The 72,089-nt window shown below is 39.1% G+C and overlaps 1 long non-coding RNA gene across 1 annotated transcript; it reads right to left on the bottom strand.

The window, feature by feature from the left end:
* Positions 1-52,718: 52,718 nt before the first annotated feature.
* On the bottom strand, positions 52,719-54,107 carry LOC131541376 (uncharacterized). The gene is made up of 3 exons (XR_009271482.1): positions 53,728-54,107; positions 53,542-53,597; positions 52,719-53,343 (listed from the first exon to the last, which is right to left on the bottom strand). It is a non-coding gene; the product is annotated as an uncharacterized LOC131541376 (long non-coding RNA).
* Positions 54,108-72,089: the final 17,982 nt, after the last annotated feature.

Below are 72,089 nucleotides of genomic sequence, written 5' to 3'. Positions count from 1 at the left end.
CAAAATAAAAACTGAAAACCCGTGTTCTCTGATTATATAAGTAATTGAGTTACTCTTCAAAGCAAACCTGCTGCAATACAGCAATTCAAAGATGCAAAATGAGTGTATTCTTTCAATCCAAGAGCCGAATTGTGTCACTTCAAAGAACACAAAACCACATGCACATTTTCTAGAGGACAGAAAGAACTAGGGTGTATGAGTCTCCAGAGACGTTTAAGTCACAGTGACTCTCTCTCAATTCACAGCAGCCAGTCTGAGAAAAGAAAAATGCTCTCCGACGTTTTTCGCCGCCTTAGAGATGTCTCCGAAGTTAACGTAGCATATAATTCCACCACTCCCCTTTTTGTCTCTCTCCCTGCGGCTGAGCGGAGAAAATAAGCATATTATCAAATTCTGCTCTCAAACGGCATAATTTCTTGGTTGTGTGAAATGGCTGTCTCTTCAGGGAATCCTTGGCCTAATGCTGACTGGCAGCCTCTCCAGCTTGGTGGCACAGACGAGACCCGAGCCAATGGGCTGGCATTACGGCGACTGTCATCTGCCTGCTGCCCTCTGCGATGTACACTGAACCCAAACGCTGCTAACGTTTCCACCGATTAAGGGCAGAGGGCTGACTTTTCTTACCAAAATGGGCTTTGAGGATAAACACTGGGCCTTTCAAACAGGCTTCCCTTTCAGACATCCTTTGAAGGACACAAGATTCTAGTGAGGCATAGGGGAAATTATAGGGGTTTGTTGTTGGGCTACTTGGCAATCCAGGAACCTCATCGGCTTGTCCAAGTAACAGAGACAAAACTCAAGGAAAAAAAAAAAAAAAGTCCCAGAATCCTCTCAATTCCCTTGAAAAAGCTGGGCGCTAGACACTACGCTTAAAACACACAATCCTTTGTACGACGCCATAATACGTCCCTCCTATTTCCTGTCCTGAAACCTTTGATGCGTGTCCCTTCACATTTCGCTTCTTCAATAGTCTCCTGGAAGTACTTATTCGTCATTTCCTCTAAAAACTGAGGGAGTCTCAATACAGTCCTCTTGACACCAGAGCAGGTTAGAGCTAAAATGATCGTGGAGGCAAAGCAAACACATTAACTCACATTTCAGAGGAGGAGGGACCCAGAACAAGCTGTCATTGTCCTCCATTACTATATTCAAAATGAGCCCCCGGACTCCCTTGTAAGTAAAGGGCATTAGCTTTATGAGGAGACAATTCATTTTCGCTAAAAACATAGACCTAGCTACTGTTTTTAAATAGAACAATTTTCTGCTGTGTTACGATGGTCCTTCTATTTTTAAGGGCAGTTCGAGCAGGATTGCGCATCTCTCATGTTGTTGGCCAGCTGCTTAAGCTAGACGACTGTTCAAAACACTCTGATTACTTCATGACTGATAAAAACAAGGTTGTTCCAACAGGTTCAGAATCAATTTTCTGAAACCCCACTTTGCTGAAATAAAACGTTCTTCCTAAAACAAACAAGTTGTGTTGTCTATTTTGGTCACCGTTTTATAGGCATGATATTGTTTGAGCTGTGAAAGGCATTGTGGTTGGTCGGAGGCAGCCTCCTCTCCATCATCATCATTAGGGCCGTAGAGCAGGGCCTTTGGATAATGAGAAAGCAGAAGAGGGTGGTGGCAGAGGGTTTGGCGGCCACTCTACGGTAGTTTTGGCATCCACGCTCTGACAGCATTTTTTAGATGGTGGGTTGAGTATAATTTGACGTCCTTGTGTATAAGTACACCATATTGTTTGGGAATTAAGTGCAGCGTCTAGGCCTGTAATTACACGTTCACAATAACTGGTATTCACCGAGGCTGGAAATAGCTTGAAGGGTTCCGGTCTGTGCTCTGATGCCGGCGAACTTCATAGGAACGGGCTGTGTCTCCTCTCAAATGTCAAACAGTTCTTATTTTAGAAACAAAGGGTTGTCTTTTACTGCTTACAGATCTGGCTGGGCAGAAGTTCATTGTTTAACGGCTTCCTGATTAACAGAGTCACAGTGTTCTATACTGTAGACACCACAGGAAGAGAGATGAGATGAATAAGTGGGCCTGCAACTGGCTTCATTTCACTTCGTCAGTGTGAATTTGAATGGAATCGGCAACACCCCCACAGGAAGTTCAGTTGGAATTTGAACTGGAATGACAAGAAGGAAAATGTATTGAATTGTAATTTACAGAAATTCCACATGGGAAGTGCATTCTGGGAAATGAAGTTTTCTTCCCCACATCTATCCATCCACATTTGAATGTTAAACACATCAGTATACACTACCCTCATTTGGAAGACATTAATACTTTTAAGGATGCATTTAATTGATCTAAAAAGTGTTAGTAAAGACATTTATAATGTTAGAAAATATTTATATTTCATGTAAATGATGTTCTTTTTAACACTGATAATAATAACTATCAAATCATTTTTAAAAAGTTTGCAACAAACATTGATTTTCTATTAAAAAAAAACAGTTGTGAATTTTTGTTGAATTTTGAATTCATTTTAAATATGCTCTCTTGCATTCAAATCAAAATTGTATTTATGTTTGCTACTTAAAGGGGTGGTTTACTGCTTTTTTTTCTTTGCTTGATTGTGTTTATGGGGTGCAATATAACATGTCTTCGTGTTTCGTTTGTTAAAAAACGCCTTATTTTTCATATATTTCACCTTTATTGTAAGCCGCTTTCTCCTCTGTCATTTGAACGACCGGTTGACTTCCTGACTCTCTGAAACCACTCCCTTAGAAACAGGCAATGGGCTCAGTTTGGTTAGTTGGGCCGGTGTGTTGTGATTGGCTAAACTGTGTACTGCACATTGTCCGGAAACTTCACGCCCATTACCTTCACGGGCGACAGTCGCATGTGCTCCGGTCAAATGTAAATAATGGTGTCAATATCAGTTTGAGCCAGAATCAGACCCAGAAAGCGGTAATGAAGAGAGTCGAGCAGAACTTCCGCAAGCACGGCTCTTACAAAACGTTTCTGAATGGAAGTTTGCTGTTGTGATTACATATAATTTTTTAAAGTTTGTACACGTTTGTCTTATACACACAAAATAGCATCGAACTAACTGGCTACTATAACCAAACAGCGTTGGCTTGTGTTTCTTGATCAAATCGAAAAATAACGTCATAAAGTATACATGGAAAATACATTTACAAAATTAGTACATAATTACAAATTCGGGTCCAAAATATTTGTACTCGTTTGTCATAGACACACAAAATAGCATTTAACTAACTGGCTACTAAAGCCAGCGTTGGCATTTGTTTACGTCCTTGATAAAACTAAAACATTACGTCTGAAATTATACATGCAAATACATTTAAAATTATTAAATCTTACTTACAGGTTGTGGCCCAACAACTGCTGCCTCTGGTTTTAAAGTTGGAACTGCTCCATGTTGTAGTAATAGTTTCTGTGTGAATCCGGCATTGAACTCTGAACTCTCTTGATTCTGGAAGCTGTCTTCTGTAAAATGCGCAGCACAGAGAGCTAAATTAGGATTGTAATTGTCAGGAACATAATCAAACATAAATTTGAACCATTGTTGACGAACTACAGCATCCGTAGGAAGCCTGAACACAGAAGACCAGACAGCTGGGTGAAAATAACACCGTTTCGACGGCATGGCTACAACTCTCCACTATAACTCTTCCTCTTCGACAAAGCCGCAGAACATGGCCTTGCCCCCTCTTTGGCATGTTCCGGAGGGAGGGGTTGATGCAAATTTATGGGTTTTTTACGTATGCAACCCGGGAAGTATCTCGTTGTAGTCCCATATGAGTCGTTTTTGTAGGCATTAAACTTCCTGATTTTTAAAAGACGATATCTCCGCTTACGTTGAACTTTCAGCGCAGCAACTTTGCAGATACTGTTCATGCACCAACAGCAACATTACACACTATTTAAAATGAAAAAAGTGAAATCGCAGTAAACCACCCCTTTAAGTTCAAATTTAAGTCAAATTAAAGCGCCGAACTTGAATTTTAAATGCATTCTCAAATCAGAACGGTGCACAATCCTGTCAAAATGTGCCAACTACAAGTCCATTGGTTGCAGAACCATACTGAACACCAGACAGCAAAGTGATAGAGGGAACATGGATGCTCAGTGGCCGTGCAGGTGCGTCATCCGTCTGCGTTGTCATTGACTTTGGTGTTTCTAATAGGCTCCCCAGGTGGTACTTTACATGAGACCTAATCAGTCAGTGAGGGCTCTACTTCTCTCAGCCCTGCCCAGCTGGAGGGGAGGGTTAGACAGCCCCGTCCAGACAAACGGCCTGCTGGGACCCTCCACACAACCCCCTCTCTTTACCAGCCGCCTACGGCTCTCAGTGACTGGCCATATTCAAGGACACAGCAGTGCGCCCAAGCCGCATTTAAATCTCACAGATCCGTGTTCGGTCTCCATCTATTTTCTTGTTTTTGTCCCATTCTGAGCACACGAAGAATGTGAAAGAAAGAGAAATAGAAATCAACAAAAACTCGACTTACTCCGGAACCGCCGACAATGTTCAACCGTGTAGTCAGCCGATGATGCCTGCTGTGAGCATGACCAATTGCTCTCTAATGAAAGTTAAAGTACTGAGGGCCTGAGAACCCGCTGTGCTAGTCTGGCCGTGTTATTCTATTTAATATTCCTTGTGTATCTCAACAACGCTTGCGTCCTCCTCCATCCCCTCCACCTTGATACAAATTACAGGTGTCCTCCCACATAAGTCTACCTGGTGATGTCAAAACTTCACATTCAAAAAATCAGACCTGTAAATGCAAGAAATAATAGCTCTCCCTATGGAACAATTCAAGTAACAATGCCACTAATCAATGCCAGTAAAGCATATAGAGAAATTCAAGTAACTGCCTTACTTTTACTTGATACAAAGACAGATCAACAAAGTACAACGCAATATGTATTAGATTACCTTATAAGATAGACAGATAGATAGACAGACAGACAGAAAGACAGATAAAAGCACCTTATAAGATAGATAGATAGATAGATAGATAGATAGATAGATAAAAACAAACGAAAAATGTAAGAATAATTAAAACTCATTAAGAAGTAATCTGTTGCAGTGTGCATAAAACCTTCTTTATATCTCCCTATAAATTCTAAAGGAATCGTATAAATGCATTTTAAAGAAATTTAAATTGTGTAATTTTCAAATACTGAATCAAAACCAAACAAAAACCAATGAATCATGAATCAAATTGATTCATCATCAACCCAAAGATTCACTCCCCTATTTGTGTCACCATTATGACGAAAAACTTTAAAGTGAAACTCCACTCCTATCAAGCTGTCACAGCTGTCTTTTACCCTTTAGATCTCTTACAAAAAGTAAGAAAACACAACACAACATGTTACTTAGTTCACTAACCTACATGGGATTTACACAATTCAACTAAGGTCCTATAAGAAAACATATTACTGCTGACCGGAGAGGAAGGTTGGGGTATCTGAGAGCACTTGCGGTTTCCCCAGGTAACAAGAGAAGCCATGGAGTATTGATCGATTGCAGAAAGCCTTCCAGCTAGACTCTCTCCATTCAGGAGATACTTCTGTTCATATAAGTCCAGTTGTACTGTAAGTGTTTGCCCTGGAACAATACACTTCGTAAAAAAAAAAAGCCACATGTGAATACCGTAATTTGAAAGCAAGCAAACTAGGACAAATCATTTATAGCCACAAAGATCACTGCAGTCATTACTGAAGTGATTTGTGATGTTTGGTGGATAAAGGACAACGCCGTGTTCTTCAGGAAGGAATCTCTCAGTTCAACAAAGAGGGTCTGAAGTGAAATATTTACGCCATGGATGGCTAAGAACAAACCAGACCAGAGCAGGGGCTTGTTCATTTGGGTTAGCTTGTCAGATCACCATATTATGATAGGGTGAGGTAACAATGCCTTTGTAGACGTCATCTTTACTGGGCCACTTGCCAGAGCCACAAAGTGAAGGAAACTGCCGTAAATGGTTAAGCCCATTATTTAGTCTGTTGTCCACTAAGGAGGAGGATGTGGTCTTGTGACAACATACAAGAATGAACTTCTTGTTAAATATTTATTTCTATGCCTTTTGTGACTAAAGGAAAGTGATTCTTTCAGAGAAATTGGTTTTCTACTTTAACTAAACTAAACCATTAACTAAACAAAATTACGCTGTGCTAGCTAAAATAGCCAGGATCATTACCCCGCTTCATAGACAAGGCTTAGGCCTAGTCCCAGACTAAAATGTAAGTCTGAGCTGTTTCAAATGAAATAAACTTACACTGCCTGATCTTAAAACATATCAGAACCTTTGTTTTGTCTCAAGATGCACACCAGTAATGTTTTTTTCTAAGGCACATTTTTAACAACACAAAACCTTAAATAAATTCTATCAGTGCATTTCAAAACAAACAAATACTATTCAAATTGCCGTTAATCGAATCTACTTGTGTATCAAAATCAATTACTGAATCAACCAGTGAATCATGAATCTAATTCATACGTCTTACTTATGCAAAGTGACACATCTGCAAAGAAACAGCAGACTAATGCAGTTTATGAAACATTGATGTTTTTAATTCGACATTTTAAATCGCAAAGGGTAGTGGCAAGATTAATCGCTGAGTAGGAGAAACTTTGCCAGGACCCCCACCTTGGCCTTCACAAACATGTCTGGATCGCAGGCAGCGCCTGGAGGTGAGCGTGCTGAGAAGTCAGACGTCGTTGAAAGTTTTACACTAAACCTACTTTTCCAAGCCTATGGAACAGCCATCCTCAAACCTGTTTACAAGAAAACACCACATCACAGAACCTGCTGTGGGGTAATTTTGGAAGCGACCAAAGGCGTGCCATCAGCGCAGCGTTCCCAGACGCTCTGAAACACAGCCGTAATGAGAGGCGAAAAAGTTTTGCAATTCTCCTCCCTGCAGTGTGGCAAAAGCGCAGAGAACTCGGCTTGAGCGTAACGTAGCGAAAAGCCGCATCCTCTCTTCCACTGTGAGAACAGAGGGCACGTAAAACAAACAACACACTAAAAATACTAAGTTTGCCTATACAAACATGCTGCTTAATGAGCCAACGGTTTAGAAAGAGAGACTCACTCGTAGAGCCCTGCGTAGTCTACCACACTGATGTCTAGAGGAGAGACGAGATCAGAGGGAGAAAAAACACAGAAGCACAATGAAAGCGTGGAGAAAGAGAGGCAGAAGACGACTCAAACAGTGAGCAAGAAGAAGAGCGCGCGAGAGAGAGTATATTCCACACATCTCTGAGGGGGGCTAGTGGGATCTACCTGAGCGAGCACTGAGCAGAGAAACGAACACTGATGTTGAGGCGTTTCTACAGGGTTATGCTTGATAAACTGAGAGTTTGCACGTTGGAGCACATCTTACTGCACTCGTACCATCGGGCCGTCGCTTCACTCCTCGGGCTGTGCTCTTTTTGTGCCGTAGACCAGAAAATGGCTCTGGTAATGCTGTCTGGGGTGATTTGATGGTAAGGACATGTTTAGTACAGCCCAAGCAAGAAGTCATTACCAGTGGAATTTTGTCTCGCATTTTCTGAAAATGCTAAAGTTCATAGTAATTTATCTGTCCTTTGCACAATTCTCAATTGTCTGGAGACCCAACTAGGTCACAGCAATTTATAGGCTCAAAAGAGAATAGTTTATATATATTTTAGCAGTATTTTTGCCATGTTTTCAATGATGTCGTACTGTAGAAAGCACACGTCAATTTGCATTGTAATCCCTTAAAAAAGGATCCTTTAAAAAGTAGGAAAACAATTATAGAGATAAATATTTGCCTAAAGAAAAACTACCACAGATAAATGTTAGAATAAAAGATAAGACAATTAACACGACTTTAAATGAGAAAGACTTCTTGAATGGACAAAAAGAGAAAAAAAGGCTTAAAAAGGGCAAAAATAAATAAATAAACAAATAAATAAATAAAATATTATATATATATATATATTATTTCTTATTAACCTGTAGATTGTGAATACTAAACATGTAAATATTTTACTGATGTTAGCTCTACAGTATACACAATGCAAATTAACATACACTTTAAAAATCAATTAATACATATTATATACATAATCATAATTAATAATGTACTGCACAATACTTACTGTAAGTAATTATACTGAATGTTGTTTTGCAGTAACTACTGCATGGAATATAATCTTTGTATAAAGCATTAAACTTTGCAATACAATTTTCCATTTTTTAATCATTATAATAAAATGACAATTAAACTATTATTATTAGATAACTGACATAGCATTTCCACTCACACTAGTATCAAAAATACATGCCACTAACATATTCTTGCAGTGCATTTTGAAGGATTCGAATGCGGCTCATATACTGTAAGCTCTGCTGTAACTACTGCCATAGCATGAACAAAAGACTCATTGAGAAAAATCCCCCATCTCTCATTCTGACATAAACAGACAGCAGTGTATATGCAGCCATATACTGGACACACTCTGCCAGCTCCGCTGGCGAGACAGACCTCACCATATTCCTTAAGAGACTACTACAGTTGTCTCTGGTACAGAACGTCTAATATTGTGCACCTGGCAAGCAAAAAATAGTTTTATTTTGTAAGTTGCAAAGTGACAATTTTCTCTCTCTCTCTCTCTCTTTTTCCTTTTAAGGTTAGTACTGCCAGATAATTTTGTTGTTTCAGCCTTTTTATCCATGTTTGACTTCTGCTGTGAATTTGTCTCCACCGCTATGCATGAAAAGGCTGAGTGTGCAGTGTTTTAAGTCCAAAAACAAACCCAGGAATGTTTAATTTCTTACATTATAAAACTCTTTGGACATGGTCAGTTGAGCTAGAGATATAATAAGTTTACAGTGGTAGCGGATGGCAGCTTTAATGAGAGCAGACAGCAGAGGAGTTGTTCTTAATCAAAGCTGATGAGACTATGGGGCACATGCACGCTTTCATAATAGAGAGAAAAACTGGAATCATTTTTACAATAACCTATATGTCCTCTTGTCACAAATCATTAAAAGGAAACGAGCGGAAAATGCAGCAACAATTACACAGAGAAAAAAACAGGAAAACTTTCTTCTTTCTTTTATGGATTACGTTTCTGGTTACATCAAAGCAATTGTGAAAAGATAAACAATTAACCATCGGAGTGGGAATATGTTCATAAATAATGTATTTATTTTTTCCCTCCCTTTCTCTTAGAAAATAAGTTCTGAAATGAGTAACCTTATATAGATCTAAAAGTTTTCATGCTGTGAATTGACACACAAGACATTAGCCTTTCCCCTAAAGGCCACCAGAAGAAAAGAAAAAGGAATAGCAATGACATTTGTGCCTACCAAAACAGACAGACAATTACTGCAGAGAGGAGACTCTACACCAAACACTGGAAATGTATAATCATCAAATTATTGGCAACCACTCTCAGATATGAAATTAAAAGGGAACTTCAAAAACAAGAGCCCAGCCACAAATTTTCTTTCTTGTGCTTTTTTTTTTCTTTCTTATTTCTAATCTTTAATAAAGCACATAAATAAATATAAATAAAAACATCTTTATATATAAGAAATACAGACAATATAGAACATTGTAAACGTTCTAAAAATTAATAATAATTATAATAATAAGTAAATACTTCCACTAATAATAAGAATTATTTATTTTGTTCATCTATTTTTAGTCTTGTTTTTAAGGCTCTGTTGTCAAGGTCAGTACTATTCAGAATGCATAATATTTTCTACACGGCTGTAATAACCTCATACCTTTAGCCTAACCAGTGGTGTAGTAGAGGTGGCTAAAGCAATATTACTTTATAGTAGAGAGACCTGGGTGGTCCGTGAGCATGTATGCGGAGCACCGGTCGGTCCTCTTTGCTCCGGTTCAGCGAGAATGGAGAGCTCTTCTCCATCTCTCTTACTCTCACTCTCTCTGATGAGTCAGCCCATTCTCCAGCTCCTCGGCTGTCCTGTTTGTTTGGGATTTGTGGTCTTAGCCAAAAAATAAAAATAAAAAAAAAATAAAAAAATTCAGCTACAGAAGTAATAGAAAAAAAGGCAGAGGGTTAGAAATAAAGAGAAAATGTTGTTCAATATTTGGACGTCTTCTGACTGTCTGCTTAAATATTGCCCCGTGGCTGTCGGGATGGAGTGAGAAACAAGGACTTCAGTAAGACTGACAATGAGATCTCTGTGGCGATGAGGCAGACTGTTTATCTGTCTGTCTGCTGGTTTATCGGACTGTCAAATTATCCTTCTCTGCAAACATCTTCCCGCTCCGTGAACATAAATAACATATGCCGCGCGAGTCATGTGACTCTCTAACTGGAGGTTAACAGGGTTACTTAATGAGATGAGATGTTTTTGACCGTTTCTTTAAATATAGGAGACAGCATGCGATTCCTTTGCATTATTCATAAAGGCGGAAAAAATGTGTTTTCTGCACATACAGACAAGATAATGTCAAAAATATGTACATGTGAACCGGGTGTAGCGAATGTGTGACATTTTTCTGATTTTACAGAACTGGTGTAGGAAATTTATGTGACACGGTGACAGAGATATATTACAGTTGAACAGACTTATAACAGTCACACATCAAAGCTCTGAGTGGGGTTTGAACCGCTGCATTTCAAGCAGAGAAAAACCGCCATCCTGCCAAGACCAACAGGCTGGGCTGCCTTTAAATGCAATGACTCTCTTGAACATAAGGATACAAACTGATTCAAGTTTCAATGGTTCACTGAGGCTACTGTTTATAAACTAAATTACACAGGTTTGGACCCAGAGTCACAGGCCACTTCAGTTAAAAAGTTCAATCCCAACGAATAACTTCCAAAGACATTTACATCAAATGATTCACAAGCTCTTGAAGCATCACCAGCGAGTGTCAAATACGATTTCGGATCCTCGACGACATAAACCAGTGTTACAGCATCCTCCTCCACCTTGCAAAATAAATCACAGCCTTAAATGTGCCACGTAGGAACACATCATAAATATTTCACATAGGCATCTGAAGGAATCTACGACATAACACGTACTGAAAGGCCTTTACGGTGATTAAAAGATTTGGCGAAATGGTTTAGCCAGAATAAATTATTTTTATACTCGCCGCAATGAAGTCGTAGTCAGCTCTGTGTGCCTTGGGTGGGGGCCAGAGCATAAAATTCCCTTCATTTAGCCACAGAAATGGTTGCTAAGGAGTTGGTGTATTGACCAAACAACTCATTCACTCCCTGCCATTCGGTTACGGACTGTGGGCTCGAATTGTCACAACCGTGTTATTCATTGCCCCTGACACGCTCTGTAAGAATATATAAGTTCAAAACTTGACAAGTGTAAACAGACACCCTTCGTGCGACCCGTTCCAGTCACTTGAAACGCAAAAAAGACTTTCCACTGGGCTCATTTGTCTACAGTTTCCCTCACTTTGGTTCACAGAGCGTGACGCACAGATGATCTGCTGTGTAACTGCGCACATACGAGCTCAATAACAGGTTCTCTACATTAATGACTTAATCTGCATAAGGCTCTTTGATGTTCTGACTGCTCTTATTAGAATATGAAAGCAGTTTCAGATGAGAAACAGTTCTGTTTTGTGTCTGGATTCAGTACTTTGCTGTGTGTGAATCCTTTGTGACTCGTATGGGGTGTTTACATACCAAATGGCTTCATGGGTGCATAATCACGATGGTGTTGTACGGCATTACAATAACGGCTGGGTTGCATTCAAATGCACTTTAGTATAAATCTGTTAATGAGGGGCTAAAAAACAGGGTTTAATTCTACAGTTGTACCTTAATAAAACGAAGAGGGAAGCCCATTTTGACATCTTCCACTGTAAATTTCCATTCAGGGCCTGTTCAGATGACACATTAGGCTCTAATGTTTAGCTGGGCAGTGTCATGCGAGCTCTGCCTCCTCTTTCAGACTATTTTTTTCCCACCTCATCCGAGGACACAAACAAAGAATTGCCTCAGACAGGAAATTTCCTTCATTTCGATTAAGCGAAAAAAAAGGAGTTAGGTTTAAGAAGGAAAGAAGGGGAGGAAAAAGAGCTACAGTGAAATTCACAGCCACCCAGGATTTTGGAAGAGTTGCAGGGACCGCATGAGGGACCAACATCCGACCACTTCACACAGGCGCTACGGGACGTGTGGACACACCTCTGTGTGGTGTAAATACACTCGTGCCTGATTCCTCATCTGGCTCCACTGCCAAAGACAAGAGTTCATTCCTGTGCATGTGAGATTGCTCTTATATCTCAAGATCTTAAATTCCTAATTACTAATAAAAATAAATTCCTAATTACTGCTTATAAATAGTTAGTAAGGTAGTTGTTAAGTTTAGGTATTGGGTAGGGTTAGGGATGTAGAATATGGTTATACAGAATATGTGCTTTATGAGTATAGAGCAATAATGTCTTTATTCACTGATAGTCATACGATAATGTCTTATGATAATTTATGGAGCAATAATGTCTATATTTACTGATAGTCATACGATAATGTCTTACGATAATTTTTGGTGCAATAATGTCTTTATTCACTGATAGACTTACGAAACTTTTAATTTAGTCTGTGCTTATGTAGTTCAAGCAGTAGTGCAAGAAACACTACGGTCATGCGTTTGATTCACAGGGAATGAATGAACTGATAAAAAGTATAGCTTAGATAAAAGCGTCTGCCAAATGCATTCATGTAAATGTTTGTGTCCAGAATTAAAATAATAAAAATTTGCATCATGTTCCAATACTACAAATACTAATGCAGTTTGCCGACAATGATGTTTTAAATGAGTATGCAACAATAGTCACATGGACTACTTTTTGGATCATTTGATGGTGTTTTTGGTAACTTTTCATTTAACTTGTCATTTTTGGTCTCTTTTTCTAGTCACTGTACACTGTACTAGTATGACAAGAGCTGTGTAATGATTCTTTAAAAAAAAACAGCATATGGGTCTAGAACGGAATGACATGAGGGAGAGTAAATAAAGACAGAATTTAAATTTTCGAGTGAACTATTCCTTTAAGATATCTTAATAAAGTCACCTTTCTAACTCCTTTATTCTTTGACTGACTCGAAGTGATAGAATCACTCCTAAAAGCACATATATATGTCCGGTGTGTATATGTGTTTTAGGGGAAGCTGGAAATATGAGGAGCTGAAAGCTTGTGCACATAGGTATGTGTGTATTTGTGTCAGTCTATCGTTCCTGTGTTTGGTTGCAGAGATGCAGACCTGCATCTATGTAAACGTGTACCGGTGTGTATGTGTGTGTACGTGTGTTGAAAAGCTACGCGTCTAGAGCGGAGCTCCAGCGCGCCTTTCACATGCCAAAGAAAACTGTGGTCGGAAGAGGCCGTTAATAGAGCATGATGCACGTCACCTGAAACTAAAATCATCGGCAACCGAGAAACCACAGCAGGCAGGCATCTCCCTGGCTCCGCTATTAAAGTCTTCCAGAGCCTCCTGGGACCAGCCCCTTTGCCCAGACCCAGACCCTCATTTCCCTGCTGGCCCACCGTGAGCCTCCATTAGCCTCCACTGCTTCCGCTCGCGTGTCTGGCCTCCTCACGGTGCAGATGGACAACCGAGGTTAGAGCTGGACGAGCTGTTAACAGCTCTATAAACATTCCTCAAGCCTCCGTCTGATGGTCTTCATCAGAAACTAGCTTCAGAGAAGATATTTTGAAGAACGTTCTATTGTAGTGGTTCCCAAACCTGTCCTGGAGGCCCCCCTGCCCTGCACCTTTTGTATGTCTTCCTTATCTAACACAACTGATTCCACTCATCAGCTCATTAGTAGAGATTGCAAGAACTAAATTGAGTGTGTCTGATTAGGCAGACATACAAAATGTGCAGGGCAGAGGGTCCGCCAGGACAGGTTTGGGAACTGTATGGACAACTCTATTGTATAAAATTCTTTAAATTGTGTTTTGCAAAATCGAGCGAAGCGTTAGTTCTGGCAGGTCACGTTAGTCAAGCTCGCATCAGCTGACTTTCAGCTGATCCCCATCTACCTATAGGAAGACTACACCTATCTAAGCATCCCTATATAAGGTCCCTCAGTATTATCAACAGTTTTCGCATTGCTCAATAACTAATTAAATGGTGAATTAGACAGGCAAAACACCGTCATCACTAAAAATCAGGAATTTAGCGTGTGGAATTAGTTTCCCCAATGGACTCACCTCCGATTCATTCAAGTTCGTTAACTGAACACGTGAATTCACCGCATTGATCATAAGCTGCCTGATTCGGAAGTGACTGAGTTAGCATTACTTCACGCATCGCTACATTATTGAAATGGACTCCACGAGTAATGTGACCAACTCAAGAACAAGTTCAGATGGGAACTTCATCACCAAGGATATCAACAGATCAAGAATCCTCACCACAGCTGCTATGTTTCACTCTCTCAAACGTCTTCATAAGCTAAGTTCCTTTTAATGCTCTCAGGTTATTGGCAACATGCGTGTTGCTATGGCTATCCACGTTGCTTAGGCTCGTTTAGTTGGCAATGTGCATACTGTGTTACTGGCATATGCTTGTCATTGCAATATGCTGCGCTTAAAGGGGGATACAATGCAATTTCATGCATTCTGAGTTTTTTACACTGTTAAGAGTTGGATTGTTATGCGCTCGCGCGCACTCAGCGACCCGAGCGAGAGCGCGCCGCACAACGCGTTTCGTTCATGGTACGGAAAACATCGGCAGCACAGCAGTACTTGCTTGCGAAGAATGTCTCTAAAGATGTGTTTTTGGATGTGAGGAAAGGATAACCTTTTCAGTGTTACGTGAACAGCGGATGCAATTTGTTTTTCCAGGGCAGCAATGGAGTTTCACAAGGTGTTTGTTCGTTCCCGTCATTTCGGAAACGAATGTTTTATAACAAGGTACATTCTGACACTGGATTTGCACATCGTTTGATACTAAAAGACGGAGCAGTCCCAGCGATAAAGCTGTAAAACTGCATCAAAGAGCTGTGTTTATTGCCAATCGGCCCATAAGTGCTCGCAACTCTTCAGCTCCGCCAACGGCTCGCCAGGAGCTTGGCTGTTTTCGGAGAGAATCGTAAGCTGTATCTTTCTTTTAAAAACCTGATGAACTGAAGGCTCTTCGGAGATGTAAATGATGCACTACACAATAGGTTCTCAAGATTAACATGAGATTGGCGAAACTGTGTGTTATGTCCTCTTTAACCTAGTTAAGGCGTCTTTATTTTTTAGTAGGCTATTTACAGCAAAGATTTAAGCAGTAGAAAAATAACGACCATGGTGCAAACCGAATCTTTTCTGCTGTGGCGCAGCTCCAGGAGAAATGGTAAACGGTCATTGTTCAGTGAAGTCATCTACTCTGAAACCTTGGCTGCTGACATGCTGCTTTTCAGCCAGTGACTTCGCAGGCAGCGTTTGATCACGACGGTCATGAAACTGATATCGGACATGTTTTTGAGGCAGATTAACGGTTCAATGATATAGAAACACGCTTGTCCCAGAGCAATCTGGTTGTTATTGGAACATGTTTGTTCTAAAAGCTGTAGTTGTATTGGGAGCATACTTGTTCCTAAGCTGTCTGGTTGTTATTGGGAACACGCTTGTTCCTAAGCTGTCTGGTTGTTATTGGGAGCATGCTTGTTCCTGAGCTGTTTTGTCGTTATAGGAAGCACGCTTGTTCCTAAGCTGTCTGGTCGTTATTGGGAGCATGCTTGTTCCTAAGCTGTTTGGTCGTTATTGGGAGCACGCTTGTTCCTAATGCCGAGTTCACACTGCACGATTTTCAAACTCGTCGGATCGCTGTTGTTTTCACACTGCGTGACTATCTGGGGTAGCATTCAGTCGCTGCTGTGTTCACATTGCACGATGGATCGGCGACAGGGGCTTTCACATTGCACGATTTCACAATAGGAAGAATCGCCGACAACTCTGTCTGATCCACAAACCACGTTTCACAACAAAACACACGCGAGAAGTGATAAGGAAATAACGCAAGAACCTGCGCGTGTCAGCCCGTTGTTCTCGAGCGAGACTGGAAGTATTAAAAAAATATAGCCCGCAATTTGTCTGTGCGCTGATTTCCAGCTAAAAAAAGAAAAACTGATTATGCAGGAGGGAGATGCAGGGAACATGGATTGTGTTCTGCAAAGAGTGGTAAATAATAATTTTGCAGTAACTGTTATGCTGATGTTGCGGCTGGTCAAGCGTTTGTGCTTGTTTCTGTATGATATAATTGTACATATTAAAATACTGATATGGTCTATAACTCCTCACCGAACTTCCCTCTGCCCTGTATCTTTGTCTCTCATTGGCTGAAGGTCATCGTGATGTAGTTTTCAGTCAGAAATCATTGCACACAGCGTGATTGTGAATCGCCGACAGCTCCAGATATTTAGCATGCCAAATATTTCGCGGGCGTCGGCGACGTGTCGGCGATTCTCTCAGATCGCGTCTTTGATAATTCACACTGCGCGATTGTCACTCGCGTGAACGAGCTCCGATTTGCCTCCGATGTCAGGCATTTGTCGGCGATTTATCAAAACCTGTCGGCGAGTGAAAAATCGGGCTAAAATCGTGCAGTGTGAACTCGGCATAAGCTGTCTGGTCATTATTGGAAGCATGCTTGTTCCTAAGCTGTTTGGTCGTTATTGGGAGCACACTTGTTCAACAACATGCAACATGCTTGTTGCTTAAGGCTTTGAGATTTTCGCTGTCATTTTGTGTTGGGGGTTATGGAATATGGTTTTGTTTTGGGAGGTTATTGCCCAGAACAGAACCATACCGCCATTCCAAACTGTATGCTAATTGTCATTCATCTTTGACTATAGTGGTCCTGACAGAAATCGAGCGTAGCGTAGTTCTGGCAGGTCACGTTAGTCAAGCTCGCATCAGCTGACTCTCAGCTGATCCCCATCTACCTATAGCAGGGTTCCTCAAATCTTTCCCTGGAGGGCCAATCTGCTGCAGAGTTTAGCTTCAACCCTGATCAAACTCACCTACCTGTGATTTTCTAATGATCTTGAAGACTCTGATTATCATGCTCAGGTGTGTTTGTTTAGGGTTAGAGCTAAACTCTGCAGGAGTGGGCCAGATTTGAGGATGCCTGACCTATAGGAAGACGACACCTATCTAAGCATCCATATATAAGGTCCCTCAGTATTATCAGCAGTTTTCGCATTGCTCAATAGCTAATTACCCTCCTCCATCCCCAACTCCTTTTTTGTCAGTCAGGATCCAACCTTCTGATTCTCTTTTGAATCAGACAAATTCAAAATTGTGTACATAAAATTACTGAACTTTAACAAATCTGCAATACTTTGTTGGTTCTGTTCTGTTTACCCTGGGGGGTTATTGCTGCTCACCCTGCTCTTATCCATGCTAGGCTGCATGGATGCGCAGGGAGTTCTTGCCCAGAACAGAACCATACCGCCATTCCAAACTGTATGCTAATTGTAATTCATCTTTGACGATAGTGGTCCTGACAGAAATAAAGTTATACAGGCATGGAACAAACAATACGGTGAGTAAATTGACTATGAAAAGGGATGTGTAGGATAGGAACTCTTTCTCCTTCCACTCATCTTAACACACAAATAGCTCTCGCTGATAGTGTTTACCAGAGGTAATGACACAGAAAAATATTCAAGACATCCAGTTCACTCCACTATATAATGATGAAGCCAAATGTGACACTGATTTTAACAGGTTTTTGTTATTTCTTTTTAATTTAAACTTTAAAATAAAAATAGTTAAGTGATTGATCTTCATGTTAATGCAATGTTAAATAAAACCAAACATATTATAATTTGAAGTATATTTTTAAAGTATGTTGAGTTTATGATCATTATCGTGTATAATGTTCAATGGATTATGACCAATTTAATATATATAATATGCTTATTTGCTTCATTCCATGCAACTTCACCACTTTAGAAATTCCACTTAAGAAGTTCTTTGAAACTTTGCAAGCTACAGTTTCAGCTGCTTCCCCATTTCCAATGAGAAGGTCAATGAAGAGTGCTTGCCAAACACATTAACACTGCATACGCTCTTAGACCTGTGAGTCTGAATTACCCAAAGTTTGCTCAAAGTTTAAGTATAACTAAGCTTTGGCCGCTTGTAAAAGCCAGTTATTTTTGTGCCAAATGTCCTTTATGGAGCACTTAGAGTCCTCTCAAATAGCTTCATGCGTTCCCCCACTGTCTGCACCTTCTGGGCCATCCCAATGTCAGGGTCAATGCCTTCATAACACATCTCAGTTAATGTGCCACACAAATATACTGGCACATCAGCATTTATTAAACTGTAGCCCAGTGGCAACATTTTACAATAGGGTTCAACTTGTTAAAATTAGTTAATGCATTAGGTAACAATGTTTACAATACATTTCTACATACATTACCGTTCAAACGTTTGATGTTGGTAAGGGTCTTCGATGCTCAACAACACTGAATTTATTGAATCAAAAATACAATAACAACAGTAATATTGGGAAATATTATTCAAATTAAAATTAAAATACATTTAATTCAATTCAGATTTCATTTTTTAAAAAGTGTTTTTTTTTTTTTTAATATATTTTTAAATGTAATTTATTCTTGTGATGGATCAAATATTACTCCAGTCTTCCTAGCCACATGATCCTTCAGAAATCATTCTAATATGCAGATTTTACATTTCATATTATTATCAATGTTGAAAACATTGCTTGTTATATTAATATTTTTTGTGGAAACTGTGTTTTGCATGATTCTTTGATGAATAAAAACTTCAAGACCATTCAAAAGAAAAGCAATTATTGGAAATGTCACTCTTGATCAATTTAATGCACCCTTGCTGACTAAAATTATTAATTTCTTTAACAAAAAAAGTTACCAACCCAAAACTTTTGAATGTAAGTATATACAACTTTTCATAGATAGACTGTAACCTATATCATAACACTTGGAAAGCTGCTTAACCAATCAGATTCAAGGATTGACAAATTAACTGTTGTATAACTGTATATATTTAAAATAGAAGTAAAAAAATAAAACACTTTGCCCTCGATGGAGAACACCCCGTCTCCAGGTAATTTACATTTAAGACCTTCGATCTAAAACATCATCCATTAAATTGTTTAGCATTCCTTTGCCAGTGTTTTGATGTCTGCAACAAAATCCCGAGTCCCCCCCCTCTCTCTCTCTCACACACACACACATCACTTCTGCCTGGTGACAGCTTGTGGGTGGGAGAGGAGACGACTAGTGTCAATAGTGTCTATTAAAAAGGACCACACAGGCCAACGGCCGGCCATGATGGATGATTATCTCAAAGTGTGACAGGTGCTGGGATGGTGGGGGAGCACAACCTCTCTCTGTCAGCTCCTGTGTGTGTGTGTGTGTGTGTGAGAGAGAAAGCAAGAGAGAGAGAGAGAGAGCGCGTGTGAGAGTTTGTCCCTTCTTCTGTCAGCAAACCACTTTTTGTGAGTGTATGAGGCTTTATCCCTCTCTCTTCCACTGTCTGCCAGCTTCTTTCGCATTTATGTGTGTGTGTGTGTGTGTGTGAGAGAGACACAGAGAATGTGTGTGAGAGAATGCCCAACCCCCCCCCCCACCTCCATCCACACCAACATTTCTCCATGCTTTCTGTCGCAAGCTCCCTCTTTTCTATCACCTGCTTTCTTCCTTTAAGGTTTCGGTCATCCTGTTTCTCTTAGTGAAGATCTCCCCGGCCCCCTCCCTGTTGTCCTGCTATCTCTCTCTGCTGCGCTCTCTGTATTGACACTTGGGAGATAACTCTACATGGCTAATGAGGCTGTGTAAGGGTCTTTCTGCCTGCACTCTGTCTCCTAACTGTCCAATCTCCCTGTCACCGTGGGTGAGAGTGGCCTATCTGAACCATTACAAGCCATCCTGGATATCTATCTACTCCTGAGTCACCACACACACACACACACACAGTTCATATAGATGAAAATGCACACATGCACTCCATACACAAATGCAAAAAGAGTGTTTTTCTTTGTCTAAGGATTTTTTTTTTTTTTAATTTTTTACACTTTTTAAAAGAAGTCAGACACCTTTAATGTATTTTTCCATTATGTGTTGCATGTTAAGTTTCAGGTACATCTCAAATCATTAAGGCTGACAAAAACCTAACTAGACTGCACAAAACTAAATCAGTGCATACTAATTAATATGTTATGTGCGCCCAATATGGCTATACTATGATGTCTCTCAATAGTGTCTGTCAATTATTCAGCTGACTGACATCATGTTCCTATGAGTTTGTTGTGTTGCATAGCAGACATTATTTTCTTTGTCCATCTAAAATATTATGAATTTTAATTAACAAATATTATACACAAATATGTTAATTAATTTAATTAATCAATTTTATTCATTAATCAGCTTGTGTTGGAATCAAGATATTTAATCAAATTTATTTGGAAAAAAAAACAGCGTAAGTGGAGCAAAATATCTCATTGTACAAAAGTAGTTGTTTAAATTGTCCATATTGTACATACTGTGCACATAGTCAATGTAATAAAAAAAGAGAATCAGCTACACACAAAAATGACATTTAATGTCAATAACAAATAGTTAGGGACCTTTTCTATTGTCTTTCTTTTTTGTTCATTCGTAAATTAGTTGTTTTATTTTTTTATTTCAGTTTTAGTTATTCAGTCATCATCATCATCATCTTAAAGGGGTCTTGGGTTTCTTTTAAAGAGGTTTAAGTGTAAAACATGTTTTATTAACCAGTTCAGTATAGTTTTTTGTTTGTTTTGTTTTGTTTTTTGTGCAGCTCTTTCTTATTCAAATTTGTAATCACCCTGCCAGCTTGATGCTACAATGAGGACGTCTGAAATCAGTTGCCTGATTTCAAGTCTAAAATTAAAACATGCTGAACAAACCACTCTAACTGCTGCGCAAGCACATCCAGCGTAAACCTCAATACTGTCACAAGCGCTGTACAGTTCCCGAAACACCTTTAATCTGCCGTTGTGCAACCAAACTGTTATGGTCAGGCCAAAGACCACATAACCTCACTTCTCACGCTGAACTTCCTTGTGGCCCTTTTAAAACGTGACTGATAGTCAGTCGTCACCTGTTACCCATTCTCTGCTCTTATTGGTTAACCACGCCAAAAAGCACATGGCAATGCTGTATTTTTAGTTCTTTGTTACGGTACGTTGTTCTTCATTCCAGGCCGAGTGGCCATATGAACTCAGATGGCTTGTTTAAGTGTTTTCATAGTTTGTGGAGTCATTTGTATATAGGGTTTCACTAACAGGTCTGTCAGCATGGCCTTCTGCCGCCCACAGTCGCGTTCATAATCCTCTAATAGAGCCAGCTGTCAAAGATGTGATCGCACTGGGGTGGTCTATAAGGAAAAGCAGTCATATCCACACTGCATACCATTCTTTCAGCTGAAAATGCAAGTGTGACAATAACTGTGACAAAAAAGATGAGTATTGAAGTCCTTACGGTCTTTTGTTTTACATCTTTAATTGTGTGCAAGGCACTGCCTGTACGATCTTCCCAATCAGGATATAAAGCCTGACATTTTATTCTGCTTTCCCTCCTTACTGTACTTTGGCAGATTTAATATGACTGTAAGAATGGCATTATGTTTCTTTCCTCAGCGTTGGCAGAGTTATTATGTGCTGGTAAGATCGAATGAGGACAGCATGAAGAAATGCAGAGAAAGCATTCTGGAACGAACACTGAGCGAACGAGGGAGGAATGAGGGGTTCAGTCACGTAACCGTACCTATGGAATGTCGCTTGGGAAATTCATAGAAAAAGTCCTTCAGTGAAGCACAAGACTGGCCTATTTTGAAGTATGTCCAATTAGCATGAAGAAAGACCAAAATAAAGCCAAGATGTAGTATAATTATTTTAAAAATGCTGAAAAAACTGCTCTTAAGGAAAAGAAAATCTAATCCCTGGACAATATAATCCTTTGGATTCTTTCATTAAAGACCGCTTTGGCATATACTAATAAGCCTTAGTCATAGCAATATAAAATAAAAATAAACCATTAAATAAAGAAAATAAAATAAACGTATGCCAAATTGAAGTGGAAGGTTATTGACAGTTAAATGGTTCCACTTATTAATGAAATGAAATGACTTGCAAACCAGTCCAAATATTGGCATATTTAGATAGACTTTCCAATAAAAGAAATTTCAAACTAGGTTTCTCAACACCAGACTTTATAAGCTCATTCTCTAAATAAAGCATCTTAAAATCAATCGTTGTGTGATTTTGAAGGAGAATGCATTGTCCTAGACCGTTTAATGCCTTGGTAGCAATTGAACTCTCTGATCATGCCCTGATTTTAAAAACTTTAACTATGCCATAGACATAAAGTTGCTTAAATAAGACCATCTTTTATTCCTGAAATGATGAGTCAGTGATAAAATGACAATTCTTGATTTTCTGTTCATGCTTCGACACTATTTGAGGGTCATCTCAGGTTGCCAATACTCAAAATAAGAGAAGAAAGTGTAACTCTAAATGTGCTTTACTAGTTCCACCCATCTTTTTCTCACCACCCTGCTTTGTTACACATTCTGCATAGCCCATCATTTTAATGTGTCATTAAAGCTAAACCATGAAGACAGAATGTAAAATGACTAGTCTACCCCTCCCCCATGGGCAGATGGTATCTCCCTGACCATATCATCTCTCCCAAAGGAAACTCATATCCAGGCACTATGAAATGACTCCAAAAGCATAACAAATGAAGGAAGATAAAGGGTTGGAAAAATTGAGAATAAATTATTGTAAAGGGGAAACTGCTTCACACCCTGTCCTCCACTGAGAACACTGGCCAGAGTGAAAATCAACTTAAATTGATAAAACCTTTTCCCTCATTATTTTAAGAGAACAGATTTGAGGCAGGGAAATTGATTAATTGTATGGCCTCTTTTCAACTTCAAAGAGCAGAAAAACCCATAACACCACACTAAAAAAAAGAGAAAGAATAAGAAAAAAGAAAGAAAAGACAAAATACAGCCTCACAATACAAAAATCTGGTAAAGAACAAATTAGCTAACCAAAATTGAATTATTAAATATTTTTTTGCATGCTGCACAACATGATGAGCATGATGTGCTGTACAAAAGCGATGAGATTATTTATAGGTTTTTACAACATACTTAAGAACGATTTCATACGTAACGCCATTCAAATTTTTCAAACCCATTCAGGAGTTCTTCAATCTTAAAGCCCTAAAGCAAACAAAGAGCAGAGAGCCCTTATTTCAGAGCAACCCTTCCCCAGTATATGTAATGCATGGCGAAAATCCATTATGTCAAAACTCATTTCCTGCCTAGCAAAAACAAATAGCCCTTTCAAATGAGGGAAGAGAAAACGGCAAATTTCTTTCTTTCCTTATTTTAGCAAAAAAAAAAAAAAGACTCAGCTTCCAAGCAAGACCACCTGGGAGTAGTGTAATATTGAGAGAGAGGGTGGGTTTGGAAGGGGAAGAAGATTATATTATTGATTTTATGAAAAGTTAGATTTTTCCTCAGCAGGTACACAATTCTATCCAGTGTTGAACGGCGTACCTGAGAGGTAATTATCAACTTACAGTATTAAAGAAAGGTACTCACACACAATTATCTGCATATTTGTATGGCAAGAAATATCAATTTCTATGGCTCTTAATTTATCTTTAACATAATGAATACAGGCATGACTGCCGTTAAACATGTATGTTTCAAGAACATAACAAAAGATTTCAGCACTGCGGTCATAACAAGGGCACTGTTTCTTGTTTACGCCGTACATAAATCTTACCATCCCCAAATAAACTTTTTGATAGTTCACCAAATAGAACTAATGACCTTGAAAGAGGAGCAAATTAGCAAACATACAGAGCCATCTGTGTGCCCTGCAGGCAGTCAAATTATTTCATCTTTGCCAAGGTACCCTAATGAATCTCCTACATTTTACATGTAAATCTCTGTCTAATCTCGCTCCTTGCTTCTGCCAAACGTCTGAAGCAAATAAATATATAAAACCCAATTACGATTTAATTAATAGAAATCTCATGTTCTATGGAATTTGTACCTTGGCTGGGCAACTCTAAGCTCTGATGCAGACTCACATCTGAGCTTTATCAGCCCCTGCTGTTTAAACAAGCCCTCAGGGTCTGAGCGGAGCTTCACCAACCTCAATCCTTACAGTAGCTTTTTTCCAAAATCTAGTGAGCTACTTCACTGCCCACTGCTTTCTAAGACAGTTTCAGAACAATTTACATATAGTGCGTTCAAATCAAGATTGTTTGAAACTCTGAGGGAAACTCTGGATTTTGCTTTTAGCCCAGAGAAAACATGGTGGACACAATGGATGCAACATCTGTAGTTGATGGTAAAAATTTGTTGAAATTATTATTTTCTTCATTTACATTAATACTAGATAAGTTGCGCATAAAATACCATAGTATTGTACAGTTATTAAATAATAATTTACCAATTAGTTTAATAACACCTTCATAAGTTCTGTCTTTCTTTATCATTTTGTAGAAGTTAAAAATTATTGCTTTTTTAATTATTTATTAGATAAGGTACATCTTGCGCCAACTAAAGTGATTTTAATGCGCCAAATGTTGTAAATACAACTTCCCAATTTATAAATACGGACTTCCCAACAAGACTTCAATGTATCAATCAACAGCAACATATATGCATACAGTATATACAAAGTTCTGTCATGAAACTCCAGATGGTGCAGTCCGATAAGTCAAACTCAAGCCGATTGGTTCTTTTTGTATCAGCAGCCAATGAGCTTGCTGCTCAGCATTTAAATACTTGGCTAGTGCTAGGGCCATGACCAAACACATTAACATTGACAAGTCCCCCTCCCTGTCATTATAGAAACACAAAACTCAATCAGTGGGTTAAATAGATTTTTTCACTTTACACACAGAGCAGGAGAGTTAACTTGCAATTGAATTTTACATATTTGCTAAGCTAATGACAAATATATATATATATATATATATATATATATATATAAATATAATTTTTTTTTTTTATCAATACAAATATTTGTCTACACACATTGGATATAATAACACAAATTTAATTACACGGAATAGGCAAATTTCAGCATTTCAGATGTAGACTTTGGCAGAATAAGGTCTCTTAAGCCACCTTTCCTTTATCTCTGATATTCATGTATGATTGTCACATTTTACCACCCAGTGACCATCACATGGAAATTTCTAGTTACATCCACACAAAACAAATGACTGCCAATATGTCTGAAAGACATATACAGTAGATTTACTAGGGCTAATCAACGTAAATAATTATTTAAAAAATAAAATAATTATTTCTGACAAAGTAACTCATAACCAACCATTTTACAAAAATATGCTTTAGTGAAAGAAATATTGGTAATTCTTACTGTGTTTTCCACTAATCTCATAGTTTTGATCAGATTCTCACCCAGTCAGGCTGTCTTGGTGCGAAAGTTCAAATATTTTAATGCACTTGAAGCCCAAATAGTATCTGAAAATTCTGCATATGCATATGATCAGAACTCCACACATCTCTTATCCGGGCTGTCGTTTGTTGAGGACAATGAAAAAAGGTGGCTTTAAAAGGCTACCTGTTGGAACAATCTTCATGTTGGGAGCACCTATGATGTCCTTAAATGCTGTCTACAGAGGCAACACTAGGTTTTGGAACAGAGAAATTGTGTGTTTTAATGGGGGGTACTTCTCATCATGAGGGAACGTGCCATGGCTGTGTCATTTCTCTTGGTCACAAAATGGAGTCTGATTGTGTATGTGTGTGTGCATACATGGGGGTGGTGGAAGAAAGACAGAGAGAGAGAGAGAGAGAGAAGGAAAGAGAGAGAGGCTGTCACCCTGCCAGTCTGGGGACTGGGGACAGACATGCATCATTAGGTTCACAATGACAAGGTGTTATTACAGTATTTTTCATGTCCTCACACTGTCAGTGCAAACCTACACACAAGAAGACTCAAACCCAACTCACTCAGCATTACTTTCAAACAAATCTACTCAGACCTCCACACTGATTGTGACTGAGAGTGAAACAATACCATGTCTGACATGAGAAAATCACACTTGAAAGAAAACAAACACACAACCAACAGCACAGCTCTCTTTCCTTTTAGCATCCTTTTGAAGTCCTCCACCTCCAGATTGAACCTGTACTATATACCTTCTGTGCATTATTTCTATGAAAATGTTTTAACATGTTTCTGCCAGTCTATATGTTATGTACAGTTGGATCATTTTTTTCATTCTAATTACATACTTACTTTTAATAAAATATTAATATATTTACAGATTAGATTATCTGCATAACAACACAGATATTCATAGCACTCTAAAATTCACAACACTCTAAAAATAATTAAATTAAATATAATTTGGTGTTTAACTTTCTGACAAAAAAAAATTAAAATCAGAAAGATGCACGCAATCATTCAAACATTTGGGGTCAACAAGATTATTTCTTAAAACTAATATTTCAATTATTGAAAATGTGATACTTTTATTTAGCAAAGATGCATTAAAATGATAAAGTGACAGTAATGGCTTTTACATTGTTACTAAAAATCAATTTTTACTATTTTTTTCAATCACCAAAGAATCTGCTGCTGAAAATGTAGCTTTGCCATCACAAGAATAAATTACATTTTAAAATATATCCAAATGGAAACCAATTATTTTAAGTTGCAAAAATATTTCAAAATATTTCTGTTTTTACAATAGTTTTTATCAAATAAATGCATAATTGGTAAACATTTATTTCAAAAAACTCTTACATATTTATAATGCAGACCCAGGTTTAAAAAAAGAGAGAGTTTAAACAAAAATATTGATGCACTGATTATATTTAAATTGTACTACTAAGTGCATATTAAATGTGTTATTTTGGAACAACTTTAAGTTGTGTCCTTTAAGATATTCTTAAGATCAATTTTAAGCTAATTGCAATTTATTTTAATATATTTAATTGTGTTAAAATGGAACTATGTCAAGTACCTTTAGTGTAATTTAATTGAACAAGCTTAACACATTTACATTTTATTTAAAACACGCTTTTATACTTCTTGAACTGGTTAGAATATATTTTATAATATAGAGTATACAGCAAAAATGGGATGGTTCTTGCTGAAAACACATTACCATCTCAACTGCATGTGGCTGCGATTGGACCATTACCTGCAAAGCCAGTTTGAAAAGCTTAGCTCTGACTGACACTGTAGTGAAGCTGGGTAAAAAGATGTAACACTGAATATTCTATTTAACTTAATAGTTCACCCAAAAAGAAAAATTCTAAATTCCTCCAAGTACTCACCCTCATGTTACAAGCCCATTAAAACTTTCGTCCATCTTCAGATATTTTAATGAAATCTGACTTATGTCCCTCCGCTGAAAGTCATCAAGAATGATTACGTTTCAAAAAGTTCACGAGAGACAAAAAACCATCTCAAAAAGTAATCCACATGAATCAAGTAATTTCTTCCAAGTCCTCTGAAGACACACTATTGTTCTATATGGCAAATTTAATTTAGACTTTTATTCACTTCCAGCACATATGCACGCACATAAGACTTGGTAAACGAAAGCTCAGACATGCTTGCTTGAAGAGCGAGAACCAATCAGATTTTGTCACGCATGTTTGAGTTTGTTTGAATGCAAGTACACAGACAATTAAATAAATAGGGATTTTAAGCATATCTTTTGAAAAATGATTTCTGATGTACTTCACTATACTATTTTGAAATGCTTTTAGAAAGTACTGTTAAATAGTAGCCTATTATAATGAATGCATTATTATTTATTTAAAAGCTAAGTAAAAATTGTATTACAAAACAGCCTTTTAAGTATGCTTTTATGAGTACAAACAAGTACAACAAAATTCTGTTTCTAAAACATTATAAATTGGTACAATGTAAGAATGCTCTTGCATATTTTATAGCCGTACTGTACAATGTGTAAGTAAATTGATATACTTTAAAAAATACATTAAATTGTTAAAATGTTTTTCAAGATATCTTACTGAAAAGCAGGCTGAAGCACATGTTCATTACATAAATATTTAAAATATATTGCAGTAGGTCTAAATCTGGACACACAGTAAATAAGATACATATATTTTAAACCCACTAAAAGCTGAATCATTTTATTATTGTCACAGACTCACCAGCCACACCATCCACCTACACCCGATCGCAATCACCTGATTACTGATTACTTACACCTGATTCCACTTTCCATGCCCTATAAAGGTCTACTCACCTCATTCCCTTGTTGGCTGGTTTCAAGGTTACACGTTCTTCTCCGGTCTCTTCACTTACCTTTTGGATTCCCGTGGCTCTGTGTCTGTCACTCACCTGTTGGATCTCCTGAAAGGATGAAGATAAGGACTGTTATTCCTCAGCTGATTGAGCTTTATAAGACTGTTTATGTTGAAACTTACCATTTTGAATCTGCCTTCAGTTTATGAAAATAAAGAAGTTTTTATAATTAACTTCCACTGTGTACCTCTCATTCCAGTTGTGACAGAAGACCAGCCCCATACATAATGGATTTGAGCTTCACGATGGAGACACGGAGCCCCCTCTCACCTGATCACTTGACCTAATTGGTCCAAGTACTCTGTGAGTCACTTTAGCCTCCTCCCATCATGCCATCAGCCTCCACATGTCCCATGGCCAAGCCCGCGACCTACTTCGGTGAGGCGGACGCCTGCAGCGGATTTCTTCTCCAGTGCTCTCTCTACTTTGAGTTAAAACCCCATCAAGTTGTGAGTGATAGAGCTAAGATCACGTTCAACATTTCTCTGCTGTCCGGGAGAGCACTGCAGTGGGCGGAATCACTCTGGAATTCTCGCAGTCCCTTGGTACGCTCCCTGGATGCTTTTGTTGACCATTTCCGAGATGTGTTTGGCAATGCTACCTCGGTGATCTCCGTGCACGATGAACTCTTCCCGGCTACGGCAAGCAGATATGTCCATACACGACTACTCAGTTTGATTCCGTACTCTCACTGTGAGCAGCGGATGGAATGAGACTGCTCTCTTATCTGCATTTTGGCGTGGTCTAAACCCATCTCTCAGACAACAAATGTCCATCTGATGACACAGTGGAGCTTGAGTTTCCTGCAAAAGGCGCTTCACATCTCATAACATCTAACCGCTTGCCACACTGAAGAATCACTTACCACTGCCGCCTCACCGGGGCACTAATCCTCCAGCACCTGAGCCAATGCAAACAGATCGTTGTCACAAATGGAACGAGCCCGACGAGTCACAGGAACTCTGCTTGTACTGTGGATACAGTGATCATCTCCTGCCTGCCTGCCCTGTTTGCCCAACAAGCCCAGCGGTGAGTACGGTCCAAATCCATCCTGATGTCTTGAGTACAACACATTGATGGCTCTCCTAATTTACATGAACCAATCTTTTCCAGTAAAAGACCTTGTTGATGCCGGAGCCTCCGAAAACTTCATCTCCACTCTGCCTTGCCCAAATCAAAGTCCCTCGTCATCGAAATGCCACCTGCAATCAGATCTCCAATATCAAGGGAAAACCACTGGGCAAGGGCTTGGTGCACCACCGTACCCCGGAGGTCACTCTCCTCATCGGGTGCCTAGACTCAGAACGCATTTATTTCCTAGTGCTAGAGAAAGCTGCAGTGGATATCGTTCTGGGACCATTCCGATATCCACTGGAATTCCAGAGAAGTACTCAAGTGGAGTGAATACTGTCTCAAGGGATGCTTAACAGATCTTCTTGCACCACGTCGAGCTACGCCATCGCAATCTGCTCCACCACCATCGAAAGTCCTGCATCCCAATGCACAGTCCAAATCCCAGCAGAATACCAGGCGTTCCAGGACGTATTCAGTAAGGTCGCGGCTACACATCTTCCACCACATCGGCCATGGGACTGCACGATTGACCTGCTGCCTGGGGCCAAACTACCTAAGGGACGCGTCTACCCTCTCTCGATCCCGGAGCGAGCTGCCATGGAGGAGAACATTTAAGAGGCACTGCAACAGGGGTTAATCCGTCCTTCCACCTCACCTGCGGTGTCTAGTTTCTTCTTTGTGGCAAAGAAGGAGAGGGGCTTACGTCCCTGCATTGATTATCGTGCCCTCAACTCCCAAACCATCAAATTCACCTATCCTCTTCCTCTGGTACTTGCCGCCTTAGAGGAACTCTGTGGAGCTCGTGTCTTCACAAAGTTAGATCTACACAGTGCATTCAATCTGATCCGCATCCGAAAAGGTGATAAATGGAAAACGGCCTTTGTAACCCCCTCCATTTGTGTTCCAGAACTTCATGAATGAAATCTTCAGAGATATGAAAACTGGTGGAGCATAGTCTACATTGGCGATATTCTAATTTACTCACCCAATCTTGTTGAACATCGACTGCATGTCACCCAGGTACTCCAATGCCTCTGCCAGCATAACTTGAGTTGAGAACTTAAGTGCCTTGAAAAATGTTTTATCACACTGAATGTTTTTTTTTTTTTTTTTCTCCCTATACAAATACATGAAATCAGTCCTGGAGCAATCCAGAAAAGTAACGGGCTGAAAGTCACGCGTCTCTTGAGTTTATATTTCAAATTTGAAGAAGATACCATGAAAAATGAGATTCCTGCAATCATTTTTCTGAGAATATTTCTAGTCCCCCCACCCCCCACCCTGTTTGAGGAAAAATAACCACCAAATGTACTGAACAATTCCACAAACTATTTTAGTCATTATACATACCCCTGCATAGTTTTTCAATTATAAAATAATAGGCATAATTTTAGACATCATATAAGTGATTTATTTGAGCACTAATAAATATAATAAGAATAATTTGAGTAATAGAAAAGAAAAAGACAAAAAAAGAATTTGCTTTGTATGTAGTACATACTCAAGTACATACCCTGACTGCCAGACATACACTGATATTGCCAGACATTCACACTGATTGCAGTCAGTAATCACACGCTGATGTGCGTCCATACAGATGATAATCATACAGATGGGCCATAGAATCAATAATAGCCGATCATTGACAGCATTCACATTGATAGCTGTCATACAGTCGGTAATCACACGCTGATGTGCATTCATACAGATGGTAATCATGCAGATACAGCCACATTTCCCACAACACACACACACACATATATGAAAAATGTTGAAGGAAAAAAAAAAAAAAGAATTATTTGTGCAAAAAGGCGACCGCTAAGTTACGCCCCCATCAGATGACCCGTGCGTAACGCATCGTCACGAGAGAGTGCCAGAATTAAAATAAGCAATATTCTGCGTATCTGTGACTTTCTTTTTCAGTGGACGGTCTCATTCGGTTTGTGACACTGTATGCTAAAAAACCATGTTGTTGTTTTTTTACCACCAAGACGCTGTTTTTGAGCGTAATTTATTCCATAACGGACACAAACAATAACACTCCCGAAGAAATGAAATGTAAACAAAGGAATAACCATCCATATTCGTTGGACTAAAAGTGCTCTATGGGATGTTATTCTGTGGACCCTTGCCTTTCTAACTAAACCGGGATTTCAGCAGTAGATGCATTTGTGATTCGTTACTAAGACGAATGTGGTATGTACTGCATTGTTATTATGCATGTTTTGATGTGTACTGCTTACACAAATTTAGCAAATACATTCCTTATAAGCTTTCCATTGAAAAACAGCGATCTATCATCGATGCCCGAGGCTTAGACCTTCAGAATGATATATAGTTTGTCAAGATTAACTTTGTCCCGTTTCATTTAATCTATTCGTAAACAATGACACGTGCAAACAAAGAGCGTTCAGTGCACTGGCGTCCTGGTGCTAGTTAACAGGTTAAGTTGGAAAAATGCGAGTTCCACCAAACCACTCTTCGGTTCCTAGGCTACATCATTACACCCGAGGGAGTGCAGATGGACCAGAGGAAGGTGGATGTGGTACGGAACTGGCCTCAAACAACCATGGTAAAGGAGCTGCAGAGGTTTCTAGGATTTGCAAATTTCTATTGCCGTTTTATAGCTCATTTAAGTCAACTGTCTGCTCCACTTACCTCTCTCCTCCAGAGTAAACCTAAGTCCCTGTCCTGGACGCCTGAAGCCACAGATGCTTTACAGCAGCTGAAATCGTCCTTCTGAACCGCTCTGACCCTCTCTCACCCGGATCCAAACCTCTGTTTCATTGTCGAGGTAGACGCCTCTACCCTGGAAGTTGGTGCAGTGTTGTCACAATGGAAGGGTGAACCCCCAGTACTCCATCCATGTGCATACTTCTCCAAAAATATGTCCCCGGCAGAGCAAAATTACAATATCGTGAACCGCGAGTTACTGGCTATCAAGCTCGCTCTGGAGGAGTGACGGCACTGGTTGGAAGGAGCTCAGCACCCTTACGAGGTGATAACTGATCATAAGAACCTCCAATACCTCCGTGATGCTAAACGCCTCAATCCACGACAAGCATGGTGGGCCTTGTTTTTCACTCATTTCAGAGTCATCTTAACCTACCGTCCAGGTCACAAGAACCTCAAAGCGGATGCTCTTTCCCACCTTCACCGACCTGATACGCCTCCTGAAAGCCCGGATACCATACTCTCTCCTACCGTGTTTGTGTGCCCTATCGAATAGGCCCTAGATGACCAGATTCATGCCACCACTCTGGAGGAACCCGCTCTGCCAGGAGAACCAGAAGGGAGGAGTTATGTACCAACCGCTCTGTGCCTCACCCTTCTGGGTGACAATTCACACATCTCTGGGATCGGGTCACCCAGGCAGCCAATGAACCCTCTCGCTCATCCGGAACGATACTGGTGGCCCAGTATGGCTCGGGATGTCGCTCGCTATGTCAGGGGTTCTTCGGTCTGTGCCATCACGTCCACTCCGCGCCGTTTGCCTGAAGGCAAGTTGGTTCCGCTACCTATTCCACGCTGACCCTGATCCCATATCGGGATAGACTTCGTTATGGATCTTCCATCCTCCAGTGGGTACACCAACATCTTAGTTGTTGTTGACAGATTCTCTAAAATCTGCAAGCTCATTCCCCTATGAGGGTTACCCACTGCCTTAGAAACGGCTGAAGCTCTCTTCCATCACGTCTTTCGAAAGTTTGGTATCCCTGAAGACATTGTTACTGATAGAGGGCCACAGTTCATATCCAGGGTCTGGGGTAATTTCTTCTGTCTGCTGGGTGTATCCGTCAGTCTGTCTTCAGGTTATCACCCCCAGACTAACGGCCAGACCGAACATAAGATCCAGGTTGGGGCGGTATCTCTGAGCCTACTTACACAAACACCAGGACAGCTGGAGCCAGTATCTTCCCCGAGTATGCCCAAAATTCCCTGCGACAGGAAACGAGAGGGTTAACACTGTTTCAGTGCATGCTCAGGTACTAACCTCCACTCTTCCCGTGGACTGTAGAGCCTTCAGAAGTCCCAGCGGTTAACTACTGGTTCTGTGAGAGCAAGAGGGTATAGGACTCAGCACACATCCATCTCCAGCGGGAAGTGCGGAGACATAAGAACTATGCCAATGCCCGTCGACCTGGCTCTCCACTCGGGACATTCGTCTCCGGCTGCCCTGCAGGAAGCTGAGTCCCCGGTGGATTGGTCCTTTCCCCATCACGAGGCAAATCAATGAAGTGACCCATGAACACAACTCCCAGATCATTACCGCATCTCGCCTACCTTCCATGTGTCCCTGTTCAAACCATTCATTAATCCACTTCTCCTTCCACAGAACCCGAGATACCTCCTCCCGAAGTCGACACCAACGAGACCATCTAACCGAGTCAAAGAGATCCTAGACTCCTGATGGCGGGGCTGCCGACTCCAGTACCTCGTGGATTGGGAAGGTTATGGTCCCGAGGAGAGATCGTTAACAATTATGTTCTAGGTAATAGTAAAATTAGTTAGTATGCAAATATTTATTACCAAATAATTCCAAGTACATTTTTAATAGCCTCAGAGATTTTTTTTTGTTTGTTTTTTTAACCTGGGTAATTTATGTTGTAAAATGAGTTATGGTGTAAAATAATTTTATTAATTTTTTTATCAATTTCTCAAAATATTAAAACGTCCCAGGTTACGTATGTAACCATGGTTCGCCGAGGGAACGAGACGCTGCGTCGAAAACGCTAGGGGAACGCCTTTCAGCGATAACAAGCTCTGAATCATGTGTGTAATCAGTCCAAATGATGGCGAGACGTCAGGTGTGGGTGACGTCATGACCAGGAAGCTTAAAAGCACGTGATGTGCAGCCGGCTTCAGCTTCTAGGAATGAAGCATAGCTCTAGTAGGGATGCCGGAAGTATGGCCCTGCGACGCAGCGTCTCGTTCCCTCGGGGAACCATGGTTACATACGGGAACTCGAGCTGCATCGAAAACGCTAGGGGAACGAGATGTCCACGCCGCCAGACTTGCAAATCCCTGCCTAGTGTGGAAGAGCACAGCTATGGCAGGAGAACAGAGGAGCCTGGAGTGGCTCGGAAATCTAGGTCATAGAATCTGATGAAGGTGAGGGGCGTAGACCATCCCGCAGCGTTGCAGATGTCCTGCATAGGCACACCTGCCAAAAAGGCCTTAGAGGCTGCCACACTTCTCGTTGAGTGAGCCTTGACCCCCAATGGTGAGGGGAGATCAGAGGACTCATAGGCAACGGTAATGGCATCAACTATCCACCGGCTGAGGGTCTGCTTGGAAGCAGGATGACCTCTCTTAGGGGGACCAAAACAAATAAGCAGTTGGTCCGCCTTTCTCCGCAGGGCAGCTCTGTGGACATATGTGTCCAGTGCTTGTACTGGACACATACAGTTAAGCCTCTGCTGGTCGGGCTCCCTGAAGGGAGGAGGACAAAAAGCCTGAAGTACGACAGGCCGTGGTGTAGAAGAGGGGACCTTAGGGACATACCCCGCACGAGGGTACAGAAAAACTTTGGCCAGACAGGGCACAAAGTCGAGATAGGAAGGGGCCACAGAAAGGGCCTGCAGATCTCCAACTCTCTTTAGAGAAGATATCGGTAAGAGAAATACAGTCTTTAACGTAAGAAGACGGTCTGATATCTCCTCAATAGGCTCAAAGGGAGGCCTACAGAGAGCATCTAACACCACAGCGAGGTCCCAGGGAGGAACACGAGATCATACCTGAGGCCTCAGCCTCATCACACCACGGAGGAAACGTGTAACCAGGGGGTCCTTGCCCACTGACTGCCCACCAAGAGGGGCGTGGTAGGCCGCTATAGCCGCCACGTAAACCTTCAGGGTGGAGTGGGTTAACCCGGCGGAGAAACGAGCCTGCAAGAATTCCAGCACTGTACCAATCAGGCAGTTAACTGGGTCAAGCACCATGAAGTGAAGAGTCTCCACTTCAGGGCGTACAGTTTCCTTGTTGAGGGAGCTCTAGATTGGAGGATGGTCTCAACAACCTCGGTTGAGAGACCAGAGGCTATGAGTTGTGCCCCCTCAGGGGCCACACTCACAGCTTCCACAACTCCGGGCGGGGGTGAAGGATCATGCCCTCCGCCTGTGAGAGGAGATCTCTCCTGACAGGAATCTCCCATGGAGAGCCGTCGAGGAGAGAAACCAGGTCCGAGAACCACACTCGGCCCGGCCAGAACGGGGCTACTAACAATAGACGGACCCCGTCCCGGCGCACTCTCTCTAGAACTCCTGGGAGCAGAGCGATCGGGGGAAAAGCGTACAGACGAAGCCTCGGCCAAGTCTGTACCATAGTCAGAGAGAACCAGAGGGGACAGTGCGATGTCTGACGAGTCGCAAACAAATCCACCTGAGCCTGGCCAAAAACTCTCCATATCTGCTTCACTACCTCGGGGTGAAGCATCCATTCCCCGGGCCTTGGCCCCTGCCTCGACAGGATGTCTGCTCCCATATTGAGATGCCCAGGAATATAAACTGCTCTCAGTGAGAGAAGCTTGTTCTGGGACCACACAAGGATCCGGTGCGCCAGCTTGTATAGGGGGCGCGAACGCAGACCTCCCTGGTGGTTTATGTAAAAGACCACCGCTGTGTTATCGGTGCGCACCAACAGGATCTCTTAGGTCTGGAAGAAAGTGTTTGAATGCTCGAAACACGGCCAGCATCTCCAGGCAGTTGATGTGCCACATGAGATGGTGACCACTCCACAGACCGCGGGCAGGGTGGCCACTCATGACCGCTCCCCAACCGGTGAGGGACGCGTCTGTCGCTAGCGTTACGCGGTCTTGAACCAACACTGTAGGGGTCTCATGTACAGCAGGCCAAAAGGTATCACGTTGGATGCTGCTGCCATCAGACCCAGCAGCTTCTGAAACTGCTTGACAGTGAGTGACAGGCCTTCTCTGACTCTCGTGACTGCAGTGAGGATCGAATCGATCCGAGCAGGAGACAAACGTGCCTGCATCGTGGTCGAATCCCACACCACGCCCAGATAAATGGTCCTCTGTGATGGAGAAAGCACACTTTTCTTGGCGTTTAGTCTTACCCCCAACTCTTTCATGTGAGCGAGAACGACATCTCGATGCTGCTCGGGGCCCACTAACGTGAGAAAAACCCCTTTGAAAGGCGGCGGTGGAGCGCCGAACTGAATGCGATAACCTTTCTCTACAGTCTGCAGGACCCAACGAGATACATTTGGCAGTAGTTTCCACGCTGCTAAATAATCTACTAGCTCGGTGCACTGAAGTGGAGGGCCGGCAGGAGACGGCCGAACTAGATGCTCAAGAGACCCCCGAAGGGGTGGCGAGGCTCTCAGCTCCGCTACGTTTCCGGGCGGGAAATACTGAGAGAGACACTTGCTGGAGACCGCTGCGCCCTGGAACACTGGCAGGGTTGGCAGAACGATCTCCGGAGGGCGCTGAGGAGAGACGGACACCGTGTAATGCGGTGCACCCCGCTCGTCCCCAGTAGGGGCCGCCCTCAGCAGTCCCGGACTTATGGATGTCAGGACCGCTTCGTCGGGGGCTTCCCAGACTGAAGCACGACCCTCAGATCGGGCCTCGCCTTAGAAGACCCCGACTTAGAGTGCCGCCGACCTCGGTCCCGCTGCGGGGGACGGGTGGTCTCTTTGGTGGCGCGGAGAGCTAAATCAGTGGTTCTCCTTAGTTCTACGATATCCTCAGATTTTATTTGCTCGCCTTCGTCTAGCTCTTGTAGCAGGTCGGCTTGATACGCCTGCAACACTGACATAGTGTGCAGACACACGCCAGCCTGACCCGCTGCCGTGTACCCCTTGCCCACCAGCGTTGATGTTGTGCGCAGCGGCTTGGAGGGCAAGGCCGGTGCCTTCAGAGACGATGCCGCGCCGGGAGACAGATAGCTCGCGAGCGTCTGCTCAACCCGGGGCATCGCTCTGTAACCGCAATCACTCAGCCCCGCCACATTACCATAATAATCAGAGGCGGGGACGAATAAGAGACGAATCCCTCGAGAGCCGACTCTGCGTGCTTCACTCCCAAGCAGACCACGCACAGACTGTGTGTTTCCCCGCTCGTAATATAGCGCGGGCAGGGAGGAACACACAGTCTATAATGCGATCTGCTTTCGCCCTTATTCTTGGCTTTTGACATGCTTGTGTACTGACGGACAACAATAAATATGACTCACAGAACATAGATTGTGACTGACACACACAGAGAGCTTTGCTGAATGACAGAAAGCTGAAGCCGGCTGCACATCACGTGCTTTTAAGCTTCCTGGTCATGACGTCACCCGCACCTGACGTCTCGCCATCATTTGGACTGATTACACATATGATTCAGAGCTTGTTATCGCTGAAAGGCATTCCCCTAGCGTTTTCGACGTAGCTCGAGTTCCTGAAGGGGAACTTTGTTTATGTAAAGGTAAAAAAGTGGTCTCGGAGTGACTGTGGACATGTGGACATGACTGTCTACACATGCTATAACACCTCAGCAGCAGTCTGCAGATATGCCACAGATTCATGTCCACAGGTATTCCTTTGTATTTTTTTAAGCCTTTTGGAGAGGTAGCATCTCAGGAGAGCTCTTGTCAGACGTAACATAGCGACAGAGAGCGATGGATAGTGAGAGACAAGTTGAGGAAAGACCACACGCTCTTGATTGTCCCTTTCTCCTTGCAGTCTGCTAGTCAAGGATCAGATGACTGATAAAGACACATATCCCACAGCAGAAGGTGGAGACAATCACTGCTGACTAGCAGACCCTGTCAATTAGCCTCATGCCAGGATGATAAGAGCCCGTAATGAGCCTTTCATATCAGCAGCGAGACTGGACCCGTCCCCTGTGTGACAGAGACTTACACTCCAGTGCCTCCATTTGATAACAAAGCTTTCCTCTGTCAAATGATACATTGCAGAGTTCAATCCATGCTCTTATCTTTTGACCGAGACGTCACCGTCCTTTTCACTCGCTCTGATCTGATTGTGAAAGATTGAGGTAATACAACCAGCTTTCTCTGTCTCTTGCCCTGTTAACAAGACAATACGGCTGTCACATTTGAGATAATGTGTTGACTGTTGGGAAACTTATGTAAGCATCTCTCTAGGTTTCTTGGTGTTGAAAAAAGTTAAACGCCTCATTAAGTGCTTCTTTCAGATACATTTAATATTAAATTCAGTGTAATATATGTTAAAAGGATTCAACACAATATGTGGATATTTGCTCTTAAGAAAACATGATTCCTTGAATATTGTGCAAAATGTCCCTGGTTCCACTGGCAAAACATTCAGTAATATTTTCTAATTAAACTCTTTTAAGTATTATAATTTTTCTCCTGTACCACAGAGACAGATACTTAGCCTCCGAGAGAGAGAGAGAGAGAGAGAAAAACACCTTCCACCCACTCCAAGTGTTCCCACTTTGTGGCAGTTATTAGGAGCTAATAGAATTGCAATGTTGCAATATGCTGATCCAATTACAGGATCTACATTAGCAATTAACTTCCAGCTAAAAATAACAATAATGCCAATTACATGCATAAATAATCATATAATCAGCATATTCTGTCACCAGACAATTATTGTGATTACCCCTCAGTTTATGGAATGCTTTGCCAGAGGGATGTGTACACAAAGCCATTCTCATTTCCCCTCGCTTTCTTATAAATTACCAATTTCATTTTGTGCAAGGAGCTCGCAAATGAAAAATCAACACACTTAAACATCCTCTAAAATGAACATTCGTGGCTATAAGTACTGCTAATGGAATAGGACATTTACTGTACGACTTACACTTTCAGTAAAGCTTAACCATAAGACACGGCGACAGACTTAATCGTCTCTTTCTTTGTCTTTTGAAAGTTGGACAGGGCCAACTTCTTTTACTTTTTTGATCCAGGCTAAGATCATTTGGATGAATAAAAATGTGTCTTATTGCAGTTGTGGAAATGGACTTTTAATGCTCTTCAGTTTTATGTTGCTGTCTGGGTCTAGAGTGCTGGTTTTTGTTCAATGTCCGGTTCCCTGGGGTTGAGAGAAGGTCTCTGACTTCTTCTGCTGGCAGAGAAACAGAGCACAGCTTGCAGGGAAAGCCCGGAACTGGTGGTCCGAGACGGTATCTCTCAGTGAACGACTATTCCGTATGTTAGGCTGACATGCAGAATGAAGACAGGATCGCTGTCGGCTGCGGGGCAGACTGACTAACAGTTATTTGGCAGAAGTACTTTGTTTGCCACTTGGTCTGAAATGATACACCTACCTATATAGAACGGATATTCTGAAAAGCTAAAAAAATATATGTATACCTGCACTATGAGGTGGTAATCTCTTCATCATCTTCAAGTGTGTTTATCCATTTGTTTCCAAGGAAGCAAATGTGGTAACCAGTTTCCTTTGTTATGTAGATGAAATCCCTGGATTTGGTCATTTAAAATTATTACACCCTAAGCACTCTGTAATGCTCCACAATGATCCAAATAGCACAATATTTTCAATGAGTAGTATGTGAAACCAAGGTTACCAAGCCTGTGGCTTAAGCACAACTGCACTTTTCCAACACGTTCTTCATCATTCATCAGTCAAGCTTCCAGTATTTCTCTACTGCAGAGGACGCTACACCGTGTGTATGTTACAACAACAATTAAACAGGGTTATTAAAACCAAAACTATTCAAAAACACTTTATTTTAAATGAAGCTAAAATGTAAATATGAAATAAAAGAGGTTAAACTAGAACTGAAAAAACCCCCACTAAATAGTAATATTGAAAAAAAAAAAAACTAAAAGTGGCAAAATAACAAACTAAAAAATAATAATAAAATGAGAATTAAAAAAATTAAACTGAAAATAAAAAACGTATAAAATATGAATAAAAACTGTAATAGTACATAAAAAAATGCTAAAATAACACTGCATACAAAGTAACACTTGCATTGTTTATTTGAAAGTGAAGCCTATTCTGAAAGTTTATATAAATTTTGATTTAGAATAATGAAAATAAAATAAAGCAAAGTAAAATTAAATAAAATTAGAATAACAATTATTAAGGTGCTATAGAATAAAAATAAATAAATACATGAAAACTTCCTAGCAAACCAAAGTAAGTTAAGGAACCGTCTCAAAACAAATAAGCTAACAAAAAAGCTACAGTTCATAATTTGTGCCTTTTGTCTTTGAAGAAGGCCAAATGTGGCTGCAATTGGACAGAATGGCACTCAGTTTTAGTAGGAGGTCTATAACTGAGCATTTGTGTGAAACGGGTGAGAAGGGTGTGTGTGTGTGTGGCACAGAGTTAGGCGAGAGCGGCCTGAGCTGGTTCCACTGTGCATCAACAGAAATTGCAGCCAGCTTCTGGGAACACTTTCTATATAGCAGCTAAAGCTCGGGGGCTTGTGTGTACTGCCTCTGTAAATAGTGTTAAAGCGAAAGGAGAGGCTAGCGGCCATTTTTGGCCTGGGCATCTCTCAGCTTCTCACTGACATATGCTGTCTGCTTAGGACATACTATTAGTCACAAGGGAGAAAGTTATAAATACGGCCCAGAACAAACAGTTGAGGTCTAAAAGTTCTGAAGACTGCAGCACAGGGTCAGGTTGCAAAATGGGATAATAACAGGTATAGGTAGACCTCTTTATTTATCCATAATAATATTAGACTGGCTAAAATCTAATGAGCTCCTGCTGTCCATCTAAGTGAGTGACAACCATGACAGCTGTAATATATCTTTCTATTGGTACAGTAACTGCCATGTGTATTTGATTTATGTCTATTGTTTTATAAAAGGAACATGACGAAGCCAACTGCAGCTCTTTGCAAACTGCATCTGTAAAGTGGCCCAGTGTTCAAACAATGACAAAAAATGTCTTCAATGTCTGCAGGACATTTCTTGTGACCACCAAGATGAAGATCAATTTAATCACTTTATATGCAGCCAATTACAATGCACCCGTCCTGCTCAGCTGCCACAAATGCTTTTTATAAAAACGAAACCTTCAGAAGTGCCCACAAGAATTGAAGGAATTTACCATCCACACAAAACCCGTAGATTTGTTGCAGTTCATATAATTTTGGTTTTGGCTCTGGAATAATTTGCAAGCGTGCACTTCAAATAAGATGCTTTCGTGCAAAGTGCAGCATGTTGTGTGTTGTGGACGGCAGTCTGGAGTAATTGAGGTCATTTGATACGCACCATTTGGGGGTCCAGCCCTCACACATAATGTGCTGTTTTAACATGGGTCGAATGAACCCTTGCCGTACCTCCTTCAGTGTGCTTAAATATACTGCATACTTGAATCAGTGGCAGTATATTGTCTCAAGTCAGCCTGATCTTTTTAGTCTACGTTTGTAAGATTTACAAATACATTTCTGCACCGTATGTTTGAAATACGGACAGCATCTAAAATGTGTGTATATGTGTATATATATATGTGTGTATATATATATATATATATATATATATATATATAAACCTATATACATTTATATTATAAAAATTAATGTTACATTTTACTGCTAAATACATTTTCAATAGCTTTTTATTAATAGATTTTTGTGCCTATAACTCAACTCTTAAAAGTATATTTCAACACAAGTAAAGTTCAACTGAGTGTTTGTGACACAAAAAATTTGCCTTGTCCTTTTACAAATAAACAAAAATAAATAAAAGGTACAATGAGGCACTTATAATGTAAGTTCAAAAATAAGGGACAATTCAAAGTTATTTTATGTAGTAATCAACAATGTGCCACAAATAGTGTTACAGTTTTTCTCAGTCGCTTTGGTGCATTTCTCGAATCATCATTAATATTTGCAAAGAAGTATATGCATTTCTCAAAACAATTCATACAAACAGCACCGCATAATGGATTTCCTGCAAAAGCCTGTAACTTACTCAAAATCTTTAGTTCATCTCTCAAAAGTATTTATGTCAACATATCAGTGCCATCAGAATGAAAAGTCCTTGTGTCATTGTTCACAAACAAGATAGTCAAAATGCTTAGTCATGTTGTCAATATAACAGTGCGCTCTGTTAGTATTGCCTGATGTAAAAACAGTTTGGATGACAGTTTCTGTACTGAAATGTAGAAGGCTGCGCTTCTTATGTATGCCATATATCCTTTCAAATGTACAAATTTACACATTACTGTATGTGGGATACTGATTGAAAGAGACTGTTTCAAAATGTTTGAATAATTGAGGATATGGTTGATCTCCCAATATTTAGCTGCACCCTTCAGCCATTGTAAGGCCATAATTGACAACATGGTCCACAATAGTGGCCCTTATTTCATCTGATATGCGCCTCTGCTCTTGGCCTCTTCCTCTGTTTTGCCTTTGTACCCTTCTACGCATCCTTACTCCTCTTCTTCCTCTCGGCTGTTGACCCTGATCATTTTCTGGATGTCCATCCATCGTCAGAATTTGTAACTCTTGTGTTGTCCTCTGTCTATATATGCTTTCCAATTGAAGATTCATGAAATGCACATTTGAGCTATTTCAGAGAACTGGTTTATAATTGGTTGATCTATATTCTCTTCATTAGTGAAAGTCAAGATTCACTTTCACAATTCATGGCAAATTTACAAAAAGTCTAATAGAAATGTGTAGAAAATATGCTTGACAGTTTATGACAACTAGATCAACCATTTTACATTTAATTACTTATACGATGGACTAATGACTAGATGTTTTGAGAGGTAAGACTATAGCACAGAGAACTGTATTGAACATTTTGAGCAACATGATATTAGCAACTGAAAATGTAGGAAACCGCAGATAAATGTACATAATCAGTTGCATGAATACACCAAAGCAATCGCAATTTGTTCAAAAGAATGAGAAACTGCTTTTATGATGTGCACAAGTGACTAGATGATGTGGAGGTTGAACAAGTAGTTTTGAGAATTTCATTTCTGATTTGAGAAATGCACCAAAGCGACTGAGAAAAACTGTAATTTTGCTTAACTTGTAGTGAACCTGGATTATTAATTTAATACAGTTGACCAGTAGAGCACAACACAACGAAATATCCACAACGAAAACAAGTCGCAACATAACAAAATTAGCACAACACAATGGAAACAAGCCGCAATGCAATGAAATTAGCACAACACAATGGAAACAAGCCGCAACACAACAAAATTAGTACAACACAACGAAAACAAGTCCTAACATAGCAGAAACAAGTCGCAACACAACAGAAACAAGTCACACCACAATGGAAACAAGCCATTACACAACAGAAACAAGTCGCAACACAATGGAAACAAGTTGCAACACAACGGAAACAAGCCGCAATGCAATGAAATTAGCACAACACAACAGAAAAAAAGTAGTAACACAACAGAAACAAGTCGCAATACAATGGAAACTAGTTGCAACACAATGGAAACAAGCCGCAACCAAATGAAAATAAGTTGCAACACAACGGAAATACGCCACAACACAATGAAATCAGCACAACACAATGGAAACAAGTCGCAACACAACAAAATTATCACATAAACGAAATTAGTCCTATGCGTTGTGTTATGGAGATTTCGTTGTGTTGTGCACTACTGGGCCACTGTAATTTAAAGCTAATCAACAATATACAAACATTAATGATCAATTTCTGTGCATACATATGAGAATCTATGTGTGCTATAAGCATACTTAATATACTATGTTTTCCAATGAGGTTGTCCCAGTTTCTTCTAACTTACCAACATGACGCTCTCTTTTTGTCAGCATCCCCAATATGTTGCAGAATTTAATTACAGCTTGCATGCACACATAACACAGTTTTTTAAGAACTTGTCCAGTACTATTAAAGAAACCATTATAGAAAACTACATGCAGTCACAAAGGTCCTCAAATTACCACAAACAAGCACACAAAATCAGTCTTATTGTCTTGTGCAAATACATTAGGATCATTCTCAGAGTAGACAACAAGAACAACTAGCTTGTCAACAACCACAAGACTGCACCCAGTCTGAAAACCAGTAAGTCCCAGAGGAACATCCACGACTTACTGGTTCCCAGACCATAGAAACCCAGGGGAGAGGCACTCCACCCAGGCATGGTCTTCATGCTTCTGGGTTCCTGCATGTCCTTTGTGAAGATGATGGCACATGGCCAGAATCTGGTTCCAAAGAGAAGTGCACAAGACATGAATTGGCACAAGTTGTTCTGGACACAGAGTGTTCACCTAAATGCTATTTATGTTTGCTCAGTCATACACGTCTGTAGATATAATGTGAGAGTGATGAATGTTCAGACTCTTACAGAATGAACTGCCTGCAGATGAATCATTGCACAGCATACTTGATATACTATTCAGTACATAAAGACTAACTTGCATGGAATGTCAAATCAACAGAAATGAGTCTTCTTCAGGTTGGCCTCAGTAAAAAGGTCTAAGGTCTTGGCTCATTAACTGAGGAAACAAAATGTCAGGGGTGGTCAAACAATGTGATTAATTTGCCTGAGGAAGAAAATTGGTTGCAAATGAACAAAATATGTCATTTCCGACCTCTCGGACAGGGAGCAAGAACACATAATAAGGCACGTCTAATTACTGTGCCGAGGTGAGGACCTCAACTCAAGCCTTTATCACAGTTTTAAATCCACACTATACAAAGAGTTTGCTGGTTGTCAGATTAGACGCTGTAACATTCCTTGAATTCTGTGTAAATGAATCAGAAAGCGTTTAACAAAACATCCAAGGTGGTTTCATAATGGGTCTTGAAAACGCTGAGACCACAAAGCTAGGTAAAAAGGTCTGAAATCCTGCACTGCTGTAGTAAAGAGACTTTTAATTTTTGCCAGAAATCTGATATGATGCCGCAAGCAGGATTTTGTTCAGTGGAGTGACCATTGAATTGTAGTAACCTGGCCACATAAACTACATCTCGTAAAATAAAGTATATTGTAGAAAGCTAGTCTGCAAAGTTTGGGGTGGTGTGAGGGTCTGACACAAGTTGGCAGCACCATCAACGTCTGGCCACAGCTATGCCACTTTCTAGTTGTCTGCTTTTATGTGGCAGCCCTGCAGCCGCCCACATTCCATAGTGTCCAAACATGTTAACCAAACATGAATCACCAATCTGATGCCACCACCCAATCCAGTAAAATCTTTATAGTTTCACTTGCTGCCACACCAACCACCTGGGCAGACAGCAGCGTGTGATTTCCAGTTGATATCAACATATTTACCATTCGCATGCTATATAAACCCAATTCTTCAGTTACTGATATAACTGAAAAAAATTACTTTATAGTTCACCCAAAAATGAAAATTCCGTCATTTGTTGCTCACCCTCATGTCGTTCCAAACCCGTAAGACCTTCGTTCATTTTCTGGGCACAAATTAAGATATTTTTGATGAAATCCGAGAGCTTTTTTTGTGCACAAAAAAAAAGTAAAATAAAATAAAATAAATACAGTGCCCTTCATAAGTATTGGAACAGTGAAGACAAAATTGTTCTGTTGGCTGTGGAGTCAACATTTGCAAATATGATGAAAAGATATATATGAGACAAAACTACAGAATGTCACATTTTATTATTAGCCATTTCAACACATACATGTTTTGCCAAATAAAAAGAACAGCACTTTTAGAGTTCATCCCACCATTTGATGCGAGCATAAGTATTGGGACAGATGAACTTAAGGCAGATGTAAAAGATTTAAAAGCTATTATTTTGTTGCAAATCCCTTGCGTACAATCACAGCAGTGAGACTGCGACTCCTAGACATCACCAGACTCTTGGTCTCATCCTTTGAAATGCTTTTCCCAGCCTTTAATGCAGCCAATTCCAACTATTGCTTGTTTTGGGGAGTTTCTACCTTTAGTCTCCTCTTATTCTGTTGAAATTCATGTTCAATCGGATTTAAATCTGGAGATTGATTTGGGCAATCTAAGACTTTACATTTTTTTTGCCATGATAAACTCCTTGACTGAACTGGCAGGGTGTTTTGGGTCATTGTCCTGATGCAATATGAATGCACTTCCCAATGAATCTGGTGGCATTTTCTTGAATATTGGTAGGCAAGATGGTTTTGTACCCTTCCAAATTGATTCTGCTACTGTCATCACACATTAAGTCATCAGTAAAGCTGAGAGGGCCTGTTCCAGAGGCAGCCATGCATGCCCATGCCATGACACCACCTCCACCATGCTTTACAGATGAGGCTGTATGCATGGGATCATTGCAGTTCTGTGTCAAAGTCTCCTGAGGACAGTAGATTGTCAGAGAATCAGAAAGTTGTTGGTGATTTTACAGACACGTCTTTTAGGATTCATTTTCACAGCTTTTATGATTTGTCTGTCATCAACTACTGTTGTTTTCTCAGCCGATCAGGTAGTTGTTGGTTGCTGGTGGTTTCCAAACTCTTGATTTCTCCATGCCCTTTGCTTTTGCTATAGCTCTAATTGACTTCCTCTTTTCTTTTAGCATCCAAATTGCTTGCTTTTCTCTCAAAGTCAGCTCCCTCATCTTCATCTTGGTTTGTGTGTGTCATCAGCGAATGAAAGATTCAGAATACAGAAGTAATGGATATATAACTGATACGACACATTCCCTGCTTTTAATATCTGAAGAATTAATGCAACAGGACACAGCTGATCATTTAGAAAGACCTGTGAAGCAACTGTTCCAATACTTATGCTCACATCAGATAGTGGGATGAAACTCTAAAAGTGCTGAACTTCTTAGCTGGTAAAACATCTATGTGTTGAATCACCCAATAATAAAATGTGACATTCTGTAGTTTTGTCTCATATTCATCTTTTAATCATATTTGTAAATGTCTTGACTCCACAGCCAACAGAGCAATTTTGTATTTACTGTTCCAATACTTTTGGAGGGCATTGTAAATAAAATTAATTCATTAATAAAAATTAAAGACTTTATTCAAAAATCCTTCATGCACTGTGGTACTCTCAATAATGGCAGAGGACGGTAATGTGGAAGAGAGAAATTTGAATAAAGTCGTTATTTTTGTTTTCTTTCTGCACAAAAAGTATTTTCTTAGCTTCGTAAAATTACAGTTGAACTACTGATGTCACATGGACTATTTTAACAATGACCTTACTATGTTTCTGGGTTTGTGAACTTTTCAGTTACATTACTGTCTATGGATGGTAAGAAAGCTCTTGGATTTCATCAAAAAAACATTTTAATTAGTGTTAATTAAAATAAATTTTTTATCATCATTTACTCACCCTCAAGTTGTTACAAATCTGTATTCATCTATTTCTTCTGTTGAACACAAGAGAAGATATTTTGAATAATGTTGTAAACCAGACAGTTGTTGGTAGCCACTGAGGGAAAAAAAGTCAGTGGAAGTCAATGGTTACCAATAACTGCTTGGTTACCCACATTCTTCAAAATATCTTATTTTGTGTTCAACAGAATAAAGAAATTCATACAGGTCTGGAACAACATGAGGGTGAGTAAATAAGGACATTTTGTTTTCATTTTTGGGTGAACTATCCCTTCAAATTGTGTGTCTCGTGTTATTGTTAATATACTTGGATGAATGTAATTTCTAATAAGTTATAGTGTTCTGTATTTTGACTCTGGAAGCATTTTCACACTTTTTTTTTTTTTTCACCCTTAATTAAGGGTATAACCAATGATGCTACGGACAGGACCTGCTGGGTACTTAGGAAGGATCCTAATTGAATCTGACAATAATTTTCACATCACTCCCATGCTCTGTCTCCAATGCTATTAGTGACATTACTGCGCTAATGGTTGCTATGGCAGCATGAGCAATGCTCATTAATGACCTCAGCTGTAGTAATATTCAGTACAATCTTTTCTTTTTCTTTATTTCCTGCTTCTTTTGGCCCTTACTTCTGATTTGAAGATGTAAGAACACTTACAAGATGTATGACATTAATGGACTGCTCTCAAGACAGGTCGGGGGAAAGTTGTGATGTTTCCTGTTGTAATTAACATTGGAAAACTGTCCAAGGAGGCATGAAAGAAAATCATTAGACAATTTGTGGTATTAAGGGTTTTCTATCACATGAATTTATCAGAAAAAAGAATCAAATTCAGTATGGAGGTTACTGCTTTACAAAGTCTTTTGCTTTGATCACACTCTAAAAATTAGTAGATCAAGTAAATCATGTGGGGGGAAAAACAACCAAATATTTATATAATAATAAAAATAAAATGCAATTATCAACTTAAGACTTAAAGACATAAAGAATTAAAGAAAGTCAAGTAATTGCATTACTTTTACTTGATACAAAGAGAGATCAACAAATTACAACACAATCTGTATTAGATTATCTTAAGGTAAATAGATAGATAGATAGATAGATAGATAGATAGATAGATAGATAGATAGATAGATAATATTTCTTTGCTAACTGTCATCTTTATCTACTATGAACACCCTCTGTTTCTACAATGCACCACACAAAATCCCCTACAGGAAAGATCCTCAAATGGACAGATGTTCTTTTAAAAAGTCTATTCTTACCAGCTAGTTCTGCACAACTGTGCAAAAATGATAGGACAAACAAATGTCTGTTGTGGATGAGGCAGTGTTTTGAATGTGGTCAAGCTTTGTTTAACGAGCTTCCTGAGAAGCTCATTTTCCTTGGGACAGAACACTCCTGGAATTGTAGCAAATAACATTTCAATGGCCTGTAAACAACAGGGTACGCGGCCAGATTCACATCTGATTTGTGGAGCACTTCCCGGCGAGTCAGCCAAGAGGACGGCCGTGTGGTGGCTCTAGCTGGGTTGAGCGCTGAGCAGCTGGACCATGGCAGATCTTTTCACACACCCACACAACACACACACAGCAGCCACCAGCTAAAACACACAAACCCCACCCCAGACAGCTTGGAGAGACTACAAACTACAGTCCACATGGCCAAAACAAATGGTGCAGTTCCATCACAGTAGCCCATGTAACCGATATGGATTGGCTGACAGGAATCATAAGTGAATCCTACATCTGATCAAGAACACAATAAGTGGTTGTACAAGCTTTTCACCTTTCTGATTCCTTTTCACTGATTCAGAGAGATGTCAAACCTGTTCATATTTACAATTCATAAGTTTATTAAGTTTATGAGAAAGAAACATTTATCTTTTTGTAAATAAATGAAGGCACTAAATATGATGTATTATGATCAATCATGTCAAATTTACAATTTATTTCATGATTAAAGCTTGTTTAAATTAAAAGTTAAGAATGGCCATGTTCTATAATTAATGTTAATAAATGTTATTAAATTATAGCCTAAAGAAATGTCTGATAAATTTGCAGTTTAGGCCTTGTGGCAGAGATACATGCATTTATCAAAATAATCTGTATGTGTCAAGTTTAAGTTAAAAAAAATACATAAATATACAGTATTTATGATTTTATTCATTTCTTAATTAAAAATTAAGGAAAGCTCTGTGATTTTATTAGTTTGATTAATTGTTCAGATGTTTACCTAACATATCAAATATATATATTTTTAACATTATTCCAATTTAAAAGTTTTCAGTGAGGTGTTACTTTCTTTGTCTTTTTCTCTTATCCGTATATTTGTCAAACTGTGTTACACTCTTAAAAATGAAGGTTCTTTATACTACGGGGCCGTTGAATGCTTGAATCTGATTGGCTGACGAACGTTCTAAGGTGTGCAATTATTTTCAGGGAAAAGCACGGCGAAGTTCCAGGCAGCTCTTGACCGCATTACATGACCATATCACTTCACCAAATGATTTCTGTTATTTCAAAAGGTCTTACAATAGCAAAATAACCAAAACCCACAACAACACTGGCCAAACAAATAAATATAGTAAACAAATGGATAAAAAGGACAGATCATGTCCATGTTTTTGCCACAAAATTACGCTTTATTATGTAAGGAAAGCACATACTCTCTCTCTCCCGCTCTCTCTCCCTCACAGACCGCACATACATAACAGTTACAGTTTGCGAACACTAACAAACATCGCGCTAATGCTGTTAGCGCTACTCTGACGATTTTATCAGTAAACAACTTAATAACTACATGACTTCTCACAAGCAAGGTAACAACAACGGCGCTGTTCGTGAACAAAAGGAACTAAGTTTCACTACAGCTAGAGACATTGCTGCCGAACACTATTGAGAGACGCACAGAGGTCTCTCTCGCTCTCTCATAACTTACTTATTAACTGTATTAACTGCATTATTAGTCTGCTATCAACGGTTCAAGCCTCCGGTACTAGGTTTAAAATGACGTTTTGGAATTAGCAATGGAGGCGTTGGATGAAATGCAGAAGAAATAATCCTACTCACAATAGCGATTTAAGTAGAAATACCTGACGAATGCCTTGAAATATATCATCTGATCGATGTCTTGAGGTGTGGCAACCGTAGTATAAGCGGAATAATTTAATTCGGTCCGTTGAATTATTAGAAAAATAATGCACACCCGAGGTGGTGATGCGGTCACGACGCGAACCGCATCACCACCTTATTTTTCTAATAATCCAACGGCCCGTCGTCAATTATTCCTTACTTGTTGGCATCAATGGTTCCACAAAGAACCTTTACCATCCATGGAACATTTTCATTCCACAAACAGTTCATACAGTGGAAAAAGGTTCTTTAGATTATTAAAATCTTCTTTTAAGAACTGTTCACCGAAAGGTTCTTTGGGGAACCAAAACTGGTTCGTCTATGGCATCGCTGTGAAAACCCACTTTTGGAACCTTTATTTTTGAGATAACCCTATCCTGACAAAATCTTAATATAACTGTACTTTTTATTAGGGATGTGCGGGTCTAGTCGACTAAACGGTACAGCTCCTGCTAGTCGACACTGAAATCAATAGTCCACTACACAAGAGAAAAAAATTACCAGAATTTTAACGTTACATTTAAAACATTTTAACAACAAGCTCACATAAAACTTTTGAAAAATAATAAATATCAAAATATTTAAATATATAAATATTTTTAAAAGCCTATCTGTGCAGAAACTACATTTTTACCTCAGGCCTCGCATGCCTTTTCATCATGTCAGTTGCCATGAGCTCAAAATGGCCAAGCGAAGAACCAGAAAGGTGTGGGATTATTTGAAGGAAATGGAAAAGTTGTGTGTAAACTGTGTAATGTCAAATTAGCTTACAATAACTCTACTGGAGCGATGCGTAATCACATTCAATACAGGCACATATGCGTTAGCTTGGAGGCTAGCCAAAGCCAACAAACGTCAATCCTGTCATATACTACAACCCGCCGCTGCGGTCCGCGATCCCATCCGCGCCATCTATTCCTCTAAAACCCACTTCGGTGGTGGTGCGGGATTTCCAGGCTATTTTCGAAACTGTCTGCTTGCTTGTAGTTATCTCTCTGTGTGCCTGTAACTTCAGTTCCTCCCGAGCGCGGAACTTTGTTTTTTTTTTTTTTTCAAGTGCAGAATCGCCTCAAGTCCCGTCTTTCGCCAGACCACGTTAACATTTTAAAATGTTAAAAAACAAATGCGCATGGTCTGAGTAATTAAAACGAGCATTGTTTTGTTTTTAGACAATATAGCCAACATGAAGTACATTTTTAAAAGCCGTTTTAATGCTATTCCTTGATAAACTTTTCTATTGTTTTTGACTTGTGTTTTAATATGTTGGCTAACGTTATATGAAAATGAAGAATTCTGTCAGTCTATTTTCCATTTCTGCATTGCTCCAGCTGATCTGAATAAATAAGCTATGCACTGGTTTATGTTGAGTGTATGCTCTTCCTTATTTTCTGTTTAACGACCGCCTAAAATTAAATGATGATAACGCGAGGCAAGCATACCCAGGTGAAAAAGAAATATATTTAAATTGTGCTTTTTCAGACACACTTAATATATTTATATTATACTGTACTAATTGCATATTAAATTAAATATTGAAACAACTTTAAGTATATTAAGTGTATTTCAAGATATGCTTAAGTTCAATTTTAATCTATTTGTAATATATTTAATATATTGAAATTGTGTTAAATTGGAACCACTTTAAGTATATTTAGTGCAATTTAAGTGTATTTTTAAAAATACATTTAAAATGTACTTTTAATACTTCATGAACTACAGGTAGAGTATATTTGAAGCATCGTTTTAATGTGCTTCAAGTACATTTCAATTGTAATTCAGCTTATTAGAAATGCATTAGCAATAGCAATACACTAATAGTATATTATATTATATTTATTAGTATTATATTTTTCAATATATACACACACGTACACTTTGATAATTAGAAAACTTTAATGTATTATATATTGTGTACATTACAAATATTCATGAAGTACATTAAAAAAAGTACAGCAGCATATATACTTTGGTGAAAAACAAAAAAAACATACTATTAAATGTATTAAAAATTATTACTACAAACATACTCAAGTACATTTTAAAACATTATACAAAAAACAAATGAAAAAAAGACTGAAATGCTATGGAAGAGCCATCTTATCCATTTGTAGAACATTTCAGTTATACCTGTATTACTGAAAAGTAAAGAATTTTACATCAATGAATAAATAAAAATTACAATGCAATTTTCTGAAGAAAAAAAAAAACATGTAAAGTGAATAGATGTGTGTGCAAAGACTGAAGATGATAAAGTTCAAGCAACAGAATAGGGAGGGATGGAGGGGTTTTGGAGGTGGACAAGGAGATGGTGTAGGGATGGTGATGAGAGGATGACTATGATGCCCTGGCGGCTTAGATGGTGTTTGGCACATGGCACAGACCCAGAGCATCCCAGTGCTGACAACACACGGTGGAGTCGAGGGAGGGAGGAGCCAAGATGTAGATGGTGTGACTGCCGACATCTGGGGGCCGACCGATGGAGACAGAGCTGGTGGATCCAAAGCCGCAGACTAAGGGCCGATGGAGCTGAGCGTCGTCGCAGGTTCCGGAGACCTGGGCACAGCCTAGTCAGTAGTGTCTTGCAGCTTTAGAAAAAAAAAAAAAACAGAAACAAAATTAGATAACAGATTTTTACATGAATGACTGAAAAGAAGCACAAATTAGCCACCTGGAATGGACACATTGCTAACGTTTTTCTTCCAAGATTGACTGAATCCCCCTCTATTAGGCCTGATTCAAAAATCTATATTAACAGAGGTGATACGACATTAAAATATACTTACTATTCCTTTGCATGTCTCTGCACTCAGATTTAATTTTGTCTTCTATAGCAGCTGATCTGAAAAACAGCAAATGTTAATATTGCTCACACGCACACACAAAAAAGGCAAATGATGATTGATGATTTGTTTTCTATTTAAGAATGACAGAACAATGTACCTGGTCGGAAATATAGTCAAAAATCTTACCAGTCTCAGCAGTTTCAGATGTACTGTATGCTTTTATAAGCAACCCTTCTTACAATTTAATCTTTGTTCTTATCTGTAATGAGAAATATATATATTAGAAAATAAAGTCATAAGGTTGTCAAGCTTGAACAAATATAGACACCAATCAACCAACACTACCACAGTTTGCTGATCAGCTCAAGACAAAGTAATTGTATGTTCATAATCATGGTTTTTCAAAGATCATTAACCTTATTACAATGAAGCCAAATTGTTCAGGAAATCAGAAATAAATACTTCATGTTGCAAATAAAAGAATGTTAATGTTAACTAATTTTATTTTATTTTTTTCTGCCAATGCATGTGTCAAAAACATGACTGGTACAGACAAATAACCCTAATTAAATACAAATTTTACCTGAAGTCACAGTGAGGTTCTGAAGCTAGACGTCATACACGCTCGCAGAAGCTGGTAAAAATAAGAACATACCGCTTTATGCCATGGTCTGTCTGAATACTGGATTCTGATTGGCTGGCAGGTGTTGATTCAATTCGTTGAACCGCACAGGTAGTTCCAGGTCAGTTTAATCACGTTCTATATTAATGCGCTTCCTATAAACATTGGTAACCATAGTAACATACAGTTACAGTTGAATAGTAATACAGACGAAAATAACCGTCATTTTTATCGTTCCGGTCAAATATTACAGCACAAATATTATTAACATCTTTAATATGTGAATGCTGGCAAATGACCATGACATAAACGGAATAATCAACGGCTAGCTGTGCATTAAACGATCTGAATGCACTCCGCTGCGCGTCGGGCGGTTCTTCGCCTCCACGTCGTGCATTCAGATCGTTTAATGCACAGCTAGCCGTTGATTATCCCTTACACATTTTCTAATTAATTTCATAATTCCCCCAAAACAATTTGAATTCTGCCATCACTCACCCTTAAGATGCTCCAAACCATCTAAGACTTTCGTTCATCTTCGAAAGAAAAGCGGAGATATTTTAATGAAATCTGAGAGATGTATGTCCCTCCGATGAAAAGGTTCATCAAAGATGTTCACGTTTCAAAAAGTTCATCGCAAAAAACATCACCAAATCCATATGAATTGCGTGGTTTCCTCCAAGCGCCCTAAAGAGACACGATCGCTCTATATAACACTGTTTAAATTTAGACTTATATTCACATTCAAGGGACATTTGCACGCATATCATATTTGATTTACTAAGCTCTCTGCTGCGAGCTCATTATCATACGAACCAATCAGAGCAGTTCAATGGCTCTGGAACCAATCAGGTCTAGTCTGTGTTGTTTGAATTTAAACACAAATAAATTTTTTGGGTTTTTTCTCATTTCAGATATGATGTTGAAATTCTTGTGGGAATTTCAGAAATGTATATTAGAAAATAAAGGCGTCAAGCTTGAACAAGTTTATAAACACCTAGCTTATTACAATTAATGTATGGGCACACCATGGCTACCATTTAGAGTAGTTAAAAGTGTAACTAAAAATATATTTATTACCAAAGTATTTCTAGTATACTTTTTATAAACACATTAAAAGTATGCTTCTGTTTAGCATATTTCTTAGAAGTATAACTAAGCATATATTTAATACAAAAGTACTTCTAGTATACTTTTTAGAAATATATTAAAATATATTAAAGTATTTTTTAAATGCACTTCAAATAAGCATGTTGGGAATACAAATGTATTATAAACATACTATTTGAATTTCAAGTATATTTTTAATACATTTATTACTACGTCTTTTTCACCTGGGTAGGCATAATCGTGACCTATTTTTAGCAGATTTCATTGAGGGATTTGACAGTGTGATGTAAAGATTAAGTATTTCAAGTGTAGGCTGTTATAAATGCACAGTTTTTTTTTTGTTTGTTTTGCCATTTTTAGGGGGTTTCTAGCTTTTAGACTAGTCGACTAGTCGGATACAAAACTTCCGTTTAAACGGCAGTCAAATTAGTTGTAGCACACATCCCTACTTTTTATATAATTCAAATTGGCATTGTGAAGGGGGATCTTAATTTGGACTTAAAATATTCAAGTTTTACAGTAATCAAACATGGGCAGTATAGTTCAGCCTTATCATGAGCCTACCACTTCTTGAACTGAAAGAAAAAATCTTCTTGTTTCTTTTCAGCACAATTTATTTACTTTTTTATATTTATTAAAGGGGTCCTATTATGCTCTTTTGCAAAGTCTTGATTTTGTTTTGGGGGTGTACTAGAACATGATTTCATGCTTGGTGGTTCAAAAATCGCATTATTTTTCAAATAATTTACATTATTACAAGACCTTCCTCTTTTTGTGCCTGGCACAAAAGGCTCGATTAGTTCATGGTTTGATGAAGGCCCGCCTTCCGAAAAACAAATTGTGTTGTGATTGGTTAGCTGTTCCAATGCGTTGTGATTGGCGAACAGCTTAGACTGTTTCAGTACTGCCCCACCCCTTGCCACAGCAGGATGGCGTCGCCATATGAATTCAGACCCCGAGAATATTGAACAAGAGGATCGCGCAGAATCTATGCAAGCACGGATGTTGCAAGACATATTAAAGTGGTAACATTGTTTTGTTGTTGTTGTTGCTAAATCGCGTTTTAGATAGGATGTCAACAACAGTTTAAAGGGGTCATATAATGCCCATTTTCCACAATTTGATATTATTCTTTAGGGTCTTAATGAAAAGTCTGTAACATAGTTTGGTTAAAATTTCTCATTGGTAGTGTAAAAAACATCTTTTTCACCCTGTCAAAAGCAGCTCTTGTCAGAGCAAGGGGTATTGTGTCATTCTCCTTTAAATGTTAATGAGCTCTGCTGACTCCGCCCCTCTCTTCCAAGCTACTCTCTTAGGGACTGTTTACTTTAGCCGCATACATCGGGAAACTTGCTAATTAGCACATAATTAGGAAAGGCCATTTACAAAGATTCATTTAAAAAACCTTGTACTCACTTTTTCTGGAGGTGATGCTGGATCACGAATGATTCGCGCGAACATAGACGCATTTAGGTAGATGGAGGGCGCATTCCCTTAGACTGTTTCAGTACTGCCCCACCCCTTGCCACAGCAGGATGGCGTCGCCATATGAATTCAGACCCCGAGAATATTGAACAAGAGGATCGCGCAGAATCTTTGCAAGCACGGATGTTGCAAGACATATTAAAGTGGTAACATTGTTTTGTTGTTGTTGTTGCTAAATCGCGTTTTAGATAGGATGTCAACAACAGTTTAAAGGGGTCATATAATGCCCATTTTCCACAATTTGATATTATTCTTTAGGGTCTTAATGAAAAGTCTGTAACATAGTTTGGTTAAAATTTCTCATTGGTAGTGTAAAAAACACCTTTTTCACCCTGTCAAAAGCAGCTCTTGTCAGAGCAAGGGGTATTGTGTCATTCTCCTTTAAATGTTAATGAGCTCTGCTGACTCCGCCCCTCTCTTCCAAGCTACTCTCTTAGGGACTGTTTACTTTAGCCGCATACATCGGGAAACTTGCTAATTAGCACATAATTAGGAAAGGCCATTTACAAAGATTCATTTAAAAAACCTTGTACTCACTTTTTCTGGAGGTGATGCTGGATCACGAATGATTCGCGCGAACATAGACGCATTTAGGTAGATGGAGGGCGCATTCCCTTCAGAACAAAACCTAATCCTCTTCAGCCGCTCAGATGAAGGGAGTAAATGACTACTGCTCATTATTACATCCAACAACAAAATACCTCAATCGCTTAGGAGTCATTCTTGTCTACATCTGCTTCGGCGGTGAAACAACTGATGACAGTTCACTCAGGGCGGGTCTGAGGTAAAACACCAGTGCAGTCTGTGCTGAAAGGCTGCTGTCAATCAACAATCGTGGGAGGGGCCTCCGTCCGTGTGACGTCACACGGACAGACGGCTCGATTTAAGAAAGGGGTAAAGATTTAAGGAGATTACAAAAATAAAATACTGGGTGGATTTTTATCATTATAGGGTGGTTGTGTACACACACTGCCAACACACATTTCAGTTCAAACAACTTGTAAAAGTGCATGTAGCATTATATGACCCCTTTAAAAATAACTGCATTCACTATGTACAGATACATGCAACTGTAATATGTATTATGTTTATTGTTCTACAACTCTAACAATATAACATGAATTGCAGTGAAACTGTTATACATTTGAATTTATTTATACCATAGTCCAGTGTTTCCCACAGACACACTTGTGGCGCATAAGTTATATATTCAAATTAATTCTCTGCCAGCAGGAGCCGCTTTTGGAGTGGTAGAGAGTCAGTTTTCCCCGGTAACCGCTGTACGCAAAGCAAAGCTCCGCTCACAAACGCCACTTTATCAGACATTACATGCAAGATGAAATGAAAATGAAATCCAAAATTTTCTGAAGACAGTCAATTTCCTTCAGAAATACAGTGATATAAGAACACTCACACTGGGTTTCGATTTTGAAATGTGCAGTGCTCAACCAAGCTTTCTAACAATTAGAATTTCCGTAGGCGGGATTTATTTTCATGATATTCTAATGGACCGCTTTGTGATATCACAAATACAGAAAATCAACGCTGTAGTCCAAACGAGCCGTTCATTGTAGTTCTTGAAATGGGATTTTTTTTAAAAAACGAAATATCTCCCTTTGGAGTGGACTTTGAGATTTGTAACTTTGTAGATCATTTTATGCCCAAACATACACACTACACACTGACTAAAATTCTAAAAAGTGAAAAAGCATAATAGGACCCCTTTAAGTAAATAATAATAGTCTTGGAGAAAGACGTTTGCATAAACCAAAGAGTCATTCTGCTGTATTACAATATGAATTAATTTTGTTCAACTGGGATTTAATTCACTTAATTTCTGTTGCCGAGCGTGATGGAAGAATGACAGTTGGTTTATTGCTGCGTTTGGTAAAACATCTCTTTGCTTCTGTCTGGCTTTATTGAGGTTGGAGAGCTGGTCGGCCGCTCGGAGATGGGAAGCTGCCAGTAATGGACAGTTGCAGATGCCAAATTGGGGAAGTGAAAGTGCTGGTACCCCCTCCTCTCTCTCTCTCTCTCCCTTATTTTTCTCAACCATTACAATAAAGGCCTAAGAACCACAAACCCTCACACTGAATGTACATGAACACACACACACACACACACACACACACACACATTAACCTCAAGAAAATCTAACCATTACCCTGCATTTTAAACTACTTTTTTTAAATATAAAGTTAAAAATACCATTCAATCAGTTTGGGATCAGTACTTTTTTATTGTTTTTTTAAAGAGGTTTTTTGCTCTCCAAGACTGCATTTCTTTGACATTAAAACAGTCATATTGTGAAATATTGTTATAATTTAAAATAACTAAATCTTTTCTATTTTAAAATCTTAAAATTAAAAATTAGCAGCTGAATTTTCAGCAGCCATTACTCCAGTCTTCGGTGTCACATGATCCTTCAGAAATCATTCTAATACACTGATTTGCTGTTAAAGAAGCACTGTGTATGCTTATACACAAAATTTCTGACAATTCATGAACCATGCTGTAAATATGTATGCAAATGTTGATTTTTCATATAGACTTAAAATATCTCTAATACAATTCAAATACACATCCGAACAAGACCTCAACTATCTATAGGACTGAAAACCATAGTAATTATGAACCGTGCATGCAGCTTCTCACCTTATAAATACATTCTTTATTTTGTGCTCATTCTCACCATATGAAATTTGATGCTATCCTTGATTTCCTCTTCCTCTTTATTTGCTTTCTGCACAATCACATACCTATTAAACTATTAAACTAACAGGCTGTTTTCTCCAGGCAGCGTAATCATTTGTATATTGTTGCTGAGGTTACAGCTGTCTTTCGGCTTCAAAAACACATTGATATGTATTTCTGCATTTGCAATACATTATTATATTGTTTGTGAACTGATTTTTCACACAGTTAAAGTGATTCCAAACCTGTATGACTTTCATTATTTTGTGGACCATAAAATACATTTTTAAATATAGTTTGCAAAATATAGTTGTTGTTTTGTTTGTTTTTTGGTTCATACAATGAAAGTCAACTAGGGCCAATGTTGTTTGGACTCAAAAGGTGTGAGAGTGAGCAAATGATGACAGAATTCTTGAACTATCCCTTTAAGTACAACTGAGAAAACAGAGCTGGCATAATGATTTCTTTGTCCGACTCATTTAGGGACTCTTTCTGTTTAGGGGAAGTGAGACAGGAAGTCTGAATCCTAAGGAGGCAGCACTGAATGAATGACAGAGAAATCGTCCCTTCCTGCATGAGCTGTCTGTAGGGAAGGAAAAAAATTAAACAAAACAAAAAAATCCTATGTGTTGTCACTGATGATGATGCCAATAAAACCTGCATATGCGAACTTGTAGGAAATATGGGGAAGTATATTGCAAAATCTTTTGACCGCTGGGCGCTGCATCCAAGGGGATTTCCATCTGAGCTTCTGCAAATATTACAGGAAACTATTTTTAGAGACATAACAATTATTCTGAGAACAGGAATATGCTTCTATGGTATTTCTTGCCTTAATATTCTATTCTGAGAACTTGACATGAAATATTTTGTACAGACGCACACATACGAGCCCCATTAATAAATAACTCCTACATTGAAAGGAAGCTTCATCTCGAAACAAATTGACCTAATGCTGTATTTTGTTATACTCTAGTTATAGAGTAAACAGTAACCCGTCTCTTCTTCCGAATAAAATGTGGGGTGTGAACTTTCCCTGACAGAATGAGGGCAGGGAGACATCCAGGGAATTAAGGTGTTGCTCAAGCACAATTATATAATTATACATTTCCTTTGTTGTTGCCATATTAGACAAAATTTACCAACAATTGCTGTAAATGAGGCCTGCCTTTGAAGTTATCAGACAATTACACACACAACATAAAAGTAGGATTTCAAGATCTCGGAGACTGAAGCCTTTGTTTAAAGATTACATCTTGTCACTACAGAAGCAGGGATTTGACTGAGCCGAACAAATGTGTGTTCCTTTCTCTCCAGCATGATATAAACATCAGAGCTGTGAAAGTTCTGCTGGAATTCATTTAGTCAGAAATAGGTTTGATGAACTACACCGCTGTCACAATGCCAATAGATTCTTATCTAAAATGATGCCATAGAGAAGTGGAGGGAAAACTCACACTGAAATGGTGCTTAAAGACTCATTTTGTTGAGACATGCACCAATAAACTTCCAGCACGGTGTGAACATGTTCCAAAGTATGGAAAAAATTGTGTGTAATTGCGAGGCAAAGCAACCCTATTGAATTCACAACTGCAAAATATGGGGAAATGCGTGCTTAATGCCAGTTGTATGTCAGATTTGCAGGACCATACGGAGAGGGTGGAGTGTTTTTGTTTTTTCTTTCTCACACAAACAGTGAATGTAAGGATGTGAGTGGGTGTCTATCAGCACAAAGGCACATATGGACATTCATTAAAAACGGTTCCTGAAACTCAGTAATAACTGAATATTCTGTGGACAATAATAGTTAAGCTCAGTCAACATTATTGTTATACATATACTTTTACATATTTTACTTCTTTTTTAAATGCAAAAATAAATAAATAGCTGTCAAACAATTAATCGCGATTAATCGCATACAAAATACAAGTTTTTGTTTGCATGTGTTCTGTGTATATTTATTATGCATATATAAATACACACAAATACAGTATATATTTTGAAAATATTTACATGTATTTATATGTCTATATTTATAATCATAATCATAAATATATTTAATATATAAACAACATAATTTTCTGAAATATATACATGCATGTGTGTGTTATATATATATATAATAAATATACACAGCACACATACATATATTATGTAAACAAAAACTTTTATTTTGGATGCGATTAATCGTTTGACAGCACTAATAAAAAGTAAGTAAATAAATAAAATGTTATATCTTATCTTTTAACTTTGATCTGTGAAAATATACAACTTAAAAATTATGATTTAAACTGAAGAATTAACACAAGCATTTCAAGCTTCACATTTCTAAATGCTTAAATACTTCAAAATTGGCCCCATTTACTTCCATTGTAAGTGCCTCATATTTACTCAGCTTTTTTTTTTTTTTGTGGTTTATACTATGAATTCTGTTGATTAAGCTTAACTTGAATTGAACCCTGAATAGTGCTTTGGCCATCTTTTAAATAAAATCTAATTCTCTTACGGAGGATAGACCTACATGCAAACTTGATTTTGAGGATTTTAAGCTACAGGGTAAATATTAAATGATGTCTATGAAGGCTTCATTCAAACTTTTGGCCATTTATTAGGCCTTAAAGACATTAACAACCATCCAAATGACTTACTGATTGATACAGCTACTTACAAGTGTGTTGAAATGCCTTCAATTTACTCCAGTGGCTAATTTCTACCTTGCAAGTACTTAAACACTGTCTGTGTGTGTGCCATAGTCTGAAAAAGACCTGAAAATAGTACCTGAATCGGCAAATCTGGGGTCCTTAAATCAAACAAACTCTTTTAATCTCCAAGGAACCTCAGAAGGTAGCTATCTGCAACCCACGGAGTGCAGGTCTTATTATTTCTGTTTCATTATAGTGAGCAAATTAAATATCAGGGCCAGAAACAGGAGTCGTGTAGTCTTTTAATTATGTCTAATAAATCTAACTCCCTAATTGCCCCTGGGGAAAAGAAGGACTGCTGGGTAATGGAGGGGCCTGGAATGGCACTTTGCTATTTGTTATTCTACCTTCCTAGATTAAGCCGACAGACAAAAAGTGGGTGATTGTCAAGGCGTGCACCGTGTTTGTTTACGTCCTTGTAGCTGGAGGGGACTACCATTCTAATGAACATCGAGAAAACGCATGCTAATTGGATGTGTTTACTTAATACTGAAGCATGATGCTATTGCTGTGGATTGTGCAGTTGAGAAAGGTTTGTGTATTTTTTTACTGTTTGAAAATGAGTTAGCAACTCTTCATTAAGGGCATATCCACATCTGCTCTATTAATGTGGAAGCTGCTGTTAATAGTTCCTGATGCTCACATGGGTATTAACAGACAAAGACACTGAGTCGAGATAATTATGTTGTGGTAAAGATTACTGTCGTTCTGTCGGCTTCAATATATGTCAATATGAAGTGAATAATCAGTTTTTTTATTGAGTGACTTCTGCTTAGTTTTAGGACACGTCTGATGAAGTCCTCAATGTTTTTAACTGAAGCAGACAGGCATGTTCAACTCAAATGTAATTTGAAAGTAAAAAGTTAAATGAGGCATACTCAAAAACCTTAGAAATAATATTCTTATAATGTGGCATAAGAACTTACAGACAATTTCAAAAGAATCTCATCAAGTATACATAAAAAGTTGGGTGATTTTTAATGTGTAAAATGAACCTCCCCTCAACAAACACGTTCTCTTTTCAGACAGACTTTTTAGTGGCAGGTTTGAGGGGATATATTGAACTTCCTTTCCATTATATCACAGATCACAAATTAGTCAAATTGAGTTCCTTGTCTCAGAATCTGTCTGATAGGGGTCACTATGTTTGACTCACAGGGCCATTGGTCTGTGTGTGTGTGTGTGTGTGTGTGTGTTTGTCTACATACACATCCGCACTCTACAGTCAGACGTGATAGACCTGAGGCCTTCGCTGGTGGCTAGAGCTGGGGGCTGCTTACTCACTGGTGTCAATGAATCACAATGACTGTATAAGTGGTGTGGTGTTAGGTTGGAAAAAAGTGGAATGGTTTGTGGTAAATCAACTTGAATAGAATGTTTTTTGAGGTGCCTGCTTACAAAGACTTGATGTTTTTTTGTTTTTTTTTTCCTTTTAGTCTTTGTCTGTTAGCTTTAAAACTATGCAACTCCCTAAAAGTGTACATTTTTAACAAAACTTTAAAACATTAATAAACATTAATAAAAACATTTAAAACACTGATAAAACATTGTTTTGTTTTGTTTTTCTTGGGAAAGATCATGCAAATTCCAAGTTATATAAAATAAAAAATACACAAAAAAAAAAAAAAAAATATATATATATATATATATATATATATATATATTTATTTATCATGAAAATCTGACTTTTTTCAATCTTTAAGTGCTATAATCAGGTCCCCAGTGCATCTACCAACCCAGAAAACATGAAAAAGAACTACCAAGTAATTTTATTTTGGTAATCCTTTATCTGCCAGCATGTGAAAAATTGAGCCACTCAGATTTCGCTCCTCCCATTACGTAGAAAGGGGAACTTATTTTAATATTACCACCCCTTAATCTGCTAAATTTCCACCCACAGCGCTGCCATTGTTTTCACAAGCGACGATGATGTACAACTTCTAACAAATGCCATGGCGAAAGTTTGAGCAAAGCATGCTAACTGTTCTGTCTTTGGATGCACTGACGAGCAGAACACTACTTAGAGTCCCAGCCTCAGAAGAGACAAGAGAGCAGTGGATTTATTTTATTTTTTCTACTTATTATATTATGCTGCTGCCACACAGATCTAATATAAACATGTAATTTCTTTCCCTGTGGTTTACCTTCACAGACATAAACTGTTTTTGCAACTCATGTGTGTTTATAATATAAATTGTGTGTATAAAAGTGCAATAAGACATAAAAGAGAACTTAGTTTAGTACTCACATGCCGTATGACAGCAGCTTTCTGTGCGCATGCTTTGGATGTGTGCATTCAGAAAACCTTATATCAGAGGTTTGAACTGATATGGCTTTAAAACACATGATTTCAGCACGATAGACATGATAATCAAAACCAAACAGATGTTTTTTTAGCAGAGTATCTGAGGAACAACCTGTAAAGGCACAGCCTTATTCTGGAAAAGGGGGCGGAGAGCAGCAACTCATTTGCATTTAAAAAGACATGCACAAAAAGGCATGTTTCTGCTTCCACCCAAAACAGGCATTTTCAAAATGAAATAATAAATTATCTGTGGGGTATTTAGAGCTGAAACTTTACAGACACATTCTGGGGACACCTGAGACTTATACTGCATATTGAAAAAGCGGCATGATATGTCTCCTTTAAAACTGCCCAACTTCCTGTTTCAGTAGAAAATACATCAAAAAAGGAAAGAAAACTGCTTTAAGTTACTTCATGGGGGTTTTAATGACTATACACAGAAAAGTGAAAAAAGTGAAATCAATAAATAAAACAAAAAAACTCTGAATAGATTATGCTTTATTATATAAACTACAAATGACTGATAAACTTCAAAAAGATGTTTCCAACTAACTCTCAGCAATACCACACGGGCACAACTTATTATAAGACCACTAAAGTTTGTAGACAAGAGCAAATAATGGTTCTGAGAAAGTAAACGCAATGGACTAATTATTTCCTCCGGAGCTAATTTCCTTTCAGGTTTCCCTAAAGCCATAAACAAATTTTGTATATATTAATTTCCTCCAAAAATCATGGGTCTATCGGGCCTATTAACCAACCCTGTGGAGTCCAATGAGTGAAAATCTTTTTATGAAAACTGCAAACCCCTCATGGTCTAGCTTTCCCAATACCTCTGAGACTTCACAACAGATAGATGAAACAAAGAGAGGAAGATAAAATTTGGAAAAGGTCCGCAGGGTCAGCTTTTCAAAAACTGAATGGACAGTAAACAGCACATTTCATTTTGTGTTTGCCAGAAGGCAAATTTCTAACGGTCGACAATTACTCAGAGGAATTAAAAAAATAACTGTATTTTCTAAACATGTCAGCATTTTTTATGGCATTAGTTTATAAAATTGTTTTGCTTGCATAGCTTACATTAGGAAGATAGCTGACAATTAACGATGGCAACTACATTTTATAATGTTGAGAATGTGCCGTTAACCAAACTTTTTCTTTATTGTGCTGCTTCTGTTGGGTGTATTATGCGTACCCAATAGATTATTTGAGCAGGTAAATGAATCATTCAAGAGCAATTAAGCAAGGGTCTCTTATGATCAAGAAGAGGCTGTATGTATTATTTAAATAATACATAGAGTAGCCTCTTCTTTCTCATTCATATGGAAATCTATGTTTTGATCATGATAAAACGGCTCATAACTGACTGATTCCAGACAACACTCAAACCTGCTGTTCTGCTGGTCATATGACATGGATGTATAAAGACAATGGTCTCACAATTTGAAGGTGACAGGTGTCTCATTTAAGCCAGTTAAAAAGGTCTTCTCCATAGTCTTTATGAATCTAACCCAAGTTCCATCATTACCAATTGAGTTCAATGGAGCTAACAACCATAGCTAGCGAAGCTTTTGGGAAACGCATATTTTTGGGGTCTCCAAATTCGGTCCTAGAGGGCTGGTGTCCTGCAGAGTTTAGCTCCAACCCTAATTAAACACACCTGAACCAGCAAATAAAGGTCTTACTAGACATTGCTAGAAACTTCCTGGCAGGTGTGTTGAGGCAAGTAGGAGCTAAACTCTGCAGGACAACAGCCCTCCAGGACTGAGTTTGAAGACCCCTGATCTAGAGCTTCACAATTCTTTGTCACTATTGACTTTCATTGTATGGAAATAACGACATCCTACCTATCATCTCCTCTTGTATTTGGCATAAGAACACTCTAAAAATACTGCTGTAATTAGTTATAACGACTTAGATAACTTAATTTAAGTAAACTGAATTTAAGTTAATTGAACTTATAATTTTAATTCAAGCATAAACACTTATTTTTTTAAGTTGAAACAACATATTACTTATTTTAATATTGAATTTGAAGTTGTGAATAACTAAACTAATCGCAGCATTTTTTTTTTTTTTTTTTTTTACAGTGAATGAATGAACGAACAAACAAACAAACTAATGAATGAATGAATGGGTCCCACTTTATATTAAGTGGCCTTAACTACTATGTACTTACATTTAAATGAATCATTTGGTACAATGCACTTATTGTGTACATACATGTTTTTACACTGTACTAATATTAAAAAAAAAAAACTCATGTAATTACATCTGTAATTAATTTCTGTAATTACATTTATAATTGCACTGTTGACCCATCCCTAACAACTTAACCCACCCTTAAACCGATCCAAATCACCAAACCTGTCCCTAACCTTACCGGTATCCCACCTTAATAGCAGCAAAAGTACTTTTGCAATACAATATGAACAAAATAAGGACATTGTACTTATTTTTTGATGTAAGGAGGAGTTAAGGCCACTTAATATAAAGTGGGTCCAATGAATGATCTAACATTCAAAAGTTTGGGTTAAGAAGATGTTTTTTTCTTTTTTATACTTTTATTCAGCAACAATGTATTTTGAACTCTATATTTGTCACGGTGCACACAGCAAGGAGGAGTGAGGAGATGAGGATAACTCAAATAACAGTCTTTAATGAATCCAAACAAGGCAGGGCAAGACAAGGTTGACACAGACAGGAACACCGGGGAATAACGATTAGACCAGACGAAAACTAACTGAACAGGCAGGAACTAAATACACATGATAATTAGACAAACACAGCTGGACAAGACTTAACTAATAATCACACTGAACAAGGACAGGAACATGACCAAATAAGGACACAAGAGGCGGGAACACAAGACACACACGACAGAGGACTAACATAACTCCCCCTCGGAAAGGCGCGACCCGCGCCGTAACAGTACCACCGGGTGGGCACTCTGGAGGCCCCTCGGGACAGACATGGACAGGAAGACAGGACGGGGACCTCCAGAGCGGAACAGACAGAACGGGCCAAGGCGGAGCTGGGAGCTCTGGAGGCCATAGCAGGTGGTCTTCGTGGTCGTGGCCTCCTCCCTCGGCCCGGCCACTCAGCCGGAACCTTTCTACCCCCCCAAAAAAATTCCATGGGGCAGATAGGGTGTATCAGGAGCACTCCGGGGCCAAACAGACAGGACAGGACTGCCCACCAGGGCTCAACACACAGGAACACGACAGCCCACAGGAACAGGAAGCCCTCCTGGGCTAGCTTGGAAGCTGAGACTTCTTCTGGGCATGACAAGGAGTCAGGGGCCCTCACAGGATCTCTCAGCAACCACTTCCACGACAGGAACACGACACTTCCCTCGACGAGTCTCCATAGACAAGACAAGTTTAAAACTGCTCCTGTGGGCACGACAAGACTTAAAAACGGCACTCCTGGCCGTGATGTGTGGACTGGATCCACGGGACCTGGGAAGGAGTCAGCGGCGGCCGGCAGCGATGATATCCCCTCGAACGGCGGGCTTGAGGGAGCCGCGGACGGCGCCGTTGCTTTTCCCGCAAACGGAGGGCTGAAGAGAGCTGCGGACGGCGGAAGACTTGGGGAGCCTCGGCCAACTGACTCGTGGCACTCGCGATGATCCCGTCAAACTCCCACGCCGACTTGCAGTGGGCTACGGCGGGTTGGCGAGCGGCGACGTCCTTGCCGCGGGACAGACAGACAGGGAAACAAAAAATAAAAACTTTCCAAAAAACAAACAAAACAAAACGAGGTGAAGGGGCGCCGCTTACTGTTTAGGTCTGGTCTTCTGTCACGGTGCACACAGCAGGGAGGAACGAGGAGACGAGGATAACTCAAATAACAGTCTTTAATGAATCCAAACAAGGCAGGGCAAGACAAGGCAAGGTTGACACAGACAGGAACACCGGGGAATAACGAGTAGACCAGACGAAAACTAACTGAACAGGCAGGAACTAAATACACATGATAATTACTGATAATTAGACAAACACAGCTGGACAAGACTTAACTAATAATCACACTGAACAAGGACAGGAACATGACCAAATAAGGACACAAGATGGGGGAACACAAGACACACAGGACAGAGGACTGACAATATCCATCAAAGAATTGTGAGGGAATTTTGTATGCGGAAATCGTCCATTTGTCCAACCCTCTTGGTCCTCTTTAGGTGTAAACACATGCGGTGATATATATGATAACCAGGGCCTATGTTCATTTCAGACATTAAGAACCAAATTTTGTCTACCAGCATCCGCATATTTTGTCTTTCTTCAGTTACGTTCTGCTCTCAAAGCGTATGGAGTTCCTTGGGCATCTCCCATCTCCTCTCATCCTATGCAAGATTGGATTGCACCATCTGTTGGTCGGCCGTCTGTTTCTTTAATATATAATAAGATTATTGATTGCGTTACAAAACCTCTTTCTATTCAAACTATTTGGAATAGGGAATTATCTGACCTTAATTTATCTGTCGACTGGGAGAGAGTGTGGTCTAATCTCAGTTTAACATCTAAAAATCTGGCTCATCGTCTTATTCACTTCAAAGTCATTCATAGAGCATACATAACTCCTTACAAAAGATTTAAAATGAAACTACAACCGAATCTCAACTGCCATATATGTAATACTACATCATCAGGTACTTTTCTGCATATGTTTTGGGAATGTCCTGTCGTCATCAGTCTATGGACACATGTAAACCTGGTTTTATCATCCTTATTGCAAATGGATTGGTCTGTTAATCCAAGTTTGTGTCTTCTTAATGATGATTCTGATCTCTGTATAACCTCAATGCAAAAGAGAATGATGTTTGCTGGTTTTACAGCTGCGAAGAAGACAATAATACAAAACTGGTTTACACCGCACATGTGTGGAAAAACATATTGGATCCGTAGTCTCCTGCACATAGTGGCTTGTGAATGTACAACAGCACGAATCAATGGGGCCAAGCCTTCTACCATCGATGCTTGGCAGTGCTTTCTTTTTGATATACATGACTGTATAAAGGAGTGACTTTTGTGTTTTTCTTGCCTTTCCCTCTTTCCCTCCCTTTGATTGGACTTTGAGATATTGAGTATGTGTCTGTTGTTGTTTTTTATTTTTATTTTATTTTATTTTATTTTTATTTTTATTTTATTTTGGATGTTATGTATAAAAATAAATAAAAATGTTGATAACAAAAAAAAAAGAATTGTGAGGGGAAAAAAACATGTCCACGAAATCTGCATATTAGAATGATTTTAGAAGACAGTGAAGACTGGAGTAATGACAATTAAAAATGATTTGCTGTCACAGGAATAAATTACATTCTAAAATCTAAAATGAAATTTAAAATTTATTTTGAATTGTAACAAAATTTCACAATATTACTGTTTTTACTGTAAATTTTTCACTGTAAATGCAGCCTTGCTAAGCATAAGAAGCTTCTTTCAAAAATATTTTTTAAAAATCTCACACTACTTTAAATGGTAGTGCATACAGGTTTGTAAGAACATAAAGGTGAGTAGATGATGAGAGCATTGCAATTTTAAGGTGAACTAATCTTTACGGCACACTTACAGGGGGTTGTCAAACCTTACTTTGACCCTGTAGGGATATCCTGATGCCTGCTGCACAGTTGCAGCTCGGTCTCAGGATCCCCCCGTACCTATTAAAACAAACCGGCCCTCTGCTCTACAGGCCTTTCAGCGTCCAGAGCTCTGCGAACACTCAAAACATTCAGAGTCACCAAGCGTGGCCCCGGCCACACTCTTTAAACACTTGTTAAACTTACACTTTTTTCTGCAATGTCAACAGCTTCCAATCACCCTGCAGAGAAGGTTCCTACTGCTCCGCAACACTGCTGTGAGATGAAAGAGGAGAGCAGGAGGGAGGAATGGCCAGAATAGAAGCTGTCCCTCTGCTTGCTCTCTTCTCATGAAGGGCCTGATTGAGAGACGGATGACAAACCCAACCAACCGTGCCAACCACCACACCTCCGAGTGAGTCCAAAAGCCCCAAACTAGACAGCAGAGACCAGGGATCACAGTTACATTCCTATTACCTGTGAAGTTTTGGCAGCACCATGCACTCCAAATGGAAACGTTGGGCAAATAAAACGGGCCAAAGCTGTCTGCACTCTCTCCCCACAGATGGATGGTGAAAGGCAACTCAAGCGGGGCTTAGACAGCCGTGGCCTCCAACCTTCTCTGGAAAGTGTAGTCTGAGGAGTTTCCATTGTTTTAGTGATGGGGGGAAAGGAAGACCACCGGTGGAGGTGTCCATATGGATTATCATGAGCGCTCTTAGCCTGTGAACTTCTGCAGGCGCCACAGCAAGGCATGGAATAACTCTCTACAGTAAGTTGGCAGTAGTGGTGGAAAGCCAGGACAGAGACCAGCCAAACTGGACTTCCCAGGGATGACTGCATTGCCTTTTCATTGCATCACAGAAAGCTTCTTTCCAGCTTCATTTCCACACAATGCTCTCACAACATACCAGCTATTTAACTGACCTTAAAAACAGAACTGACCAGTCTCACTTGTGCAATTGCTGCTATTTGCCAAATTTTCATATAAGCTTTTTCAATTTTCTAATGCAAGTTTTTGACATTGGTTTTTGGATAATGCAAAATTACTAATGTTGATGATAAGGCACATAAAATAAGACACTCAGAAATGATGATACAATCAGACTTGAGAAGTTCATGCTCTGGATTAAACTGTGTCAGCCTTCATTCGCATATGAACATGTATAACATTATTAAGAACACCTACATTAATCAAGGTGATGCAATTGAATTAAATAACAATAAATAATTGAAGACAATAATAATTGAATAAATGTCAAGAAGACGAAGTAGAAGACAACGAAGAAGGACAAGAAGAAACGTATATTAACTCTCCTGAACAACTGCACTTCAAAGTCTTAGCAATTATATCAACTCTTCTAAGACAATAGGCCTCATTTACGAAATGAACGTACAACAGAAAATTGTACAGTTGTTTCTATGTGAACTTGGAATTTATCAATATGGACGTAAGCGGTGTTTTTGAGTTTTTGAGTTAACCTGAACTTGCATGCAGCATAGTAAATCAGGCGAAGAATTGTATAATGACAGCATTGTGTTCGTTTAGATATTAGATATTTGTTCATAATAGATTTACGCAGATATTAGAACACGAATGAAATACAAAGCCTTGTTTACATAATGAATAATAGTTTAGCAACAAAATGTTACATGGCAATTGGCAAAAATGGAATTTGGATTCTTGTGGAATTAGAGAGACTTGTGAGCCCAATGCCATTTCAGTTTCACTTGAAATAAATTCATTTTATCTTGACGTTTGTTGCTATATAATGAATGCCACTATAACTTCATTTGTGCTTTACTTTACAGTTTAATACTTATTTTTTTACATTTTTCATTCTTGTTCTGTTCTGAATACCGTTTAAATTTAAATAATTATATTTAAAGAATTTGTTGTGTAGTGAGGGGAACTAAATAGTGTTTATAATGTTAGTAAATGTTTTGTTATATTTACTGGTATTTAGTACATATAAATTAATGTAATTCTTTTGCAATTACAAGATTAACGGGTGTTTTTGGAATAAGATCAGTTTCTCTTTCATG

This window comes from Onychostoma macrolepis, chromosome 05 (genome assembly GCF_012432095.1).
Source record: "Onychostoma macrolepis isolate SWU-2019 chromosome 05, ASM1243209v1, whole genome shotgun sequence".
NCBI classification, from domain to species: domain Eukaryota; kingdom Metazoa; phylum Chordata; class Actinopteri; order Cypriniformes; family Cyprinidae; genus Onychostoma; species Onychostoma macrolepis.
The sequence above is the reverse complement of the archived record's forward strand: the minus strand, read 5'-3'. Positions and strand labels throughout refer to the sequence as shown.